This window comes from Erpetoichthys calabaricus, chromosome 1 (genome assembly GCF_900747795.2).
Source record: "Erpetoichthys calabaricus chromosome 1, fErpCal1.3, whole genome shotgun sequence".
Classification (NCBI taxonomy): domain Eukaryota; kingdom Metazoa; phylum Chordata; class Cladistia; order Polypteriformes; family Polypteridae; genus Erpetoichthys; species Erpetoichthys calabaricus.
The window spans coordinates 54,330,718-54,402,806 of NC_041394.2; the positions used below are offsets into that span (position 1 = coordinate 54,330,718).

General features: G+C 38.2%; 2 protein-coding genes across 2 annotated transcripts; both read right to left on the reverse strand.

The window, feature by feature from the left end:
* Positions 1–1,180: 1,180 nt before the first annotated feature.
* Positions 1,181–16,518, reverse strand: LOC114650144 (myeloperoxidase-like). The gene is made up of 14 exons (XM_028799617.2): positions 16,441–16,518; positions 15,757–15,831; positions 15,206–15,293; positions 13,478–13,653; positions 12,317–12,449; positions 10,443–10,572; positions 9,065–9,271; positions 6,865–7,222; positions 6,614–6,774; positions 4,453–4,711; positions 4,132–4,302; positions 2,682–2,919; positions 1,572–1,777; positions 1,181–1,225 (listed from the first exon to the last, which is right to left on the reverse strand). Exons 2-14 carry the CDS (start codon positions 15,827–15,829, stop codon positions 1,218–1,220), a joined length of 2,208 nt encoding a protein of 735 aa, XP_028655450.1. The 5' UTR covers positions 15,830–15,831; positions 16,441–16,518; the 3' UTR covers positions 1,181–1,217.
* Positions 16,519–38,183: 21,665 nt separating this feature from the next.
* On the reverse strand, positions 38,184–56,710 carry LOC114651613 (myeloperoxidase-like). The gene is made up of 13 exons (XM_051928318.1): positions 56,629–56,710; positions 55,886–55,967; positions 55,004–55,091; positions 53,637–53,812; positions 51,566–51,698; positions 49,662–49,791; positions 48,693–48,899; positions 44,279–44,636; positions 44,028–44,188; positions 42,272–42,530; positions 41,945–42,115; positions 38,905–39,142; positions 38,184–38,389 (listed from the first exon to the last, which is right to left on the reverse strand). Exons 2-13 carry the CDS (start codon positions 55,956–55,958, stop codon positions 38,185–38,187), a joined length of 2,199 nt encoding a protein of 732 aa, XP_051784278.1. The 5' UTR covers positions 55,959–55,967; positions 56,629–56,710; the 3' UTR covers position 38,184.
* Positions 56,711–72,089: the final 15,379 nt, after the last annotated feature.

Below are 72,089 nucleotides of genomic sequence, written 5' to 3' on the forward strand. Positions count from 1 at the left end.
ATATAATTTCAATCAGTTTATTAGTATTTTGTTTTTTGATTTTATTTACTAAAGATAGGCTTAGCACAAAAATACAAAACAATATGAAACAAGAACACTGATATGCAATAGTTCCATTCTCAAGCAACACTATCTATTTTCTGTAAACTAAGAATAAGAGAGATCAAAAACTTTTAGCTAAAATGTAATAAAAATCACAGCATGAGAAAATATGGTCGGTGGGCAATAGAGGGCAGGAAAACAAAATGTCCAATTAACAATATTGATGGAAGAAAATAACCTCTGGATCCTCACAGTCCTTTGGTACAAATAAGTCAATGTATGGCTGACTACTGCCAATTGGCACAGATCACCTTGTAGGGTATCCTACAATATCATATGGCAGATGCAACAGACCACAAATGTTCATTACATAAGAAAATGGACAAAAGGAGCATTTTGTCTACAAAAAGTGGGGCAAAATCACATCTGACATAAATAACTGCCATTAAAGCTATAATCACCATTTAGATAAATATATGGAAAACAATTGGCTTGTCTGCCAAGTGTGGGATTGTTTAGGAAAGTTCCTGCTCACTTACTGCGGGATCATACAAGTGTAAGTTTGAGTTCATTGTCATGAGCAAAGCCAAATTCCTACTTGTAGGCTGACCAACATGTAAAATATCACCATACAATGACATCATGAATGGCAAGGATTATCATATGAATGTGTAAAAATCTTACATATTCTTTTTAAGTTATAGCAGTATATGAGTATTTTATAATCAGTATGGTATTGTGGGTAAGGCAATGGACCATAAACAAGAAGGCTGCTTATTCAGTTTTCACCGTACTGTGTGACTATGTGCAGCGTTGCTTAAGCACTGTGTACTGTAATTGTAAATAAAAAGAACACAACAAATTGTGCTCCATACTTGTCATGTAAGTCACCTTGAACAAATAATATACAATCATAAGTCACAAAAGAGTTTATTTGCAAGATCAATCAGATGCTTAGCTTTTCATTCTGTACTAATTGAATTTGTAAAGCATGAGCAGATATTTTATAAAAGACCCAAGTAATCAATGTTTATTTTGGATCCAATGTTTCCCCAATGTCCATATTAATAATTTTCACAATGTGTCTGATTTTAAAATTCTTTAACTCAACCTAGAAATAATTATTTTTTGGACTTACTTATTTTTCTTCCATATATGTTGTGGGTCATCTTGGTTTACCAAACTGTGGATGAGATTAAAAAAAATTAAAAATCCAAACTATACCAAAAAATAGCTAAAAATAGTGTCTACAATTTCACAAAACCAAAATTCAAGGATTATGACTAATATTTTTCTTTGTAATATTTTACCTCTGCAAGATTAAATGTACATGTACTAAAGTTCACAGCCATGATTTTTGTCATTACGCCCTTACAAAGATGTGGAAAATTGCACAAATGACAAAAAAGGCACCAGTGTCATTGGGTCTATACAGTACATAGTTGATTTATTCTTTTAATATCTGCTTATAACAATTCCCATTACAATCTGTAAACAATAATAATGCAATAAGCAAAAAAAATAATTACCTATTGTAGTTTCTTTCCAAGCACTGAAGTCGAACTTGGGGATGTCCGAGCATGAGGTATAATTATCATTGTACGGAAAGTACCGGAACACAGATGGAGGAACCGCCTGAACTCCGGTATTGTCACAAATAATACGATGGAGTGACACGTTCCTTAGAGCACTCTTCTGGCTATCAGTGAAGATGCCTGTATTTTCCCACCAGAACCTACAAAAAACAAGAGATCGACCTGTTATCTGAGGTACACTGAGAAAAACATATATTGTACAGAATAACAATATCAGTCCCGTTGTGTTAGTGCAGATTACATTAATGAGTTTATCTCTAAAACTCTTTTAAGGATGCCTCCTTAATTTATAATTTGATATATGCTCTTTTTCTTTGTACACGATTTCCCCCCATATCTCAAAGTCATGCAGATTATGCTAACTGGTGACTCTGTGTGTATATATGCATTTATTTACTGTATCTATCTGTGTATGTAAGTATTTATTTAAAGAGCTTTTGTAAAAAGCCAAATTTCCCACTGGGGACAAATAAAGTTCTATCTCTATCTTTATCTCTGTCTCTATTTCGATTTCTGTCTTTATATTGCAAAAACTGAAATCTGAGCAAGTGAAAGGTTTTTATATCACAACATTAAATCTTGTTTCCCTTATTGTAAGAATTATTGACATATCAAAAAAATTTGTAATTACGATTATTTAGCTTACTTTAAGAAATCTTCTCAAGTTAATTTTGCTTACTCCATTGCTAAATAAAAGCAAAACAGCTCCCATTTAAGGGAGTTTTCTGGCCTAGTTTTTGCACATGCATTTTTTGCAGTGTATCCAGGCTTCTATTTGGCCCCTGATACTGCTTGTATGGCACCAGAAACCAGATACAGTAATTCTGAATGGTGATAGATGGATGTTTTAAGCAGTATGTTGTATTCTTATAGCATATACAGTAGCAGTAAAAAGAAATGCTTTTGTAAAATGCAATGTTACAAGCAGACTAACTCGTTGCCTCACAGTAAACTAATTAATGAAAGCTCAAGCTACTCCATCATCTGTAACTTTGGCAGAAGATACAGTTTAATTTGTTTCTAAGATCTTTCTCATGACTTTACCTGTCTCCATTCCTTATCCTCTGAAACTGGCTTCCTATTATACAAGCAAACAGGGGTCCCACTCTCCCATTTGGCACAAATGGCTCAACAATTCCTCCAATCCAGACATCAATATTGTTGGGAGTTCCATACAGACGAATCAGTGCCTTTGCCAAGGTTTGGTTGTTGAGGATCACTCCAAGTTCTTTTTCGTCTTTGGGCTGGCTAAGACCACAGAAGCCTCTCCATGCATTGTATCCTACAATCAAACACAAATGGAACACAGTTCAGATCATTGTCTATAGCTGGACATTGCTTCAGTAAAATTCAGATGGCCATGGCTTTTATAGAGGGATATAAATCATTTTATTCTAACTCTGGGTCACACAAGATTATTTGTCTCTTATTCACCACTGTTAGTACTGTAGCTATAGACATTTATTTTATTAATAAGTTGTTTAAACCTCCTACCTAGTAGATAAGAAACGAGACTGAAAGCCAAAACATTGCAAAATCAGTCCTGACCAGCTTTTAAAATGTAGTGACAAATCCACCAAACTCCAAATGAACAAATGTATACAGTGTTTCTGTATAAACATGCATTGTAAAATGTTTTAAGGTAAGGATCATAGAAGATATTAAGTATGACTCATCTTATTTATTATGACAGTCAAATACAGTATTTTGCTTTCAAGATTAGATTGCATTACAATTTTTTCCAGATATATAGTGCATGGAGTATAGAGTATGTTTGCATAAACCTCTTTGCATGTAAACATATTTATCTTTTTATATATATTGTTTTATTTTTTAAGAGCACGTAGAGCTGAAGTGCCTTGCCCATGGTCAAACAAGAAGCCAGTGGTGGTGAATGAATATTTAGAGAGGTGGTTTACAGTAAATTTCCTGTCCTCTGGGTTAAGAATATACACGGATTCAAAAAATTCTGTATGGTATTTCAGTAACAAATGCATGCTTTAATATTTACAGATTGAACTATCCATTTTTCATACTGTATGATGCTTTCCATATCTAAATTTTGATATGATTTGTCAAGAATTCAAACCTGTGTGCTTCCTTTAGAGCAAGTAATCTGAAACATTGAGGTCAGATTAGTGGGATTCTCCTAAGGGTGTATTTAATTTCAAAACATATTAAGAAGTCAGCAAGAATGTATTTCTTCTAAGAAAAGTAAAGTGAAGGTGGTATTGCATAAGATTAAACCAGTTTAACTCACTATATGGTGATTACAAAATAATGACTAATGTAACTGTCAGGGTTTGTCCTGAAAAACTAGCTGGCATTGCCATCATCAAATTAATTGCCAAGTCAAATTATGGCCTCACATTGAGTAATGCTCAAAACTGGATAAAGTTGAAAAGGAAAAACATGAAAGGCAATTTTTGAAAAAGTTTATTACTGATTTTTTTCTATTTTTTTTTTCTGTCAGGCACTGCTTCACTTCATTTACCTTGAAGTCCGTGATCTCTTCCGCGTTGCAGGTTAAGAGATGCCAAGTCAAGAGCAACCTGACTGGTCAGCTGAAAGAGTCTCTCCCGCAGTTCATCATGCATCAGCTTATCCTGTCTATTAAGCTTTGCAGGCATGGAAATAAGACCTCGGATAATGGGGTCAATTCCACCTGAAACAAAGAAACCATTAAACATACTCAGTGTGAGCATAAAGCCATTTGGGTGAGAAAAAACTTCCAGTTTGCGTTGTGTAATGTAAAGATGGCACAACTTTTGTTTGTCATTTGAAAACCACTTCAGATTTTAAGAGCAATACATACCTTCAAAGACAATCCTCCAGGGTGTGAAGAAGCCATTGTGAAGGAGAACATTAGGATACAGCGTGTGTTGCTGATAGCTCCTGTCTAGACGAAATATAAATGGCTGGATAGTGAGGTGAGCAAACCGGAATGCTGCAGTAGAGAAAACACTGGAAATGGATGGGTCGACAGAGTCATTATAGCCTGTGTAATCTGAAAGATATGTATTCACTGCATCAGGACCAATGATGAGAGGCAAATAATCCCGGAAGATCATAATCTGTAAAAAAGTACAAAAATGGCCTTGTAACTTCTAGCATTCAGTAAACATTTAAATACAAAAGAGAAGTTAAAGAAGATAGATTTGCAATGACTTGCCAAAAGGAATACATTATAGTGTAAATTTTGTGTTACTTGCATGTAGTTTGTATTAGTCAATTAATTTCTGATATTTACTGTTCATACTATAACATAACTTTCTCAAACTCATCGGGGTTAGAGCCTACCCCAGCAACACTAGCTGCAATGAAGGAAACAAGCCTGGAAAGGCTACCAGTCCATCATAGGACCCATTCTTGCACACAAGTCTCAGTTAAGAGCTATTGAAGAAAAAAAAATGGTGTTCTTAGCAGAAAACCAATGGTGACAGGGTGAGAACATAAAAAGGACACAAGCACAACAACCTGACATTGAATACAAACAGAGGATGCTGGGTCCATGAAAGAGCAGTGCAGTGCTAACTTTTTGAGCAATTCTGCCACCCTTTCGTTGAAAGGACATACCCAGAAAGTGGCTAATGTTACACATTTTTTGAATATATTTGTTTTTGAAGAGAATATAAGTTAACATTTTGTTTTAATTAATGGTCTATAGCAGTAAAACACTGCTGTTGGTAGGTTCAATCAGTCTTAGATTATGTGAACTTTTCAAATGTGTCATCTGTACTGATGTGCTTTTGATTGATTGCTGGTTCAATGTCAGCTCATTATTTAAAATTGACCTGTGCTCCTCGTGGGCTTCTTTCAGTGACTCCATTTTCACTGCACACTAATTAATTTGGGTCAGCACACAACATCAAACAAGCCAGAAATATTTATGAGGTGTCTTGTAATGTCCAGGTGCCACATCCAGGGTTGGCTCTTGCCTGATACCCATTTCTAGTAGGATGAGCTCAGGCTCCCCTGTACTGGGAAATGGACTCTGGAAATTACTTAATTGATAGATTCAGTTCTCCAAGCTGTTTGTTAACATTTGTTTGGGATGATATCTTAAATGTGAAACTCAAAAACTGATTAAGTGATTGGTGAGATTCTTTTAACTGGAACTAAAAGGCAGAGTGTCACAGAGAAATCAAATGACACACTTCAAAAAATAAGATTCTGATACTGTGTATAAGGTAATTTTTTTGAACAGCAATGACTGAATGCATATATCAAAATACTTAAAGTGGAGAAGGACAAACAAACTGTGATTGCCTTCACTACACTATTGGCACGCAGACTTATTTTGCTAATCTGGAAGAATCCTAACTCTCCTCTTTTAAGTCAGTGGGTAAATGATGTTTTATATTATTCGAAATTGGAAAAAAATTAATTCTCACTTAGAGGATCTGTGCAGAACTTCTTCAAAACCTGGCAGGATCTAATTAATAATATTTTAGAATATGCTCTTGAAGCACTGAGGAAGTAGATTCTCTCCCTATTTCTTTTTCTTCTCCATTTATCTGTATCCGCCTATTAAACTCTTCAATCTATTTATTTTTTACTATTTTTAAGTTTTAGTCCTTTGACCATGCTCTCTTTCTCAGGGGTGGGGGTGGATTTGGTTTCAATCTTATTTTTCTTTTGTAAAAATTGATCTATTTGTATGGAATGATTACAATAAAATCAATAAAATTTAAAAAAAGTTTTAAATAAGCTATATACTGTGTACATATTATTATTATTATTATTATTATTATTATTATTATTATTATTATTATTATTATATGTTTTATAGCTAATATTTTCATTGAAATGCCATTTCAGTCAGACATTAATTCCAAGCTATTGTTTTAAGCTTTGCTACTCAATCAATGGTTCCCCTTAAAATGTGAAAAATGAATCAATTGAAAAATGTTTGCATCTTTGTATGAAAGTAATTTTGCACTGCATACAGGTCTTATTTTGTTATATAAGATTACCTGATGAAATGCTCCTACAACCTTCCTTGTTTCCTGGTAAATGGTTTCACCATTCCATTGTGGATTAATTTTCCTGAAAATCTTTGCAATACGGTTATGCTCTCTGAGGAACATAGTGTGAATAGCTGTGAGTGCAAAATTTTCGTTGACACGTCCATCTCCTAAAGATTAAAAACAGATGAAGAAATCACAATACTATAGACAACATGCATACATTACTATCATTTATTCTGAACAGAGTAGCTTCTTACCTGCATTGAAACATTGAACTTCTTGAACTGTTGGGTCCTTCGTAACAACTGATCTTGTGGCACAGGCGTTCTTTGTTGCATTTACAAAGGGAAGCAAATCATAGCCATCATCCTTGTAGTTTTGGTTAACAGCCAGAAGGCCAAAGTCATTGGTCTTGTTTCGCAGTTGGTTGGCCAGGGAGTCAGTGGACCCATAAATCATACTTGCATCAATAAAGGAGGTAAGTTGATTAATCTGGAAACGAACATTTGGGCTACCAAAAATGTAACCTGTGTATGCTGTTCCACAAGCTGGAGCTGACCGGAAAAAGGGAATACAGCTTTTGGTGTTGCCAAATCTGGGATCATTTGGTGGAATCTGAAAATATAGGTTCATAAAAAATTAAGTTATACAAAAAAGGAGGTTGTTCTTTTTTTTGTAATTGCAGTTTTCTCAATAACTAGAAGACCAAAAAACTCTTGGCCACATGCTGCATTTTAGCAATTATCCTGCATGCAGCCTTCTTAAAATTGCACTTTCAATGGTTTCTGGATAATATAAAATAATTATATTAACAATCAATACAAAATACAATATAAATTAATTAGTGATCTTTGATATAGTGGTGCCCAGTCTTGCATGTGATGCTACTAGTATGGGCTGTAATTACCTTTGACCCTACAGTCTTTACAAAGGGTCATTAAATGGCAGGATGGATGGAAGGAAGGAATGGAGATTAAATATACTGAAACTAATTGTAATAAGCTCATTCCTAAAAGTCAGTATAACTGAAAAAAATAACACATTAGAGGAATAATACAAAAATTATTGTCAAAACTATAGTACAATTCGTCTCAGTAAGTGAACTATAACCCAGGATAATCAGGTACTTTATTCCATTAATGCTGGAAAGTAACTTAACTGAACTAACTGAAAAGTAACTGGAACACTCAAATGTGATAAAGCAACAAAATTTGTTGCTTATTTAGTATTGACTATATGAAATCTTGTGAATGTTTTAAAAATGTTAAAAGGTCAAATATGAAAACAACATGAATAAATAGACATCACTTCAAAATGCAAAGATGAAGTTACCCTTAATAAACCCTAGGCATCAAAAGGGTGTTGTCAGTCATTTGTTGATGTCTACTTTGTTTAGCTTTGTTTTGAACACATTCTAATTATGTACTAATAATATATTAAAGAACTGTGACAGAAAATATAAATATCATGGTAATAATTGTACTTGGTTGTCCAGCATTTCCTTGCATAAATGGTTTGATTTTTCTATGTCCAAGCATTTGTAACTGGTCTGGTTTCCTCACTGGGGGCTTCAACAAAAAAGCCCAAAGATTTCAGGGACCAAAGCTTTACTTGCTACTGTGGTGCAAAGGGTTTTAAAAGTCCTACCAGCAATCCATCCAGTTTCTGCTTTCACTTTTTCTCTTAAAGTGTCTTGGGAAGCCAGGGCCTGTGACACATGATGTAGACTAAACCTACCTCTGTAATGTGAGTCAACACCTAAAGTCTATTAGATCAGGACAGCTTTGACTTGCCAGTTACTTTAGTATGCACTCCATTTCAATGTGGAAAAAATTGTGCAGACATTGGTATGACATGCAAGCTCTACAGAGACAGCAAGAGGGCAGAAAACTGAACCAAGATCCCTGGAGCACTGCTAAAACAATCTGCCAAATGCCAGTTATCTAGCCATGAAAAGGCATTTGACTGGAAAGTATGAGGCAAGTCAAATTTTTTACTCTGATCGAAAAATAATAAATTTGTATTCAAATACAGTATCCTGGTAAGTGTTTCCTTATATCCTTATATCAAATCTCTATCTTTTTTCAAAAAGATACTACCAGTCACGAGTTTTAGAACACCTCAGTTTTTAAGTAATCAACAGACGTTGGGACACTTGTGCAAATTGTTTGCTTCATCTTGCAAGGCTCAATTTACTTTAATTGCTGTATAACATCTGTAGGTTGTAACCTATTAGTTGTTCCCTAAAGAAGGCCATTTGTAATATTCTGAAATTTCCTTTTTTCAGTTTATGATAACCTAACTTTAAATTTCAAACTGTTTTAGGTCATTCCTTGCATTAAAACTGATTAAATTTGAAGAAAAACTGGAAAAACTGAGACATCCTAAAACTTTTGACCAGTGTTATACATATGGATAGTGCTACCTACATAGGCGCTTTACGGTGAAAGGTCTCACCTGAACAGGAAAGCAGGGTTCAGCCTGCTGACAGGATGTGCTACAGTCAATTCCATCATTGAAGGACCGGATGCTTGGAGATGTAGGGGTGTTGGTCAAGTCATGATCTGTCCATTGTCCAAACAGCACCATCATGAATGAGTACAAGTTATCTTGAGGAAGGTTTTCATTTGGTGTATGCAAAATTATATTGGAGACTTCACGGACCTAAAATCAAAAGGCAACAACACAGTTAATTTAAATCCTCTTTTACAATTAACACTTTACCTTTTGTGGTTGACTTTAACAGACTGAAAATGTACTCAGTATAAACTTTTTTAACCATTGCCTGGACTTTCTTATCCATGAACTTTAAACCATTATAACAAACAAGTCTTATTATGTTATTAGAAAAAGTCATACTGCAATGAGGATCCTCTACTTTATTGGCAAATAGAATTAAGAGGTAGACATAGGGTAAGAAATGTGCATCAAACAGCATACAAGGCACACAATACAACCACTGAAGGTACAAATGCTATTGCCACCAATGTTAGCAATCATTTTAAAAATGGAACTCAGAAATGATCCTCAGGTGAATTCACTGCACAAAGTAGATGTACAGTATATACCATGTATGTATATGTGTGTTGCTGCTAGCCATTTTTGCAGCTTCATTGGTTTTATCTTGTTTTTTCTTAGCAGTGCTATGCCAATGATATACAACTGTATCTGTTGTTCCCTTCAGAAGACTACACAGTCTAAGCTAGGACCTCTGCTTGTCTCACTGACATTGCAACCTGGATGATGTTAACACCATCTCCAGCTCAAGCTAGCAAAGACAGACCTTCTTGATATTCCAGCTCCTCCATCTATCCAGACCCTCAGCTCTGTTCAGCTCAGCTCATTATCGTTAACACCCAACAAGTCAATATGCAACTTTAAGGTGCTGATCAATGACTAGCTGTCGTTCAGTGACTAGGTTGCTATGGTTTTTCGGTCTTGTAGGTTCACTCTCTACAATATCCACAACCTTAAATCTTATCAGGCAGAACATGCAACACAACTCCTTGTCCAGGCTTTGGTCTTGCCACATCTGGACTACTGCAACTCTCTGCTGGCAGGAGCACTGGCATGTGTCACCAAGCTGCTGCACATGATTCAAAATGCAGTTATATAGCCAATGTTAAGGTGGGCACATGTCACTCCTCTTTTCATATCACTACATTAGCTCCTTGTAGTGGCATGTATTAAGTTCAAATCCTTAATCACTAACCGGAGGGTAGTCAATGAATCAGCATTTATATACACCAAGATAATTGTGAGGTCCTATGTTTCTTCTTTAACGTGATTAAATTTAGCTCTGTTTCAGCAACACTTAAACTATGCAAATCCTTACCAGAGGAAGGCTGAACCCCGAGTACTTGGCTGCTGAAATCCAACTGCGTGGAATGGAGATGCCATCATCATATTGGGCAGGCAGCCACCGTGTGAAAGGGGTGTTTGAAGCACCAAGCCGACTGTTTTTCCTACAGATACAAAAGAAAAGAGAAAACATTAGTGAAGGTACCTGATAATGGTTGCATTGAATAGGGCAGCTTGACTCTAAAACCGAGATCCAGAAAAAAGTCCAACATTTTATCTAGCATCATATATGACTTCCAATAATCCAATCAGATGGGCTTTGAGAAAAACCAGACAAGTCTCCCCTCTATGAAGAGTAGAGCTATACCATGAGCTCTTCACTCAGCTACCTGCCCAGGAAAACAATCTGCAATATTGCTCAAATGTCTGTATAGGTGATTATTAAGTTATTATGTGTCCTCAATAAAAAGTAATTCAATTAGAACTTTCAGTTGTTCTATTTAGATGTCTCTGTTCATTTAAATATGTTTTCCATGTCAGTGTATGTTTTCTCCAAGCACTTTCATTTTCATCAGCAAAAAAGTTATATGTTACGGTAACCGGCATCTCTAACTGACTGCAGACAAATGTGATTTTGTGTGTGTTCTGTGATAAACTGACGTCTAGTCCAACGATGGTTTCTAACTTGCATACTGCTACTTACAAGATAAACACTTGTGCCACACAACCTTTAAGTGGAAAAAATTGATCCAGAAAAAGAACTGATTGATGGATGTTTTAGAATGTAATTAAGCTTAAAGTTACATGCCACTAAACCTTATTGGATGTTAACAATCTAATGGAAAAATAAATGCTCTTAGCTTTTCTTGAAATATGGCTGTGTACTAGTAAATGCTATTCAATTAAAGGAAATTGCTTTCTGTCTAAATAAAAAGTGAGATTTTACATAAAATATTCTATGTTTTAACCTCTATAATGTGTCTTAAAAATTGCTGCACAACCATAGCTCCTCAAACTTTCAGCCTAAAACCAGTGCTGTCATGATTGTCTCAGCTTGATTAACTGGAAGAATCCTTAAACATCTGCCAATTCACAATGAAAACAAGATGAAGTATACTATTACAATTAGAAAATATCATATTCGCTCAACAGGAAATGTGCTCAAATTTTTATTGAGTATTTGGAAGTCAGTTATTAATGCCATCCTAAACCAACACACCTTACATTAAGCACTGATTATACTCAGGAACATGCAGGACTTCCTATTCTCTGGTTTTACTAATATTACAATTTTTACTTTTTCTTACTGTTTCTACCCATCTATCTTGAAATCAGGGAACCACAGAGTGTAATGCATCAGGCACAGAGCATATACAAATGATTGTCGGGGTGCGAGTTTAATGAATGGCTCTCTCATACACACTCACAATTCTGATTTGACAGTTAAGCATAAAGTCTTTCTTTGCCTGAGGAATTATTAGAGTCTGGAACAAACTACCAAGAGAGATCTCTGGGTGAGATAATGAGAGAGCCTGCCTATTAGTCGATCAGATCAATCTGATGGACTGAATAGTCTTTACTTGTTTTCAAAAATATACCTATAGTTATGAGAAATAAATTCTGATAACCCTGACACTTACTAATACATCTTTTAACTGAAGGGTAATGCCTTGGGAAATGAGAAAGTTTGTATAACTAGCAAAGCCTTAGCCTAATAGCAGCCTCAACAATTTTCTATATTACTTCAACTTGAATATTTTCAGAACTAATAAACCAGACACACTTCATTATGGCATGATGGACAATGTGGTTTGATACTTTACAGCACTGAAATATGGATAAGTGAGCATGTGCTCTATATAGCACTGAGCAGATCATTTATTACTCATTTCAAATACTTTCACTTACTTGTTATTGCACACACTGGAGATGGTCCTGTATTTGTCTACTAAGGGGATTGTGTTGCATGACGGCAGCGCAGTTTGGGCAGCACAGCCAGTGACTCGGGCAATCACGTCCAGATCTTCAGGTGATAAAAGATCTATAAACCAAACAGAGAAATGCAAGAAAGTGAATTATGTTGAACTGCCAGTTGTCTTGAGGGGAACATTTCTATTATTCATTGTGTTACATGCCAGGAGGTGCTGTGTGTGATTATTGTACATTTACTTATTCGGCTGACACCTTTATCAAAGGTGACTTACAACATTTATGATACAATTGGTTTATTTCTTTTTTGGTTTTCCAATTTTAGAACAGGCAGGTCAAGTGACTTGCTCATGGTCACACAATATCAGTCGGATTTGAACCCACAGCCTGAGGGTTTGAAGTCTAAATCCTTAACTGCTACACCACCCTGTCTGCCTATAAAATAATATCAGTGATAATATTGGCCCATATAGCATTATATAACATTCACATTTATTTATTTGGGTTGACATCTTTATCCAAGGTGATTAAAGACATTGTTGATACAATTGGTTATATTTCCTTTGGTTTTCCAGTTGGAGCACAGGCAGGTCAAGTGACTTACACATGATCACCCAGTGTCAGTATCAGGTCATTCTGCACTCTAATATTTAACATATTAATAATCAATATTTACTATATTGTCTTGAGACAATCATGCAAATGCTCACAGAAATCAAAAGCTTAATACAATTTCAGGGTAACATGTCAGGCAATGCTAAGGCCTGCTCTACAATGCCATTATATCATCTCAGAATAACACAATTGCCCCAAAACACATCAAGAACAAATTTGTCAACCAAATTCTGTAGAGAAATCAAAATGAAAAAGAACTAATGCAATCTGTGTGGAAGGTCAAACACCCAAACATAAAGTGTGTTTACAGGCTTTCATCTATTAAGTGCCAGAGGAAAGGCTTATGGTGATGCAACATCTGTAACTTATCTCTCACTGATATCTATAAATTGGAATAGGAGAAGGTCAATCGACCCAAAAAAGCCAAATATCTCCCCCACCTGTTGCATATCCTTAGCCCTCAGTACCTATCTCACAATCCTTCCATGAAGTTTACAAATGCTCCAAAACACTGGAAACACTGACCTGTGGCATTCAATGAGCGTTTGTGGATCCTGCTCATCTTCCGCTGAATGATATCAAGGGTGGCTTCCATGTAGTCAGCTGCACGTACTGCAGTTCTGGTCTCTGCTGATGGTCTCTTCGAAAATGACAGCAGCTGAAGTGGTGACAACTCTCTTTTCTCAATTTTTGAAATATCTCTGCAAGATGGAGGAAGAGGACAAGTCAAGATGGTCCACATTTTTTCCATGCCCACACTCTCTCTTTGTACCTAGTTGCTTCTTTTCCCTATGGAAATCCTTTCCCTGTGAATACACTCCTAAATTTTTATACATTTTACTTTACATTATTGACGTGGCTCTACTGCATCTACAATAAGCTGTCCACTTGGACTTTCTTTTAAAATGACAATGGATGCAACCTTCAGCTTGATTAAGTGGGTTGGATGATGGATGGGTGGATGGATGGATGGGGACTGACTTCTTCCTTACTTTCCACACTTCAGTTAAAAGCCTCAGTCTATGAGTTTGAACGGATCAGCCCCAATGGAAACTCAAGTTAGAATGTGCTATGGTGCTGAACAAAATTTTCAAAGGTCTCGCAAAGGCAGGCAAGGCTCCTTGGATCAGTAATCACCACTTTTGAAGATCAGGTTTCTAACATTGGAGTAATCAGCCCACATTCGAACAGCGGAGCAGGGGAGCATCCCTTCTTTGGAGTGTTGAATGCTAACAAAGACAGCATTTGCCACGCTTGAAGTAATCAGCAAGATTAGGGTAGGGGATCCCTCTTAGAGGAATGACCTATTGAAAAGTAGGGAGGCATGCTCACCACCTCCAAAGCCTACTTGTCATTTGTCAATTTATACCTTCCTGTTTCTCCCATTTACCTTGACAGTCTGAGCAGATTTGTGGCCCATGGTGGCCATAGGACCCTAAGTAGCCACTTATTTCGCTTATGCCTTGTGTTGGCTATGCAGAGTATACTAAAACTGCCATGCCACGCTACTCATTATGGAAACTGTCAGGCCAACAACATATGAAGATTTAAATGCTTTTGCAGCATCAGATAAAGTTCTCAAAACATTTATATTGTATCCTAATTATTATTCATTTTTCAATGTGGTTAACTTTACGTTCATTATGTAAAAAAGCATTACAGTCAGGCAAGATGTTAATCTCTAAGACCATTCATTTAAACAGATTTGTTAGCTTACTTATATAAAAGTTGTCAAATTAAAAACTATTACATTTCTTTCTGAGTTTGGAAGTCTGGGTAGATATCTATTTAAGAACACACTGAATTGATTGTAATTGAATTGACCTTAGGACTTGTTTATTTAATAAAAGAACATTAAAAATAAATGAGAAAGACTTTATGGTTTAACCATTTTGTATTTTAAATGGCAACAGATAACAGTCTCTTGACCAAAATGTATTTTGTGGAGTAGCTTGATCCCAAAATGCAAATAATCATTCAGTATTGCAACTGCAGCACATACTGTATCATTGTTATATTATTATTGAATAAATACGGCATATGGATTAATGAATCTAAAACAAAATTTTATAATAACTACAGTTTGGTAAACTTGTCTCAGATCCTAATGAGTCTATGACTCTAAACTTCATTCACTGACACATATACTGAAATAGACAACTGACTGCCCAATTGTATGCTCATTACTCTTCACTTAAATTATTTTTGGGGAAAGGATTCTGACTTCTAATTGAAAGCAAACAAAGTACATACACATCTCTCGAATATTTGTAGGCTTCATCCACTATTTTCATGGCTTCCTGCAGAGCCTTTTGAATGAATGGCCGTCCCAGAGTTTGAACTGCAACAAAAAAACAGGAGAAAAAAGACCTAAGTGTGCATTGCACATTTTACTGATGCCAAGCTAGTGCCACAACAGTTGCATTTTTGCAGTGTTAAACCTAAACAGGACTGTCTGAATAAAATTAAGACATGACACTGTATGTTTTCAGTTAGGAAACAGTTTTTGTAATTCAGTAACTTTCATTCTAACATAAGGAGTAGACATGCAGATAATATATAAATCAATGTTGTCTGTTTCCCAGGACACAATCAGCATTAAACAACAAATTGTTTGTGTTTCAGCGTGAAGACGTAAAGTAATAATAATGATAATACACACGAGCAAATTACATTGACTGTGAATTTAAAAAAGATAAACAAATGAAATAAATATAGTACTACTAATAATTGTATAGTTCCATAAAACAATTAAATCAAATCAAGTACATGAGCATTTAGAGAACGTCCTGGTCACTACTCACCTGAATCTGAGACGGCATTTGTAATCTGAATAGCAAATGCTATAGAAATTAATTCCAAAAAGATCAGCTTCATGTCTGTAAGCTAAAAGAGAAAATAGTGCTATAATTATGTTTTTCATATTCTCAACATAGCAGACTTGAATGTCCAGAATTACAGCAGAGTTCACAAAATTAAAAATATTGTTTCACTTAAACTAAATACACTACATTAACACTGCTCACTGTTTAGCATAGTCTGACACTTAATTCATAAAGCCATCCACTTTTTAAGCTTGTCTGTTCAGAATGGAATCCTCCGTCACTGGGATGCCAGTCTAATGTATACTTCACAGTTACAGAAAAAATTATTCTTTTCACTTGTACAATGTTCCTCCATCGCTGACATATTATTTGAATAAAAGCCCATTCACAGTTTTTAAAGAAGGCACCTGCTTAGAAAGTGTAGGAAATATTTCTGTGCAATTGTACTAGTGCAAGATGAACAAATGTGACTTTGAAGCCCCAATTCACATTTTATCACATATGCACATTCCAGTTTGCTTCATTAATCAAAAATGATCTAAATATGAACATCAAACAAATTATGCATAAGGCTTAACTTTTTAGAGTGCTAACAATTCTCAACATTTAAAATTATTACCGAAAGGCTTTCTACCTATTCAAATATAATATAAGTTAGCATACCTTAAAGCCAATCTGGTGCAAGTCGCGTTGTCAAATGTCAGGGGTTAATGGAGCCAACGTCTCAGATTCCTCAGATTCGGGCTCACTGCTGCCTCTGATGCTTTTTGCCTTCCTGGGGCTGCCTTTTAAAGACAGCACCACACCCAGCTGGGATGCTACTTACAGGAAAAAAATGCAGCTATGTGTATTAAGAAATTTCCTTGTTCCTCAATATACATTATGATAACGTGCTTAAATTGGAAAATTTGGAAATAAGGAAGAGCACAGTCAAAAAATACATTTTTTCCTGAAAAATGTCAAACCACAAAAGTAATAACATATAAAACTGCAGATAATGCATTTAAAACATAAAATATTCATTATACTATATTGCTTTACCAATTTTGCAATTTTTTAAATTTAGTACATTCCTAAACATATGATATATTTTAGATGTATATAAAAAGACTATTATATAAAGGCTAATTTTAAAAATATATTTGTTTAAAGTCTGTGAGAATAGTGTATCTATTACTGAGGGTTTACTCTATTTTTTGAACCTCCATTTTTTTATACATACAGTATATTTGTTTTATGTCCTCACACCTGTTTAATCTTACTCAGGGTCTCGATTGAGTATCCACTTCTTTATACATATACTCCCCTACCTGTGCAATGTAATTCAGGGTCTCACCTGTCTTGAGTCTATCCTGTGAGCGTCAGGCTCAAGGCAGGAAACAGCTCTGAAGAGAGCAGCCATCTACAACACTCACCTAACACACGACCCAGCTTAGAGCTACCCATTAATGTGGCACACATTTTGTGGAATGTAGGAGGAACATCAGAGCACCTCAGACACAAGGAGAACATGCACATTCCACATAGACAGTGATTGGATGCAGGATTCAGACTCAGGACACTGGAGAATATAATGCAGCAGAGTTAATCACGGAGTCACCATCAAACCCTGCATTGTGTTAAAATATAAATAAACATATACTTAATACAAAACCATATTTAATACATGTGTGAGTCTGAATCTCATGCCTGGACATTGTTCACATGGAATTTTAATTGTTCTCTCTATGTCTGTGTGTGTTTTACATCCAGGAGCTAGACATGCAGATTTTGTTAATTGGTGATTCCATACTGTCTGTCCTCTTTGTAGCTGTGAGTGGGCCCTACAATAGATTGCCACTGTATCCTTGGCTGTTTCCAGCCTTGACACCAGTACTGATGAATCTAAATAAAATACATTTATCATGCGGCCACTAATCACTCACTACTTTGAAGAGAGTTATTGAGTACCACCATGGAAGTCATATCTTTGGATTGTCCTCTGCCAGTCCCTTGCTCTTATGGGTAGTAGAACCAGGAGCAGATAGATAGATAGATAGATAGATAGATAGATAGATAGATAGATAGATAGATAGATAGATAGATAGATAGATAGATAGATAGATAGATAGATAGATAGATAGATAGATAGATAGATAGATAGATAGATAGATAGATAGATAGATAGATAGATAGATAGATAGATAGATAGATAGATAGATACTTTATTAATCCCAAGGGGAAATTCACAAGAGCTGCTGAAAAGGCTGCCACTCTCAGCGGCGCCTGAGTCATCAAGGAGCAGCTCCAGCTCTAAGAGTGCCTTAGCCCTTACAGTATGAAAAAAATCACAATTCAACACAGGAGGACCTAAGAGTGGAAAGTGCTGTTTCTCAATATAGATATGTTCTAATGGGTACCTCCAGGGTGTTAAGCATAACACACTGGGAGAAAATCTAGGGGCAGACCTAAGAAACATTGAAGGACATATACATCTCTTGACTGGTTTGGAGTCACCTGGTAAATTCCCAGAGGCTGTTGGTGGGAGATGGCCACCTAATCTTCCTTTTCATGTTGCCACTGAAACATATCCAAGACAATCAGATAGAAGATAAAGTCAAATGGAACTGGGTAAGTGTGAACTTGGTCCATATGGTGTTTCCAAAATTCAGGAAAAAGGCTTCCAATTCAATATTCCAAAACATTCCCATGTTTAGGTATTTTCTGGAGGTTTTCTTTTCTCTCACGTCCCTGAGACATGCATGTTATTTGACAACTTGAAATTGTTCAGGCATGACTAACAGTGAAAGTGTTGCAGAGTTTGCCTTGTAATGAGTTGTGATCTGCTATCCTAATAGGCTCCAACTTCCCATGATTCTGTTTTGGAAAAAGTCACATCAAAAATGCAGGAGAGCTTTTTCATAATGTGTCTATTTTTCTTTCTACTTCATGTATTAGTTCCTAGCATAGAACTGAAGGAAATCTTTATTTAAGAAACATAGCAGCTAGTTTAAACACTGTGAAGGATTGGTGCCCCATGCAGGGTTGATGACTGCAACCTTGCCCCTAATACCGAGGTTCCTGTATCCTTCAAGCCAGAAATGGATCAGAAAATGGATAGAAAATGCATCGACACCCATCCACTTTCTGAACCCATAGAGTTCAAGAGTTTTTTTTTTTTTCTTGTGGCAGAACTGGCACAAAGCAGCCCCAATCTCAAAGATGAGTCCATCGCAGTGATGCCTGGGACTTTTTATGTCTTTTTATAATTATCACTTTTTATTTATGTTGGCTCTCTTATACATTATTAGAAATTACGTTGTGTTGATGACAAAGATGAATATAACACACCTTTGAATATTTAAGCGCATATAGCATTTGGAATGCTGTTTGGCAACCGGCACATTGATTTACTGGAACAAAGCTGACGTTATCTTTTTAATTATTCTGCTGACTATATTTGGCTTCTTGCATATAGAGGACTGTTTATTCGGCTAACTACGCATTTGCTGTTTATTCGCTCGCTGCATGTTATTGGCACAGCTCTATTTTAAGATTATTTCAAAACGCAAACATTGATTGTGTCAAAAAAAATCGATCAATAATTCGAAAAAGCAAAATTCCACAGCATGATTGCATGCGAGGTTTGCCCAATGCGGGTTCTCAGATCGAACACACAATGGCACAATGACACACCCGCGCGTGTTACCGGACGATTTGCGAAACTCAACGCTGGTTCATATAAAAGAGTAAAAGACATCGAGCCAATTCTATTTTTCACAGCTTTCTGATAATAAGGACTCCTGTGTTAATCTGTTGCCTGGACTAATATTGGTACACCAGACAATCAGGCTACAGTGGGCAAAGGGAGGCTATTTGTTCGCAGCTTCTTTGTTGCCTTTTTAATCGCTCGACTTAAATGAAACTACAGAAAGATTTTAAAAGAAATTACTTGGTGTGTGTCATTAATGATAGATAGATAGATAGATAGATAGATAGATAGATAGATAGATAGATAGATAGATAGATAGATAGATAGATAGATAGATAGATAGATAGATAGATAGATAGATAGATAGATAGATAGATAGATACTTTATTATGCGCTATAATTCGAACAGAGAAACACTTCGTTTTCTGTCTGCAGTTGAGAGGTGCCCAGCCCAAAGTGTGTACGCTAGACAAATTCACTGGCATACTTGGCACACCCCTACACTGTAAAAAATTTGACTGTAAATTTACAATAAATTACTGGCTACTAGTTGCATTACTTTTACAGTATTTTACTGTATCATATTACAGTACATTACAATAAAATTACCATACCACACTGTGACTTCACAGTAAACTGGGCAACAAAATTACTGTGATGTAGCAGTATGTTGCTGTTGAATTACAGTAATTAACCATTTTCAATTTACAGTAATCTACTTTATTTTTACATGGCAACTGTAAAAGTAATGCTACTCAGTAGCCAGTAATTTACTGTAAATTTACAGTTGCAATAACAATATTAAATACTGCAAAGGACATTAAAACAACCTTGATCACCCATCCTATTTACCAAATTTCCCCAAATTTACATCAAGTTGAGTTCTGAAGGTCTCTAGAGTCCCCTTGTCCACCTCACTACTTGTTCACTTGTTCCTTGCATTTGTGGTTTTCTGTATGATGTTTGTACAAAATATGTTTCCATCAGTGTCCCTGTACTCAGGATTAGAGTTTTATCAGTCACTTTGCAACACATATAATCTTTAAATTATTGAAAATTAATACAGTTAAACAAAAATAAAAACAAAAACACATTATGTGTTTTGCATATTTATTCAGCAGTGTTTCTTCAAAAGTTAAATGCACAGAATACCTCAAGTATACACTTTTAAATTCAATAAAAGTCTTAACAGGCAGTTCTTCAACTTTTTTTTTTTAAATTGCACAAACAAAATGTCCTAAACCTCACATACAGTAAGTATATGTACAATAAACAAAAACATTTTTTACTGTATATCTAATATCATCTGTAGTAAACAACTTGCCACATACTGTACCACAGAGCCCACAGTTATTATGGGCTGTCTAGTAGTTATCTAGTAGTCAATACTGTATTATTTGTAAATATATGCTACTTTCTCCAGATATACAGACATCTGAAAGGGTCAAGTGCAGAAAATCAATCAATAATTCTGAAACCATGTCTCCTTTTAAAAGGTATACAATTTCAGCACAGAACCATGATGTTTAACTTACACTGCGATGAGTTAGAATTAAGTCACGCTGGGTCACTTTCATTTTCACAGATTTTGAACAAGAACTAAACTATTGGGGATTTTGTCCAGGCACCACGTGGTGAGTGCACTGGTCCAGTTTATTGGCATACTTCACATCCGCAGCGTGTAGAGTTCTGAAAAACACTCCACACGATTAAAGAAAAAATCCATCCATCCATCCATTTTCCAACCCGCTGAATCCGAACACAGGGTCACGGGGGTCTGCTAAAGAAAAAATAAAACTAAGAAATTGGAAAAATAAATAAAGTTTACAGAGGAAAGCAAAATTAGTTTCCCGCGTAAGGGTACAGGCTTAAAATTAATAAAGTATGGTGCTCCCAAAGGGCAAGAGGCAAAAAATTTAAACAAGCGTATTCGCCATATAAGAGGTGTCGGGCACGACTTAAATAAGTGCGCCTTTAACCCCAAATTCAACCAAATCTAAATAGTTTTAATGTAAAACGGGGAATCGAAGGAACACGTTTATTTTAAATACTTACAGGCATGTGCTTGGGGAGCACGAGATACGTAGAAAGCTTTAGCAGAAGAAGCTGTAATGATGGCATCTCTGTGCCTCACTGAGGATTTTAAAAAGGCGATGGATTTGCACCTTTTTCTCAAAGAGCCTTCTTTCTTTAGATGACAGCGTACTACTCTGGGTTTTCTCCGGACACTCCGGTTTCCTCCCACAGTTCAAAGACATGCAGGTTAGGTGGATTGGTGATTCTAAATTGGCCCTAGTGTGTGCTTGGTGTGTTTGTGTGTGTCCTGCGGTGTGTTGGCACCCTGCCTGGGGTTGGTTCCTGCCTTGTGCCCTGTGTTGGCTGGGATTGGCTCCAACAGACCCCCGTGACCCTGTGTTCGGATTCAGCGAGTTGGAAAATGGATGGATGGATGGATGGACAGCGTACTACTCCTTTAAAGTATGATGAAAATTGACATTTCGTAACCTTGTAGTGGTCGTCCCTTTCCTTTCGTGGATTAAAGCAAGTTATTTTCTGTGCTTTTGGCAGAGGTGTGACCAGAACATCATGTGTGGGTGGGCATTTAGCTTGTCTGGGGGGGCAAAAAAATATCCATCCATCAATCCCCATTTTTGTAGGGGAGGGGGGTCAAATAATAATAACAACATAGTTTTACATAACATATAAAAGCAAAAATTGTGGCATAAATCATAACCTATTGTTCAATAAAATTAACAGAGGCAATGGAACTTGTATTATTATTTTTTGTGAACAAATATAGAACTACATCTACAAGGTAAATATCAATAAAGTCAAATGTATACAACATATGAGAGCAAGAACAGAAACGTGGCTTATTGTAGTCATGGGAGGCTATAGGACATCAGTTTCCAGTGTTTAACCTGGATATTATCTACAGGACCAGTCTGTGGTTACTCTTGGCAAATTCTGAAATAAATTCATTCATGTCTAGATTTTCTATAATGTTTTTCTCATGTGCCAGAATGACTAAATTTCTCTTCCTTGAATGTAGCATTGTTCCGCGGAGTGGAGTGAGAATGCGGTTCAAAGTAGAGAAAGAGCTTTCGCATGCAGATGAAGACACACCAATGATGAGTGCTGTGATGCAGACATGGCTCTGACGTGCGAGATACTAGACGCGTGTTTGTGGAAGCCGCCACCGTCTTTTTTCCAATTAGTGTAGCCGTGTTTGGTGAATATGTCCTCGCGGTCCGAATCGGAAACACTAAATTTGTGGCAGGCAAGGCAAAAGCTGCCATCACGGACAACAGAATATTCAAGCCATGGTCGAGACTGATACCAGCTTGCACTAAAACATCTGAGTGTCTTTCCGAATGCGCGCTTGGGATAATTAATTAAAATGGGCTGGGATGGGCTATCCATATTTAAGTCAGGCAGACCGGACTGTACATTTTGTTGAAGGCAGAGGTTTGGAGTACCCGACACGGGCGCAGAGCTGGAGGATTGTGTAGGCTTATCTACATCTTTTGGAGTTTCAGTTCCTGACGTGGGGTGCTCTGTGCTCCGTGTTGGTAGCAGCGGTGCTGGGCTCAACCATGGAGCCAGCAGTTTGCGGAGGGACAGAGGTTGAAGATGTCTGCTTTTTAATAAGCCACCTATGCATAGCCTTTGGTGTTACCAACCAGAAAATAAAAGAAGGATGGAACGTATACACTGTTTTAATTAAAGAATGTGGTCAACAGGTTCAAAACGTGCTGCAAAATGTGCGGCGAAGTGAACCGTGAGCAGGACGGTGCCTGTCTAGTGGAGGAGACACTAACGGATACGCCCCAAATTCAAACGGGCCGATTGAAAAGCAACTCAGTTTTGAAAATCAAATGTTATTCTTCTCCAGAGTTTTCATTGGACAGACAGAGCATTTCGCGGGTTTGGGCACGGCTTGTCTCTGGGGGGGCAGTGCCCACCCCAGCCCCCCCGTGGTCACGCCTCCGGCTTTTGGTGTGTTGGCTAGCAATAATTCACACTTGGCTTTACACTTTTTAACCTCTTTAACTGTGTAGCAGAGTTCACGCAATGTGGCGCTTTTAAGCAATGGCAGTGTAAATTAACAATGCGAATGAAGTGAAAGTTGAGCAGATGCGCTCAAAAGACAGACGTGAAAATTCGGCGGGCGGCGGGCAAACTGCATGTGTTTGGTGTGTCCGGTGCAATTCGAAAAGAATTATTAAAGAGTCTACCTACAGTATGATGAGTTCTGATCTGTGAGTGGTAAATTCCTACAAACTACAATTACACTACCTGAAAGCTGAAAGAAAGCCCTAAATTGCAGCAGCGCACATCGATTTGTAAGAGGGGGTTAGAGCATTAATTGTACTGTACTGTTACGTTTTCAGTACAGTACAATTAATGCTCTAACCACTGCTGTCGATTTGGTTATTAAATATTGAATACACAAGCGGCCCTAATCAAAGATTTTAGTGCCCCTATATATACCTAATTCAAAATATAAACAATAATAAACCGTAAAATACTCTTGGTTTTTCTAATTGCAAAGTATTTGATTATCAGAGCACCAAAACTAATCTTAACAAATCTGCTTCTATACTTTGAGATAAAGCATCCAGCCTGCCTCTATTAGTACTATTTTATTATTGTGTATATTTTATATATATATTTTTTTCATTTAATGTGAAAGCCCCTTTCTGTAGAACCTGGTTTAGTTGCACCATTTGCAGTTTTTGCAGGTATTAGATAGTTTTCGTCACGTACTGCGGTTTCATAAAAGATCCATCCATCTATCCATTATCCAACCAGCTATATCCTGGGGGTCTGCTGGAGTCAATGCCTGCCAGCACAGGACGCAAGGCAGGAAACAAACCCCGGGCAGGGCGCCAGCCCATTGATAAAAGATTCTTTCTCATAATCTGCCCGAGCGGACATTCGAGTATTGCTTGCCTTTAACAGACCGCGGGAGTGCCGGCACTTGAGGTTCAATCGGACTGAGCTGCACACTGGATCAGAGCTCAACACTAAAGACTAGAATCGAAATCAAAATTATTAACGGAGCATTCATGTCAGTCTTTAAGTTCCCGTTAAGGACACCTTCTGTAAATTTTGCTATCTCTAGACACCTTTTGCGTAATTCCTGCCCATCACCGAAAAATGAAGAAAATGCTCCATTTGAAATGTGGGCGCAAATAACGCAGATTGACAAGACACCCGACTACAAATAGTATGACATGATATATTAATAAGGAACCTGCGCTGCCTGCGGTGGTATGAAGCGTTGTGGTCACTAAATAGACGAAACCCACCGCGGAGAGTACTGTGCATACTGTGCCAAGTCCAAAAATGAATACCAGAGGACACATCACTAAGAAAGCACATGCAGGTGCGATCAAAGCTTTGGAAAGAAAGGGCTTGTGCAGTCGTCCCCTGTAAAACCGGGGAATGTGAGCAAACCTGGAGGAGACAAGTTCAGTGGGGTGGATTTCAATAGAGGACAAAACACATCCAGCTTTGTATATTAGATATAAATATATAATAGAATGTTATATTATCTGAAGTTTGCCTTATTGAAAATTGACATTTCAATCTCCAAGGATTTTCCTAGGAACATCCAGCAGTGAAATACTACGGCTGTTGCCACAGTCCAATCGGTCCCCCTTCTTCTTGAAAATGGCGATGATTGTGCATGTTTCCATGAGTTGGGTATTTTCCTAAACTTGCAGCCCAGAGTGAAGAAATCGGTCAATATGACAAGAAGTAAAGTCCACCATATTTATGTTTTGGCAGGTATAGTGTCTTCACCAGCAGCCTTGTTGTTCTTGAGGGCAAAGATAGCAGTTTAGACTTCATGGATAGTTGGACACTGACATAATTCAGGGACCTGGGTGAGTGTGGAGGTCTTCTCGGGGACTGAAGGATTCGCTGGGTACATTTGGTTCAAAAATTCTCAAAAGTGCTCTGCCCAACAATCCAAGATCTGTTGCTTGTCTTTGAGGAGTGTTGCATCATCTGCAGTCCGGACTGAGAAGGACCACAAATTCCTTTGATGGCGTTATAGAACTGATAGGTCTTGTTTTCACTTTGCATAGAGTTGAATTTCAGTGACCTTGTTAACTCACCAGTTGTTCTGGGTTTTTTTCCACTTCTCCATGAGAAAAAGTGGTGATGGATTTACAAGCTGAGCTTGGAATTCTGTGTTCTTGGCATCTAGGATGGGGAGAATTTTGTCTGTGGCCTCCTCAAACCAGTCTGGACTCCTCCTCTTAGAGAAAACAACAGCTTTCTTGCAGGATGACTGCAGGGCTGTGAGCAGTGAGGTCCACAGCTCATCACCATCAGGATTGGTAGTCATGATGTCACCGTCCATGGTTGTAATCTGGATGAGTTCAAGCTGGGTGTGAAGATGACTTGTCAATGTGTTTATGGTATCAATTGTTGCAAGGAATGCAATGTTGGGGCATGGCTTGGGGGATTGTCTTCTGGTAGGTGGTCTAAATACAGTGCAGAAGATGGACTGGACAAGTCTATGGTCTGTCCAGCATTCTGCTGCTTACATCATTTGTGTGATTAAAACATCCTGGAGATCATGCAAATGAACAATCACAGTCCAGGATGTGCCAGTTCTTAGATCGAGGATGCTTTGATGTTGTGTTGTGTATGTTGGGGAAATTAAACATTACGTTGGTAATAGATGGTGCTCCACACAGATGGATAAGAGACAGAACCCGTTAGCGTTTATGTTTCCAGTTCCATGTTTCCCAATCACATTATTCCAAACATCAGAGCTTCTTCCAACTCATGCATTGAAGTCAAGTAAAGCAATCTTGTCTTGTCTTGCAATTAAATACATCAGTGTTTGATCTATAATATTTATAATGAAAATCAGGTCAGACTGGATTTTGACTTCTGAATGACCTGATAATCCTGCAGTCTAAGGAATACAATTGTGATTTACATAGAGAATCTGACCTTTTAAAAATAACCTTTGCTCTGTATATTCAGATGTCAGTTTTCAGTCTGAAGTATCTGTTTACACGTCACCTTCCCATTCCTGTAATTTCTTTCCTTCACCATTTAATTATAAGTAATATAACCTTGTGTTTCATTGAATAGCAATTCACCTTTAAGACGGGTCCTCTTATAAAAAGTCCTTCCTTATGCGTGTCAAAAACAAAACACCCTTCTTTAATACAGTTTGTGTTTCAAGGTTAGGTGTGTTAGAAGTTTCCTCAATCTTTTTTTCCATTTATTCAAAGTCATACTGTTAAGTTAGCTGTACCTAAAGTCACTGATCAAGTTTTATCAATGGAGGAGAATCAAAGAAACTGAAGAGAATCAATATAAATTGACTTTGAAATTAGAGAAGTGATGACAAATGTGAAAAGCCTCTTAGAACAGTTGCCTCCACAGTCATAGCTGGTCTGCATCGCAAGCCGACTCGTGTGTGATGGACTGCCACTAAGTCCAGTTCATATTTTTTGTCTTGGATCAGCTATTCTCCGCAACACTGAAACTGGATCAAGTGGCTTCAGATGTATAGTGAAAAAAAAAATAAAAGTGTCATAAGAGTGTTTAACAAAATATTAAATCAATTAGGTAAGAAGAAGCTAAAACAGTCATCCTGCAATTACTAATATCTTGAAAGTGCTATAAAAAAGCAAACACCTATAAAAGTAAAGATTTGCATGACCTGCAATGTTTGATACAGCAGTGGGATAGCTACTAAAATTATCATTTAATAAAGAGGAATAATTACTGGTTGTTGCTAGACTGTTGACTGTGACCTTTTTATGAAAAAATGTTGAACTCCCAAAAGGAATACTGACTATTTACTTTAAAGTCAAAGCCCAAATACATAAAGTCACATATGTAAAAACATTCTTAAATATATAATGTCATTCCTGAAAGTATAAAGTCAGCATGTGACATAATTCTAGAAACTCAAGGGGTCCTAATACTGTATGGTGAAGTAAGTGTACTGAAGTATTACTTTGCATGATATGAAGATTACTTTTTAAACATAATATGTTCAATATCACACATGTTTCTGTCATATTTGAAGACCAGATTAATGTTTGTGTCAAACCACTATTAGACATAATGACAGTGTTTCCACCTTATGGAGACAATTTTTGCCTTCTGTCGATGCCTGCATTTCTTCTGAAATATGTTTTAGAATCATTTTAGACATACTGTACGATGTTATGCTATACTTTTGGAGTAATTCTGGCAGGCTCGACACTCCTTGGGAAAATTACTGTCCCCTGCTTTTTGTGCTTGAACCTCATGATTCTCAATGTGATTAGAACGTCTTAGAAATATATATGCATGTACAGTATATATATATATATATATATATATATATATATATATATATATATATATATAATACTGTATAAACAGGTTTGTCTGTAATTAGACTTGACTGAGTTCAATCAGTTCACTACCTCTACATGTGGGGCAATTACGTTATCATGCAGTGCCACTTATTTTGGATGACTTTGTTCATTAGCTGAATAAAATTAAAGTTTAGGTTGAAAAATAATAATAATAATAATAATAATAATAATAATAATAATAATAATAATAATAATAATAATTCATGACATTTATATAGCGCTTTTCTCAGTACTCAAAGCGCTATCCACACAGGGAGGAACCGGGAAGCGAACCCACAATCTTCCACAGTCTCTGAAAAAACATGTTATTAATTCACTCAGGTTTTATTTAATACTAGTTGTGCTACCTGGCTTTGCCTGAGAGAATTCTGGTTATTGTGCCATCAGGTGTATCAGAAGTAGTAGTAAATCAGTACTTTTATGTGTGCAATATTAATATTTTTTTTTGATTGTTTGTTTGTTTGTTTTATTTAATAAAGGCAAATATTATTTGGTCGCTGGAATTGCTTGCTCTTGTACATGCTACATACAATTGTGCATGAGTAAAATACTACTGCAATATTCCAACTACATTTCCAAAAATAGATATCAAAGATATAACATTTAATATCAAATTTCAAAAGTCAGAAATAACATTTCCAAGAGTTGATATTAAATTGTAAAATGCTGATATCAAATATTAAAAGTCCGAAATCAAATTTCTAAGTGCTGATATCAAATTTTAAACTCATTATATCAGATTTTGAAAGCTGATATCAGCTTAAATGATTTAAATGTTGAAACGACTTGCCATGCCATATTATGGAAATGAGCTAACCACAAGCACGCGCGTGCTTGCCTGCTGACAAGATGACGCTGGTGCGCGCTCACGAACCTTCTTAATCCCCAGACAGCACGCTTCAACGAAGCCACAAAACTGCAGTTTTTAAAACGTTTCCGTCCTTTCCCAACTTAGTGCTTTTTAACTAACGACAGTAAATGAGCGACTCTAAAGGAAGAGGAGAGAAGGCGGCCAATTCAACTCCTCGATGCCGCTTTGAGGACATATGCCCTCTGTCCGAAACCCTCCACAGGCGCATCATCCCTTTGCCGCTGACATCATCCTTCATGTGCACCTGAATGGATGCAGGTACGTGCCATTTGTCTGATCTTTATTTCAAATGCTGAAGATTAAAAGGGCACAGTTAACTATATTCAGCAGTACACGACAAGAGATAACATTGACTGTCTAATATATCTGGTGAGGGCATATACAGAAATAAACTGCTATGAAGGGAGTTGCATCCTCACAGTTTGATTTATTACAAACAGCAATAACATTTACAGGCTTCGCATTTACATGGTCATTGAAGCGAATTAAACAATTTTAATTTTGGAGTTGTCCCTCTGTAAATGTAATGTATTGGCCTTTTTATGGGTAGAGGAAAGAAGACCCTTGAGCCTTAAATGTAGGCAACCAAGGGAAGAACTTTTCATGAAGGAGTGAGGTTCTGTACAGAAAAGCTCAAGTGAAAAGAAATAATATTATGAACTATGTATAGTTTTCCACCCCTTTCTGTTCTGGCCGTGAAGGGCCACATTAACTGAGCAGCACTAGCTTTTAAACTGACCAAGGGATGCCATTCTGGTAAAGGAAGGTTTTGCAAATGGGCAGCAACTCTTGGAAATGTTATTTCTGACTTTTGAAATTTGACCCAGCATCAAAGCAGTGCTCCTGTTTCCTTGTGGTGTTCCTTTCTTTTTTGTTTACAAAGTGAATTCACTTCATTATAATCATTTTGTAACAATATAATGGTGAAAGGATTGGCCATACTATTCCAACTACCATAGCTGCTTTATTGTTGTTAAAAGACATCTCAAATGGAAAAATTAGAGAACACATATTTAGTGATGATGATGACTGGCTTCTAAGTCAACTTCAATGTCTAAGAGCTATCTTCTTGGAGCTGTGTGCTGAATTGGCGTCAGCTCCACAATTGCAGGCTTTGAGGAATTGTGCTCTATCTGTACCTTTGCAAGTTCTGTTTACTGTCGTGAACTTGCTGACCAATCAGGTATTTCACAGACATTGCTGAGTCACACAATGCCAGCTGTATAGGATGGTATTATCCACTTGTCATTTAGATATATAAGATTTCCTTACACTGCAGTTGAACTGCTAAACATCGAGGCACAATTTGCAACAGAGTCCAGTTTTCCATATATAATAGGAGCAAACTGCATGCATATTGCTATTACAATGGCACTGGACAAGTTGCATCAGCCAGGGGTGAATCACCAATAAAATGAGCTAACATTACATCATCTATAGCAGGAGAGCCAATAAAAACAGCAACTCTGCACAGTCGCAGGTGTTTTTTCCATCTGGTGTGGCCAAAGGCAAGCAGTCCTTTTAAGGATAGTGAGTCACCTCAAAAAGCCATGTAACGCCTACTCTACACTATAAAGGCGTCTTCAGAGAATTCATTTGCTTATGTAAATAGAAAGCATTTCCACTCTATTAATGTGCTAATCTATAGTCCTCAGAAAGGATGTCTCACTGCTCAAGCATGTACTGTGCTGCATAATGTGGTACACAATCATGGCTTGCCTGTAAAAGAAAAGATGCGGTATGATGAACCTCACTCAAATGGTCAGCCAAATCGGACAGCATTACAACTTCGTTCGAATGTAATTAGCAGAATGTAAAAGCTGGTAATTCCCGTCCAGCAGTCTCCGAAGCAGTCGTGTGTGCTCAGCCAGTACCCAAAGATGTGCTGGGTACTGCAGAACCATCACTACCTGGACTCACGTCCTCAGCTTGGGGGTCAGCTTTTGTAATATTGTCTGAAACAACTCACCTTTTCACATCGACTTTGATATTTGACCACTTTTTTTTATTTCGGGCACTGTGCGACATTCTGAACTTGAACTTTCAAGTGTCTCTGCCACGCTGCATCATTCCATCAACTTCCTTTTATTTCTTAAACCACTGCTTAAACCAACAAACAGTATGCTTTTCTTTGCCTCCACTTTGCATTCACTGAAATTCTTGTTTTTTCCACGTGCTTTTCCCATTGTATTTTAACAAAACGTGAACAGAAGGGACTATTTATATTGATTTGCATATTTAAATATGTAAAATTAGGGGAGGAGTCGGTGGAGCTGTAGGCATAAGCATTTGCTTTAAAAATCACGTTGATTGGGATTTATAAAGGTAAAGTGCATGGAACTTAATTTATGCACTGTTTTATGTATCTGGATTTTTTTGTGCATACCCACATTTCCAGTTTTACCCATACGCCATGTTTTAGTGCAAATTCTACACACGACATTATATATCAGGCCCATGAGCTTTAAACTGCATTTGCTAACCACATCTTCCTTCAGTTTTTCTGAACTTTGCTTTTTCTAGTGATGTGCAATACAAACTAGTTCTTTTGTACTTGTGTTGGTCTCTGAACAAACATACTGGAATAATGACAATAAAAACCAAATCCTTTTGAAGTATGCACAGTGTGTGCTACGTTTTACAGTGCATCCGGAAAGTATTCACAGCACATCACTTTTTCCACATTTTGTTATGTTACAGCCTTATTCCAAAATGGATTAAATTCATTTTTTTCCTCAGAATTCTACACACAACACCCCATAACGACAACATGAAAAAAGTTTACTTGAGATTTTTGCAAATTTATTAAAAATTAAAAAATTGAGAAAGCACATGTACGTAAGTATTCACAGCCTTTGCCATGAAGCTCGAAATTGAGCTCAGGTGCCTCCTGTTTCCCCTGATCATCCTTGAGATGTTTCTGCAGCTTAATTGGAGTCCACCTGTGGTAAATTCAGTTGGTTGGACATGATTTGGAAAGGCACACACCTGTCTATATAAGGTCCAACAGTTGACAGTTCATGTCAGAGCACAAACCAAGCATGAAGTGAAAGGAATTGTCTGTAGACCTCCGAGACAGGATTGTCTCGAGGCACAAATCTGGGGAAGGTTACAGAAAAATTTCTGCTGCTTTGAAGGTCCCAATGAGCACAGTGGCCTCCACCATCCATAAGTGGAAGAAGTTCGAAACCACCAGGACTCTTCCTAGAGCTGGCCGGCCATCTAAACTGAGCAATCGGGGGAGAAGGGCCTTAGTCAGGGAGGTGACCAAGAACTCGATGGTCACTCTGTCAGAGCTCCAGAGGTCCTCTGTGGAGAGAGGAGAACCTTCCAGAAGGACAACCATCTCTGCAGCAATCCACCAATCAGGCCTGTATGGTAGAGTGGCCAGACGGAAGCCACTCCTTAGTAAAAGGCACATGGCAGCCCGCCTGGAGTTTGCCAAAAGGCACCTGAAGGACTCTCATACCATGAGAAAGAAAATTCTCTGGTCTGATGAGACAAAGATTGAACTCTTTGGTGTGAATGCCAGGTGTCACATTTGGGGAAAACCTGGCACCATCCCTACAGTGAAGCATGGTGGTGGCAGCATCATGCTGTGGGGATGTTTTTCAGCGGCAGGAACTGGGAGACTAGTCAGGATAAAGGGAAAGATGACTGCAACAATGTACAGAGACATCCTGGATGAAAACCTGCTCCAGAGCGCTCTTGACCTCAGACTGGGGTGACGGTTCATCTTTCAGCAGGACAACGACCCTAAGCACACAGCCAAGATATCAAAGGAGTGGCTTCAGGAAAACTCTGTGAATGTTCTTGAGTGGCCCAGTCAGAGCCCAGACTTGAATCCGATTGAACATCTCTGGAGAGATCTTAAAATGGCTGTGCACTGACACTTCCCATCCAACCTGATGGAGGTTGAGAGGTGCTGCAAAGAGGAATGGGCAAAACTGGCCAAGGATAGGTGTGCCAAGCTTGTGGCATCATATTCAAAAAGACTTGAGGCTGTAATTGCTGCCAAAGGTGCATTGACAAAGTATTGAACAAAGGCTGTGAATACTTATGTACATGGGATTTCTCTGCAGTGGGTTGGCACCCTGCCTGGGATTGGTTCCTGCCTTGTGCCCTGTGTTGGCTGGGATTGGCTCCAGCAGACCCCCGTGACCCTGTGTTCGGATTCAGAGGGTTGGAAAATGGATGGATGGATGTGATTTCTCAGTTTTTTATTTTTTAAATTTGCAAAAACCTCAAGTAAACTTTTTTCACATTGTCATTATGGGGTGTTGTGTGCAGAATTCTGAGGAAAAAAATTAATTTAATCCATTTTGGAATAAGGCTGTAACATAACAAAATGTGGAAAAAGTGATGCGCTGTGAATACTTTCCGGATGCACTGTATATTGTATTTCTCGACAGTCCGGAGCTATCATCTTTACTTCACTTAAATGGCTGTTGTCTTCAGGAAATATCACTAAACTATTTCATCCAAACGATGATGATGACAGCTAGCCAATGACTGACATGGTAGATGACACCAAGCCCCTCTCATTGATCAGTTCATACTGACTGAGTGACTGTTACCATCTTAGTACACTGATTGAATGAACCAGTATGCCCTTACTGATCTGGAGAACCACTTCAAGTTCATTCACAAACTGCATACTCAGTACAGTATACTGAACTAGTTCATCGAAAGAATTAGTTTGTGTATGGAGAAATGAACTGCAGACATGTCACACAGTACATTAAGTCTCGGTTCAGTTCACTGATGATATATTGGAGATTACTTCAGAAAGGACAGGATACAAAAGAAGGAAACTGCAGGAGATTGCAGCAGGTGATATAGTGAAGTATCGAGACTGACAGCAAGGAAGCAGTGGGGATTGTTTTATTGTGGAAGGCTAAATTATTGTTCTTGGTATACTGAATAAAGTGAAGCTGGACCCTTGAGCAAGACTCTTAACCTGTAATTGCTCCAGGGGCACTGTACAATGGCTGACCATTAGAATAGTTCAGATTATAAAAAGGAATCATTTTATTAAGGTTATATATTTGTAGCATAAGCATATAAGTGCAGGGCATTCCTTAGACCACACGAAGGTTTTATATCTTTATTCTTCCTTGTTTGAGGAATTAAACCAGGTGATTTTTATTTTAGGGAATCTCATTTTACAAACTATGAAGATTAGATTCCTTAAATTTACTTCAAATGGGCATTAATTATGCCTAAAATGTAACCTATTGTCTTAATTCAATCAAAAGTTAATTAAAATATAATATACCAATTCTAAACATGTTAAATTATTTATTGTAGGGAGTAGAGTGAAAACAAAATTGAAACTTAATTATTGGTTTTAACTAATACATTATAACAAAAAGTTATAATATAAGGAGTAGATTTACTTAAAAGAATTGACTCACAGTATGCCTACCCATTAAGGAAAACACAATTGTTGATTAAGGTAAACTTCTGGGCACATTCTTGAAATGTTCTGTTAAACAGTAAAGTCTTTCATCTCCTTGAAAACAAGTTGTTCTACTCAAGTGTAACTTTGTAACTCATTGTAAGAAAAGACTCATGAATAGAAATGTCAAATCCAAATTAACTGTATCTTAATAAGTTACATTTAACAACTTGTGAATACATAATAAAATTGTACTTATATTTGTACCTAAGATTTTATTTTATCAGTTTTCTATGCCAGCCATGTAATTGGCTTACAGTCTGGCAATTTGTCTTCATGGACCCTATGTGGCTGGTAGTCTCCCTCATCCATAGCGCTACTGTAGAAGAGGATAGCTTCTATAATGCCAGGATTCATTTCTTCAATCTTTTTTCTGAAGGATAAACCAAAAAAGAAGAAACTATTAGTTAATTCGCACTAATATAATTCCCAGTATATCCATGCACTGCATAAAGAATGGGCTCACTGGTGTAAGACAAGTTTTACACTGGTCTGAGCAAAACAGCCAGGTTGTCAACCAGATGCCCTTTTCACTTAACACTTGGCACTTAACAAGAATCACCACATCGGTCACTCTGCACTCCTCTTGTACCCTCACCATTACAGCAGATATGCAGTCTTACTCAAATCTTCAGGAAAACAATCTGTAGAACGTTTCTGTTTATTGAACTCATTGTCAGCCCATGGAGTAAAACAAAAAGTTTACCAATTAGCTAAATAAATAGGCTGCATGGACTGAATGGTCTCCTGTCATTTGTCAGATTTCTTATGTTCTATGGCTCAGAATATTAGTATTCCTAATTTTCATCAATTCTAGCTTGTTTAAACAAAGAAAAACAAATCTGAAGTTAGAAAGATCACTTTTTCACCAAGTGGCTATTATGAAATAATTGTCCTTAGGAAGAACAACGACAGAGTGGATATTTCAATGAAAGACGAGTATCTAAACACTTGAAATTCTGAATTTTAGATGTCTACTCAATAATCCAATTAAACATTTAATGATCAAATAGTGGCGGCACGGTGGTGCAGTGGTAGCGCTGTTGCCTCGCAGTTAGGAGACCCGGGTTCGCTTCCCGGGTCCACCCTGCGTGGAGTTTGCAGGTTCTCCCCGTGTCTGCGTGGGTTTCCTCCCACAGTCCAAAGACGTGCAGGTTAGGTGGATTGGTGATTCTCAATTGGCCCTAGTGTGTGCTTGGTGTGTGGGTGTGTTTGTGTGTGTCCTGCGGTGGGTTGGCACCCTGCCCGGGATTGGTTCCCTGCCTTGTGCCCTGTGTTGGCTGGGATTGGCTCCAGCAGACCCCCGTGACCCTGTGTTCGGATTCAGTGGGTTGGAAAATGGATGGATGATCAAATAGTTTCCACAGCTTAACACTAGAATTACCAGAATCTACAAAAAACTCGTAGATCTGGCCCACCTTAAATCCGCTCGTACCTCTCCGCCAGAGTCTTTTGTCCTCTAAATGTGCCGATAAAGACAAGCTGCAAGCAGCCGGCTATTCCATCCCCCTCATTGACTTAGAACGTGCATGAACTTTTCCCAGCTCCTGCCTTGATTGATTATCTAGGAGTGAAGTGGAGTTTTAGAGTGGAAATAATATATTTCTACAGTATTCTGTGTAAACACATTTTTAAAACAGAAACGTTTTTCATATTTTCTTGCAGCTTGTCTTTATCAGCACATTTAGAGGACAAAAGACGCTGGCGGAGAGGTGCGAACGGATTTAAGGTGGGCCGGATCTATGAGTTTTTTCATAGGCTCTGGTAATTCTAGTGTTAAAAAGCCTAGATAGATAGATAGAACTTTATTTGTCCCTGGGGGGAATTTGGCTTTTTACAGAAGACCTTTAAATAAATAAATAATAAATAGGTGGATAGGTAAATAAATAAATGTTCACACACCAAAATGACTATAAAGTAAGAAAATTAAAAATAAAGAAAAGTTCTGACTTGGCAGTCACAGTCAGGCATTATGCAGGTATACTGCTGTTGGTATAAAGGAGCCCCAGTCGTGTTTCTTGACACACTTGTGCTACATGATTTGTTGGCTGAAAGACCTTAGTGTTAGTGTGTCAAACAGAGGATGTGCAGCATTGTTCATAATGACACTTGGCTTTGTTTTCTTTCTCTCCTTTGCTACTACCTCCAGGGAGTCTAGAGTGCATCCTATAACTGAGTTTACCCTTTTAATTATCCTGTTGATTCAGTGGGCCTCTCGAAGTGATGTTCTGGCCCAGCATACCACACTGACCATCACAGAGTTATAGAAGATGTGAAGGATGTCACTTCCCACATTAAAGGAACACGGTCCTTATGAAAAAGAGCCTGCTCTGCCTTACTTATATAGTCCCTCTGTGTTCCAAGACCAGTCCAACCTGTCATTAATGTGGACCTCCAAGTACTTGTAGGAGTGGACCACCTCTACATTCACTCCTTGAATAGTGATTGGACATAGAGGCACTTTGGTGCACAGTAAAAGTCAATAACCAGTCCCTTGGTTTTGCTGATGTTGAGATGCAATTTTCTTTGCATAAAGAAACAAACCTCTTCACCTGACAACCATGCTCTGTCTCATTCTCTTTACTCAGTGACCAGTGGTGTAGCTGGGAGTTAATATTACTGGTTCAGACCATCAATCTCCCACAATATCATTAGTAAGAACAGGCAACAGAACTTCTAATTCAAAAGCACAACCTTTGTTTTAATCCCACAAATGTTAAAGGTGTACTAGCCACACCAAATACACAATATCAGATGAAGACAACGTGAGGCTTGGTTGACCTAGTCCATTTGGCACTGATCTCCCTGTAGGGCATCCTAGAATATCACAGACATGCTACAGACCATAACTTTTAAATTCCTAAGAAAATGTCCAAAAAGATGCATTTATCTGAAAGGAGTATGGTGAAATCAGACCAGTTACATACAACTACAACTACAAATAAAGTGATACATTGCCATTTAGATACATTTATGTAAAAGAGTTGGTTGCCTGATATGAGATGAGGTTGGCTAAGTGTGAGATTGTTTTCAAAAGTCCCTACTCAGTTATTGGGGCATCATATAAATGTTAGGTCAAGTTTATTGTCCTGTGAATGCAGAAAAGTGAAGTTGCTCATTGTGTGGCTGACCAACATGCAAAATATCCCCATACTTTGATATCATAATCAGCAAGTGTTTACCATTTGAATGTGCAAAATCTTAAATATACGTCTTAACTTGTACTAGTATACAACCAGTCTGATAATCGTCATGTTATTTTGGGTAAGGTAATGGACCCTAAGCCAAAAGGCTGCTTATTCAATGTTCACCTTATTATGAGACATTACACAAAGTTGTTGGACCACCCTGTGCTGTAATTGTAAATGAAAAGGATACTAACATATTGTGCTACATACTGGTCATGTAAATCACCATGAATGAAAGTGTCGGACAAACATTCAATAATATTAAATAAAAGTCATGCCATTTGCAGCTTTTTATTCTATAATAACAGAACTTGTAAAGGGTGAGCAAATATTTTATCAAACCAAGTAATCAGTTTATTGTGGATGTAATGTTTATGCAATGTCCATATTAATTATTGTCACAATGTGTCTGATTTTGAAATTCTTTAAATCATATTATTTTGGACTTACCTATTTGTCTTCCATTGAAAATCAAAGTTACAACAAATGGAAAAACTGAGAATTAATGTTTTGCAGATTCACAAAACTGGAATTCAAGGGTTGTGACTAATATTCTTCTTTATAATACTACATCTGAGCGATTAAATATAATGTTGTTAAATTTCATAGTTGTATGCTTTTTTTAGTCTTTGCAGAGTAAAAGATTTGAAAATTTATAAAGATGACAAAAATGCACCAGTATCACTGTGTCCATACATTGAATAGTTGCTGTATATTTATATCTGCTGATCTTGTTTCACATTGCAATTTGTAAACTGTATCAATGCAATAATCATAAAATACTTGCCTCAAATACTGTTTTTCCAAGCACTAAAGTTGATCTTTGGGATGTCCGAGCATGAGATATAATTATCACTGTACGGCAAGTGCCGGAACACAGATGGAGGGAGTTCCTGAACTCCAGTATTGTCACAGATAATACGATGGAGTGACACATTCTTTAGAGCACTCTTTTGGCTCTCTGTGAAGATGCCTCTGTTTTCCCACCAGAACCTACCAAAAAACAAAAGATCTATCGGTTATATGACGTACACAGAGCAAAAAACAGTATTGCAGAGGATAACACCATTAGTTCTGTTGTGTTAGTGCCAGTTAGATTGTGCCTTTTTATTTTATATATTTATATATGCTTCTTCTCTGTGTACACAATTTTCCACCCATATCTCAAAGACAAGCAGTGTATGTTAACTGGTGACTCTAAATGGGCCCATTGCAAGTGAATGTGTGTGCATGTCATTATGTTGGCACCACATCCAGGGCTGGCACCTGTTTTGCACCTGAAGCTGCCGGTGAAGGCACCAGATAATGTAACTCTAAATGGTGACAAATGGATGGATGTTTTTGATGATATATTGTTTGCTCCAAGTACATGGAAAAAATGTTACAGACATATTAACCTCTTGCCACATGGTAAACTTCTTAAAGAAAGTTCAAGCTACTCCGCCACCTGTAACTTTGGCTACAGTCACAGTCAAATTTGTTCCCAAAGCTCTTCCTCGTGAATTTACCTGTCTCCATTCCTTATCCTCTGAAACTGTGTTCCTATTAGACAAGCAAACAAAGGTCCCACTCTCCCATTTGGCACAAATGGCTCAACAGCTCCTCCAATCCAGACATCAATATTGTTGGGGGTTCCATACAGACGAATCAGTGCCCTTGCCAAGGTTTGGTTGTTGAGGATCTGTCCAAGTTCCCTTTCATTTCGGGGCTGGCTAAGACCACAGAGGCCTCTCCATGCATTGTATCCTACAATCAAACACAAAGCACATTTGTCTAGACCTAGATGTTGTTTCAGAGGCCATGGTTCCTAAAGAAGGGTGTAAATCAGTAATTGTTCCTGTCATTGTTGACACTTTCCTGTATTCTGACATTACTCGATTTCTGAGTCACATTAAATAATTTTTCCTTAATTCACAATCCTTAATGCTATAGCTATAGACAGTATTTTATTTTATTAATATGTTAATATAGCCTTCTAGTGATTAAGAAGCTGGATTGACAAACACAAGTTTTCAAAATCAGTCATGATCAGTTGTTTGAAATGTAATGACAAAGCCACCAAACTTCAAATTAGCAAGTATGTATGGTGTTTCTTTATAAAAAATCTGCTTCAAATTGCTTAAGGTAAAGACCATGAGAGATATTAGGTGTGACCCACATCATTTATTATGACAGTCATATATTCTGGAAGACCTTTTTATTCAATGATATTTTCAAGTGTAGATTGCATTATTTACAGTATATATTAGTGGTGGTCAAAGCCCTAGGCAGGGAGGGCCTTTATTTACCAAAACAACACCCCTCTGTGTCTTTAGACTGGACAATAGGGATTGTCAGAAGGGTCTGGACTGCATGCCACTTTAGTTACATAAACAGAACCCTTCATTGTCTATAGTGCACTTTCAGTTTTATTAGGGAAATACAGTCTTTTTTTTTTTACATCCTCTTTGCTCAATTAGCTGCTGGCTTGCTGCTGCTGCAGTGCCACGTGATCTGCATTTCGTGCGGCGCTACAAACGTTTAAAAGCCTGTACAGCAGCTGTCCTTTTGTTTCACTGCCTTGTCTCTCTTCTCCCCCAGACATCCTCAAACACTATGCGATCTCTTTTCACTGTTCCGTTATTTCACCGAGTAATATTTTCCATTTGTTTGTGCTAATGTGATCTTTACTATCATTTTTTTCAGACTTTTGAATTTTCCTACTGCGCTAATGCGATCTTTACTATCATTTTTTTCAGACTTTTCCTACTTCCATTATCTCTAGCCTGCTCTACATGTGTATCACACCAATGCTTTTGAATTCTTTACGACGTTCTACTTTGTCTTTTTCCAGCCCCGGGCGTGGTTAAATCACTTGGCACAAAGTCTAGTCTCTCAGGACGGGCTGATTATTACTTTCCTTGTTTTCAGAATTTGCACATAGATTATTTTTGTTCTGTTTTGCTTTCTTTCTTTCTTTTTCACTCCAACACTTTTGGGTCTCTTTTCGATGCACTGCTCTTTCTTCTTCGCTTAGTTGTTGACGTGTCATCTAGAACGTATAAAATTTTTAAGAGCTGAGATCATAGGAAATGTGTCTGCCAAAAGCATTCTAACAACTGAGAGGTTAGATGACCATGGTCTTGTTTGAAAATGGTTGTAAGTAGGGAGTGACTTGCAAAAGTCACCGTCTCACGGGACTTGCTTCCAAAGGTTGTAAGTATGACGTGACTTGACTTTCTCGCGGGATGTGAAAGTGTCTCTCTATCTCTCTTCAAAGATCACATCTCGTCGCAGGAAAAGAAGTCTTGTCTCATCCCAAGATTTTTTTTTCTATTACACTTTCATCTACTGGTATTATTGTACTTTAATAAATAAGTGTTACTTTTAAATTTCTGTACTTTGTCCTTCTATCTAGAGTGATTGAAATAATAAAGTAAATAGTAGGACACCTGGTGTATTGAAGACTGCCAACTGCTCAAACCTGCAGTTATCAGGCTGAGGGGGTCACCAAAAATAGTAGGAACAGTACAGTAGAAGAAAATAGAACTGTAAGTAGCCTTAAACCAAAGGGTGTAGCAAGCTTCAGTGTGTTTAGGATATTCTTGGAGACCAAGGTAGTGTTTAGGCCTGGGTTATTTCTGGGGCCACCTGCACTTTGTTCATATTGAATATGGTGAGTCCCTAAGTGGTGCACTAGGGAATGATTAAAAATGCATACACCATTCATACAATACTTATGTGAATGGAATCCTATGTGGAATACTACAGAGTGACGTAGGCCTCACTCATACATAGTTGCTTCAGTAGGATCTGTCTGTGTGTGTGAGTGTGTTGTGAGCACTGTTGCAAGCAGACATGGCCTCTCTTCAGAAACTCCCTCTTAAACTGTATTTCAATGGGAAACAAACACAGTCTTACACCTCCTCTTTGCAGGATCAGCTGCAGGCTTGAGGAGCTTCAAACATTTAAAAGGCCGTGCTGCGGCTGTACTATGGTCTTGCTCTCCTGTCTTTCTTCCCCCAGACTCCCTCTGCTTCTGTCGCTGCTTCCAAGCTGCTGTACCCCCAAAGGAAGACTTTGTGTTCTTTTGACCAGGAATCGGGGCCAAGGCGCGAAGTTTAACAGCTGTTCCTTCTGTGGCCAGATCACTTCTGAAAGAGACTTGTGTTTGTATCTGCCAGGACAGCAATAAAGTTTCTACTCCTTGGAAATTCCACTGTACTTGCGACCCAAGCTTGACAGTGTGTTTACCTTATACTGTATGTCTGTCAAGCTTAAGGTGCAAGAATAGACCAAACCAGTAACAAATATGGTGAGTATCACTCATTCCACTATAATACACTAATGCGTCTGTCAGTGATGCCATCAAAACCTAGCTGTCATTGCCAATAACAACCTAAATGTCAATTTGAGTAATACTCAGAACTGGATAAAATCTTCACCTAAAACATTGGGATGTAATATGGGCTGAAAGGAAAATGGTTAAATACAGTTTTTGACAAAGGTTACATTTGATTTTGTGAAATGTTTTTGCCAGGGGCTACACAGCAAATATGTTTTATTCACCTTGGAGTCCGTGATCTCTTCCACGTTGCAGGTTAAGAGATGCCAAATCAAGAGCAACCTGACTGGTCAGCTGAAAGAGTCTCTCCCGCAGTTCATCATGCATCAGCCTATCCTGTCTATTAAGCTTTGCAGGCATGGAAATAAGACCTCGGATAATGGGGTCAATTCCACCTGAAAAAAAGAAGCCATTGAAAATAAAAGCCCTCCATGTGGAAATTTAAACATGTACAAACCATAGGCTGAAACTGCAGGTTTGTGCTATATAATGTAAGAATGGCACAACTTTTGTTTGTCATTAAAAAAACAGCTTCTACAAACAATACACACCTTCAAAGACAATCCTCCAGGGGGTGAAAAAGGTATTGTGGAGGAGAACATTAGGATACAAAGAGTGTTGCCGATATCTCCTGTCTAGACGAAATATAAATGGCTGGATAGTAAGGTGAGCAAACCGGAATGCTGCTGTCGAGAAAACACTGGAAATGGAAGGGTCGACCTTATCATTGTAACCTTGGTAATTAGAGAGATATTTTGTCATTGCATTTGGACCAATGATTATAGGCAAATAGTCCCGGTATATAATAATCTGGAAAAAAAAAACACAAAAATGGCCTTGTAACTTTTGTGCGCACTGTTAAATAGAAAAGACAAGGCAAAGGGTACATGTGTACATTGACTTTGCAAAAGAAATACTTTTTTGTAGAAATGTTGTATTACTTGTACACAAGTTTGCATTAGTCAATTAATTTCTGCTGTTCTATGTCCCTAATATGTTAAAACCCACTTAACCCAACTGGGGATTCCAAGGTTTAGAGCTATCTTGGCCTATCTAGAGATAGCTTGGCACTATGTTGACCTGGTGCAAGTTAAGAGCTCAGTTAAGAGTCACAAATTAACCTAACATGCAATTCTTTGGGTATACAGGAGAAACAAATGGAGTGCCCAAAGGGAAACCAGTGGTTTTAGGAGGAGAACATACAAAGTCCACAAGTACAACAACCAAGCATGGAATTCAAACCAAGAATTCAGGGTCCATAAAACAGCAGTTCTGACCATTGAAATATTCTGCCACCCTTTTTCTGACAGGATTTTCCCAAAACTTGGTCGACATAACAGCTGTTTTTGAATATATTTGTTTTTGGAAAAAAAAAAAAATAGTCATCAACATTTTGTTTTAGTTAATGATCTGCAACAATAAAAGACTGCTATTAATGGGTTCTACCCTTCTTAAAGTATGTGTCTTTTTCAATTCTGTTATTTATACTGACATGCTACAGATTGCTGTCAATGATTATCAGAACGAGTGGCTTGATTCTGGTACAATGCTCAGGTCCTATTATGAATTTGACCTGTGTCCCTCTTGATACCATGGCTGTCCGTCAAGGCCTTCATTTCCCCGGTCAGACTAAATATTCCAAATATTCAGATCAGCAGGCAACACCAAATGGGCCAGAAATGTACATGAGATGTCTTGTAATATCCACTTGTTCCATCCAGGGTTGGCTCTTGCCTGACACCCATATCGGGAAGGATGAACTCTGATTACCCTGTACTGGGAATTGGACTCTGGATATTATTGAAATGATAGAATCAGTTCTTTGAGCTGTTTAATTGTCTCCATTTAACATTTGTTAGAGGTTACATCATAAATATAAAACTCAAGGACTGATTAAGTGGTCAGTAAGATTCTTATAGCTGGAAATAAATAGGAGAGTATCAATGAGAAGTTTTCAAAGTAAGAACCATCAAAATGCACACTTCAAACAACAAGATTATGATTCAGTGTCTAAGATAGATAGAGAGAACTTTATTTATCCCTTGGGGGAGATTTGGGTAATCTTAATCTTAGTATAAAATAAAGTAAATCTTTTTAGAAAGCAGTAAATGAATGAGTACAGCATATCTGATTAATGAAATTCCTTTTGGGGCAGAAATTAATTCAAAGTCAATGTTTTAAGCTTTGCTACTCAATCAATGGTTCCCCTTAAAAACGTGAAAAATGATCAATTAAAAAATGTTTGCAGCTTTGTATGAAATTAAATTTTGCACCGCATACGAGTCTTATTTTGTTATATAAGATTACCTGGTGAAATGCTCCTAAAACCTTTCGTGTTTCTTGGTAGATTGTTTCACCTTTCCACTGTGGATTAAGTTTCTTGAAAATCTTTGCAATACGGTTATGCTCTCTGAGGAACATAGTGTGAATAGCTGTAAGCGCAATATTTTCATTGGCACGTGAATCTCCTAAAATTTAAAACCAGATAAAGTTATCACTATACCTTACATACCATGCATACATTACTATCATTTATCCTTAACAGAGTGGCTTCTTACCTCCAATGAAGCATGGAACTTCTTGAGCTGATGGGTCCTTCGTAACAATTGATCTCGTGGCACAAAAGTTGCGCATTGCATTTTGAAAGGGAAGCAAATCGTAGCCATCATCGCTGTAGTCTTTATTCACAGCCAGAAGGCCAAAATCATTGGTCAGGTCTCGCAGTTCTTTGGCCAGGGAATTAGTGGACCCATAAATCATACTTGCATCAATAAAGGAGGTCAGTTGGTTAATTTGGGACCGAACATTTGGGCTTCCAAATATGTAACCTGTGAATGCTGTTCCACAAGCTGGAGCTGACCGGAAAAAGGGAATACAGCTTTTGGTGTTGGTAAACCTGCCATCCTTCTGTGGGATCTAAAAATATAGGTTATTAAATCAATTACCATACATCATCACATAAGCAAAATCAACGTTTTTTTAAACTGAACTTTTCTTAATAACTGGAGGAAAGAAATACTCGTGACCACATGCTGTATTTTAGTCATTATCATGCATGCAGCCTTCTTGACATTGCAGTTTCTACAGTTTCTGAGTAATTGTCCTGGAAGATGAAATTGTCATTTTTTTTTATAACTGTAGACTGCTTATACTGTACTTTTAATTTGCTCAAACTAACTATGATGAACTATATTGGACCTTACTAATTTACAACGGTATTTACAGGACCCTTGAAAGCATTTTCTTCTTTTTGATCAATAATTGAACATCTTCTTGTGACCAATTTACCAAATGTTTAAAATGTAAATGCATCTGGGTTGTTATCTAAGTAATTTAGGGTGCTTTAACTTTAAAATGGTCAGATAGTTTACAACTTAATAGTAAATTAAAATGGAGGTATTAAGAGATTGCATAGGCAGTGAAGCTTTTGGACACAGTCATCTGTCAGCAGGATAGCTAGCTAATCAAATATGTATAATGCCACAAGGTCTAGAACCAATTATATGTGTATAATATCACAATGGCTGGAACCATTCACGTGATTTTAACATAAATAATGGCTCACCCTAAAGACCAGATAGCAGTGACAGGAAGAAGTGACAGCAGATACCAGGAAATATCAGATTGAGAGAGAGAGAGACTATTTCATCTCTATGTCAGAGAACATAATTCATGCATCACAGAAATTGCTGAATCAAAAGCTTCCCAGGACAACATCCACCTTTGACATTAAGGATTACAAGCAAACTTTCTAAGACTTTATACATCCAGATTTTGCAGTCTATTATTAGGCCAAAGGGGGCACCCCAAAAGAAAGAGTAAGTGTGGCAGAAGTAACACATGATAAGTTGGTAAGTGGCATATAACCAAAATATGTCACAGTGAGTGTTGATGGAGTGACTGGAAGTGCAGGAATCACCCATATGATACTTATGCAGATAGGGTCTTCGTGTGTGTGCATTAAAATGAAGGTGTAAGAGTGTACCTATCTAGTAATAAACATTGTGAGTCTTACCCATTCTTCAATAATACAGTACTATACAATAATTAAATGAAAAATCTATACAATATAAATTAATTAGTGCTCTTTGACAAAATGGCACCCTGCCTTGTACACAATGCCACTAGTACAGGCTCTATCTCCCACTGACCCTACAAACTTTAAATGCCGTCAGTAAATGGTTGGCTGAATGAGTGAAAGGAATTTTGACTAAATATATACTGGGACTAATTATAATGACCCAGTTTTTTTCTTCACAAGTATAAAGGAATAATAAGAAAAATCAAGTCAAAACTATGGGAAAATACACAGTGCATCCGGAAAGTATTCACAGCACATCACTTTTTCCACATTTTGTTATGTTATAGCCTTATTCTAAAATGGATTAAATTCATTTTTTTCCTCAGAATTCTACACACAACACCCCATAATGACAACATGAAAAAAGTTTACTTGAGGTTTTTGCAAATTTATTAAAAATAAAAAAACTGAGAAATCACATGTACATACAGTAAGTATTCACAGCCTTTGCTCAATACTTTGTCGATGCACCTTTCGCAGCAATTACAGCCTCAAGTCTTTTTGAATATGATGCCACAAGCTTGGCACACCTATCCTTGGCCAGTTTCGCCCATTCCTCTTTGCAGCACCTCTCAACCTCCATCAGGATGGATGGGAAGCGTCGGTGCACAGCCATTTTAAGATCTCTCCAGAGATGTTCAATCGGATTCAAGTCTGGGCTCTGGCTGGGCCACTCAAGGACAGTCACAGAGTTGTCCTGAAGCCACTCGTTTGATATCTTGGCTGTGTGCGTAGGGTCGTTGTCCTGCTAAAAGATGAACCGTCGCCCCAGTCTGAGGTCAAGAGCGCTCTGGAGCAGGTTTTCATCCAGGATGTCTCTGTACGTTGGTGCAGCCATCTTTCCGTTTATCCTGACTAGTCTCCCAGTCCCTGCCACTGAAAAACATCCCCACAGCATGATGCTGCCACCACCATGCTTCACTGTAGGGATGGTATTGGCCTGGTGATGAGCGGTGCCTGGCTTCCTCCAAATGTGACGCCTGGCAATCACACCAAAGAGTTCAATCTTTGTCTCATCAGAGAGAGAATTTTCTTTCTCATGGTCTAAGAGTTCTTCAGGTGCCTTTTGGCAAACTCCAGGCGGGCTGCCATGTGCCTTTTACTAAGGAGTGGCTTCCATCTGGCCACTCTACCATACAGGCCTGATTGGTAGATTGCTGCAGAGATGGTTGTCCTTCTGGAAGGTTCTCCTCTCTCCACAGAGGACCTCTGGAGCTTTGACAGAGTGGCCATCGGGTTCTTGGTCACCTCCCTGACTAAGGCCCTTCTCCCCTGATTGCTCGGTTTAGATGGCCGACCAGCTCTAGGAAGAGTCCTGGTGGTTTCGAAATTCTTCTACTTATGGATGATGGAGGCTACTGTGCTCATTGGGACCTTCAAAGCAGCAGAAATTTTTCTGTAACCTTCCCCAGATTTGTGCCTCGAGACAATCCTGTCTCGGAGGTCTACAAACAATTCCTTTGACTTCATGCTTGGTTTGTGCTCTGACATGAACTGTCAACTGTGGGGCCTTATAAAGACAGGTGTGTGCCTTTCCAAATCCTGTCCAGTCAACTGAATTTACCACAGGTGGACTCCGATTAAGCTGCAGAAACATCTCAAGGATGATCAGGGGAAACAGGATGCACCTGAGCTCAATTTTGAGCTTCATGGCAAAGGCTGTGAATACTTATGTACATGTGCTTTCTCAATTTTTTTATTTTTAATACATTTGCAAAAATCTCAAGTAAACTTTTTTCATGTTGACATTATGGGGTGTTGTGTGTAGAATTCTGAGCAAAAAAATTAATTTAATCCATTTTGGAATAAGGCTGTAACATAACAAAATGTGGAAAAAGTGATGCGCTGTGAAAACTTTCCGGATGCTCTGTATTTCAACAAATGAACTATAACCCAAAATAATCATTTGAATCATTCTTTATTCAAATAAAAAAAGCAGCTGAAAAGTAACTCGAACATGCCACCTCCATGACCATGACAGTAATGCGATAAAGCCACAAAATTCTTTGCCTACTTAATAAGAATGACTGTACAATATCTTGTGAATGATTTAAAAATGTTAAAGATCAATCAGAAAATCAACATCCAAAAATGGACATCGCTTCAGAATGCAAAGATAGAAGTTTCCCCATAATAAACTCTATGCATCAAAACTATGTCAGTCACTTATTTAGCTTTCTATTGAACATATTCTAAATATGTACTCAAAATGTATTTAAAAACAACAGTCGAAGAACTTATAAATATTATAAAGATAATTTGACTTGATTTTCTATGCATGGGCATTTGAAGCCTGTCAGGTTTCCTCACTGAAGACTTCAAGAAAAAAGTCCAAAGATTTCAGGGATCAACATTTTCACTTGCTACCATATTGGAAAGGGATTTAAAAATACAACCATCAATCCATCCAGTTTCTGCATTCACTTTGTCTTGGTGAGTCAGAGCCCCTGACACATGATATAGACTAAACCTGCCTCTGTAATGTGAGACCCACACCTAAACTTGATTAGATCAGGACAAGTTCAGCTTGCCAGTTACTTTAGTATGCACCCCATTAGCATGTGTGAAAAATGGTGTACACACTGATATGATAGGAAAACTTTGCAAACACCACAACTGGGCAGGAAATTGAACCAAGCAGCGCTAAACAGTCTACCAAGTTCAACTCACCAAGCCATCAAAAGGAAAAAAAGTGTGAGAGCTCAGTTTCTTTTAATTAGATCGACCAAATAATGTTTTTACTGTGTATTCAAACAATTACAGTATGATTGTAAGGGTCAATTTATATCAAACCTTATTTTTTTTAACATTGATTTATATGACTAAGGATTTCTGATTATCCTGGTAGAGTGGTGCTACATACACATACTTATTGGGGGATGAGTTCTTACCTGAATAGGGAAGCAGGGTTCAGCCCGCCAACAGGATGTGCTGCAGTCAATTCCATCATTGAAGGACCGAATGCTTGGAGACACAGGGGTGTTGCTCAAATCATGATCTGTCCATTGCCCAAACAACACCAGCATGAATGAATATAAGTTATCCTGAGGCAAGTTTTCATTTGCTGCATGCAAAATTATATTGGAGACTTCACGGACCTAGAATAAAAAAAGGCAAACACCATTGAAAAAAAGGCAAACACCATTGATTTACTACCACTCTTTTACAATTAACACTTACCTGCTATAGCTGAATCAAACATAATAAAATATACTCAATGTAAATTTGTTTAAACATCAGCTGAACTTTCTTATTCACATTCAGTTTTAGCCTTTATAATAAACAAGTCTTATTATGTAATTTTAAAAAGTCATACTGCAATAAGGATTTTCTACTTTATTGGCCAATAGGGCTGAGAGGTAGAAATACAGCAAAAAAATACTCATCAGACAACATACGAGGCACACAATACAACCACAGAAGGTATGAATGCTGTTACCACCAATACTAACAGTCATTACAAAAAATGGAACCCAGAAATGATCCTCAGGTGAATTAATTATAGAATGTAGATTTATCTATCTATCTATCTATCTATCTATCTATCTATCTATCTATCTATCTATCTATCTATCTATCTATCTATCTATCTATCTATCTATCTATCTATCTAGTATATACAGTGTATGTATATGTACGTGTACTGTTGCTGCCAGCTGTTTTTGCAACTTCATTGGCTTATGTTAAATATAACAAATTACTTCCATCTCTCACTTAAACCCTGACATATTTATTATAAGTGAATTAATTTTACCAATAAACACAAAAGACACATAAAGTCCATTCTAAAATTTTTAACTTTTCACCCAACTTGACAAAACTTAGCCCTTCTTCAGCAAAAATCAGATGCTGATCCTTACCAGAGGAAGGCTGAAACTCGAATACTTGGTTGCTGGATCCCAACTGCGTGGAACGGAGATACCATCATCATACTGGGCAGACAGCCATCGTGAGAAAGGGGTGTTTGAAGCACCAAGCCGGCTATTCTTCCTAAAAATACAAAAGAAAAGAGGAAACACTAGGGAACGTTCATGATGATTATTGTATTTAATAGGGAAACTACAACCCAAAGTTGAAATACAGAAAAAATCCAAAATGTATCTAGCTTCATATATGATTTCCATCTTTAATCCTATTAGAGTAGCTTTAAGAAAAAGTGTCAGATTGAAGTCTCCCCTGTAAGGAGGCCAGAGCTATGCCATGAGCTCTTCTCTCAACTACCTGCCCAGGATGTCAATCTGCAATATTGCTTAAATGTCCAGTGAGACGAATATTTAGTTACATTTATAAAATGTTATTCTGTTAGAACCTCTTCATTGTTCTGTTTTAGATGCCTAGCTTAATTTAAGCATATTCTCTATACCAGCATATGTTTTCTCCCAGTGCTCACATTTATTCACACACAAATTGTTAGGTTAGGTTAGGTTAACTGGCATCTATAACTGCCTGCACATAAATGTGTTCTTGTGTGTCTTCTATGACAAAATGGCTTCCAGTCCAGTGATAGTCTCTAACTTGTATACTGCTTCTTGTAGGAAAAACTCCAGTGCCACACAACCTTGAGGTGTAAAAAGAATGGACTGATGGATGCTTTAGAATGTAATTAAGCTTAAAGCTGTATGCCTATAAATCCTATTGGATGTTAACAGTCAAAAAGAAAAAATTCATGCTCTTGGCTTTTGTTGAGTTTTGGTATGGCTTTGTGATGACATCAAATGTACCAGTAGATACTGTTGAATTAGGATTTGCTTTATGTCTAAATGTAAAGTGACATTTTCCATACAATATTCTGTGTATCTCATTTTTACCTCTAAATCATGTCTTAGACATTAATGATCAATCATAGAACCTCAGCCGTTCCAGCTAAGATTGGATAAAATGCTGTCATGTGTTTCTCAGCTTCATTTACTAGAAGAATCTTTATGCATCTGCCAGTTCACATTGGGAACAAGATGAAGCACACTGTTATAATTAGAAAAGTATTACAGTTTTTCTTTTTCTATCATGAAATCGGGGAACCAGAGGCTATAATTCATAAGGCACAGAGCAGACACCAGTTCTTGGTGGGGTGTGACTTTGTTGCATGACATTCACGTGCACACATACACGTACGCTCACTTGCAATGGACGCATATAGATTTGCCAGTTAAGCAGAAATTCCTTCTTTGCCCAAATTATCATTACAGTCTGAAACAAACTACCAAGAGAAGTGTTTGGGTGAGATACTGAGAAAGACTACCTATTAGTCAACCGGATCGGTCTGATTGACTAAACAGTCTTTACTTGTTTAAAAAAATGTTCCTATAGTTTTAAATTATGATAAATACATTTTTATAATCCTGACATCTGCTACTACATCTTTTGATTGGAAGGTAATGCCTTGAGAAATAAAGTATTCTATATAACTAGCCTAATGGCAGCTTCAACATTTTTCTGTACTGAATAACTAGAATGTTTTCAGAACTAAGAGGCCAGCCATAGTTCTTTATGACACAATGGGCAGCACTGAAATATGGATAAATGAGACTAAAGGCAGCATATGCTTTACATACCACTAAGTTAGGCCTCTCCGCTTTTATCCATCCATCCATCCATTTTCCAACTGGCTGAATCCAAACACAGGGTCACGGGAGTCTGCTGGAGCCAATCCCAGCCAACATAGGGCGCAAGGCTGGGAACCAATCCTGGGCAGGGCGCCAACCCACCACAGTCTCTGCTTTCATACTTTATATAAACACTACAACTTTCAAATACTTTCACTTACTTGTTATTGCACACGCCAGAGATGGTCCTGTATTTGTCTACTAAGGGGATTGTGTTGCATGACAGTAGCGCAGTTTGGGCAGCACAGCCAGTGACTCGGGCAATCACCGTCAAATCTTCAGGTGATAAAAGATCTGTAAACCAAACAGAGAAATGCAAGAAGATGAACTACGCTGAGCTGCCAGTTGGGTTGAGAGGAGTATCATCATTATGCTTTATTGTGTTAAATATCTAGAGGTGCTGTGTGTGATCTGTACTCTACTCTAAACTCTGACATTTCATATTCAACATTTACTGTATTGCCTTGAGAAAATCATATATATGTTACCATATTTCAATAAAGAAAGTGTATCCTATTCAGGTTTTTATTGCTAAGCAAATACTTGAAAGCAGGAATGTTTAATGCAATGTCTTATATATTAAACACAGATAAAAACTATTCACAACGTGCTATAATAACTTATACTTGTACAAGAGAATGTTAACTGAATATAAGTCAATCAATCCTGCATTTTCTAACCTAAATATATGATTCATGGTTGTGGGACAGTGACAACTGCCACATTTTAAAAGAGCAAAATACTCTCATGCATGCTTTGCCCAGGCGGCACGGTGGCGCAGTGGGTAGCGCTGCTGCCTCGCAGTTGGGTGATCTGGGGACCCGGGTTCGCTTCCCGGGTCCTCCCTGCGTGGAGTTTGCATGTTCTCCCCGTGTCTGCGTGGGTTTCCTCCGGGCGCTCCGGTTTCCTCCCACAGTCCAAAGACATGCAGGTTAGGTGGATTGGCGATTCTAAATTGGCCCTAGTGTGTGCTTGGTGTGTGGGTGTGTTTGTGTGTGTCCTGCGGTGGGTTGGCACCCTGCCCAGGATTGTTTCCTGCCTTGTGCCCTGTGTTGGCTGGGATTGGCTCCAGCAGACCCCCGTGACCCTGTGTTTGGATTCAGCGGGTTGGAAAATGGATGGATGGATGGATGCTTTGCCCAAGTGAGGATAGATGGATGGATGGAACTTTTATTTGACCCCAGTGGGAAATTTGAATTTTTACAAAATCTCTTCAAATAAATACAGATAGAGACGTGAATAAATATATGCACACAGACACACAACATGAGCTGAACACATACCAGAATGACTAAAAATGAAGAAAATTGGCAGTCTTAGTTTTGGTGAGGCTGTTATGTGGACTTATTACTGTTGGTATAAAGGAGCCCCAGTAGCATTTGCTGACATACTTCTGCGGCTGAAAGTCCTCAGCGTTAGCGTGTCAGAAAGAAGATATGTAACACTGTTTATAATAGCACTCAGTTTTGTTTTAATTCCCTCCATCTCTACTACTTCCAGGGGGTCCAGAGTGCATCCTTTAACTCATCCTGCCCTTTTAATCAGACTATTAATTTGGTTGGTCTTAAAGTGCTGTTACCAGCCCAGCTCACCACAGCATAGAAAATTGCACTGGCATTCACAAAGTTGTAGAAGATGTGAAAGATGTCAATACCCACATTAAAGGAACGCAGTCTCCTAAAGCTAATCATTCTTCTCTGAACTTATATAGATGATGCAGCAAATGGACCAGATTCCCCCAGCATTAGGCATGACCCTGGACGGTGGGGTACTAGTCCATTGAAAATGGATGGATTGATCTTCTTTAACTCATTTAACATTTTTCTGTACAACTCTGCTGCACATTATGAATGCTGTAGTTTACGACTGTGTTTACTGTATGAGAGGCTACATTAAATATATCCCCATACAGTACTTATTGGCTTAGCTATATTTTAAAACCTTAACTGAAATATGAGAACAATACTCCCATATTTTCAGTTAACAAGTACATCAAATACATGTCTTAAAATATAGCTAAGAAAAGACGTACCATCTGTAACTTATGTCTCTCTTCCTTCTATAAAGTGGAGGAGAGGGTTAATCAGCCCAAAACAGCAAAATCTCCTCCTCATCTGTCCAATGTCATCAGCCCTCAACTGTGTTCACTGCTTTGCAACCTTCTTATTTTATTGGTGTCACCATCCTCCCATGAAGTCTACAAAGGGTCCAGAATGAAATGGAGACACTGACCTGTGGCATTCAATGAGCGTTTGTGGATCCTGCTCATCTTCTGCTGGATTACATCAAGGGTGGCCTCCATGTAGTCCGCTGCACGTACTGCAGTCCTGGTCTCTGCCATTGGCCTTTTTGAAAAAGAGAGCAGCTCATATGGTGTCAGCTCTTTTTTCTTGATTTTTAAAAGATCTCTGTCAAATAGAGGAAGACATCAAATCATGATGGTGCACATTTTACCATGGCCATGTTTTCTTTGTGGGTTGATGCTTGTTTTCCTTCTGGAACTCCTTTCCTAAAATCCATTGCAAGAACACTATTAATATGTCTTTATTCATGAATTTGAGATAATGCCCTGGTATTTACATTTTTGGCGACCCTGCACTACTTGGAAAAAGTCCCCAAAATTAATTGCTCACCAACATTCATGCAAACTAAATTATAAGAAGAGGGAATCACAATGACAACAGAGATCAGAAAGCCTCAGCATCAACACCAAAATGTTTGCTTGGACTTTCATTTAAATAGACAATGGAGACTGACTTGTTGTTTACTTTTTAAACTTAAAAGCCCCAGTGTATGAATTTAAATGGTTCACCCCAAACTGGAGTGTGTTTTGGTAGTGGGCAATAACACGGTTTCAGCATCGATAAAATACGGGTGTACAGTATACTAAACGTCTATGCCATGCAACCCAGAATGGAATCTCTCATGTTCACAACATTTGAATATTTAAATGCTTGTGCAGCATCAGACGAGGAAAGTTCTCTTGACTTGTTCATTTTTATAATGCCTATTATTTTATGCTTATTATTGTTTAAACCAAATTGTCTAATACAGAATCTTGTCAAAAGCATTAAAGACAGACATAGGGTAACTCTCTAATATCATTCATTTAGATTTGTTTGCTTGTTTATGTAAAATTAGTTATATATTACATTACTTTTTTGGTTTTGGAAGTCTAGGTAATCTGCATTTAAGAATACACTGAGCTAATTTGAACTGAATTGAGCTTATGCCATTATGTTAATTACAGGTTATTGAATAACAGAACTGTAAAAAAACAAATGACAAAGACATTAAAAGCAGAATTTTATCCCTGCCATAACAGTTGTGTTTTAAACAGCACAAGAAGTCATCAGTCTCTAGATGAAAATGTATCTTTCAGACTGCAAACCCATCACTACTCATTGTTTTTGTTACTGATCTTCTCATATGCAGTATTTATTTTATATAGCACAAAATTTGATGCAAAGTACAGTTTGAATCTTACACTTCATATATTAGTCATTCACAGACACACACAATTCACTGCCCAATGTTTCAATTATATTGTGTTTGGAAAGGGTTTGTGACTTCAAATTGAAAGCATACAAAGTACTTACACATCTCTTGAATATTTGTAGGCTTCATCCACCCTTTTCATGGCTTCCTGCAAAGCACTTTGAATGAATGAGCGTCCCAGAAATTCAACTACAACAAAAAACAGGAGAAATAAGAGCTAAGTGTGCACATTGCACGTTCTGCATCAAGAAAAACAGTGGCATATAAAAACCCAAGCTCATTATACTCTGTAAAATAAGCGGAATATGTCTACAAATCACAAGATCTAACAATTTGAGATCACAAGGGTCTGCTGCAAAATGTTATGAAAGCACTTAGTCATACCATGGCAGAAGAGAGCAAGGGAACAACAACAACATTTATTTATATAGCACATTTTCATACAAATAATGTAGATCAAAATGCTTCTGGGGATGGTGCATGACCCCAAAGACACAGAAGGAAAGGGCAAATATGGTAAACACAGAGAACTGAGTTGTCAAACTTGGAAAATAAGCACACACTTTAACAGCAAACAGGAATTTAAAGCACTGAATTTTGCCGGTGCTGCCAACCTAGTGACTCAAAAGTTGTATGTTTTTAATATTAAACCTACACAGTATTGTCTGGATAAAGGGAAAAAATGACACGTATGTGCTCAGTTTGAGGAATATATATATAGATAATAAATAAATCAATTTTCTTTGCTTCCCAGGACACCATCAGTGTAAACAAATTGTTCGCATTTTGGTGTAAAACAAAACAATAAAGCTCTAGCATAAAAGCTTATAAATGAACAAATTAAATAAACTAAGAATTGTAAAAATGATAAATGAATTAAACAAAGATAGAATCAATGGTCATTTTTTTTTTGTATTTTCCATATAACAATAAAATAATTTAGTAGGTCATCATTTTAAAAAAAAGTCCTGGTGAGTACTCACCTGAATCTGAAACAGCATTTCTAAATTGAGATGCAAATGCTACAAAGATGAATGTCAAAAACAGCGGCTTCATGTCTGCGAACTGAAAAAAGTCAAAGGTATTGTTTTAGAACTAACCTTTTTCTCAAAATAACAGATTTGAATGCCCAAAACTAAATCAGAGTTCACACTGCACTGAGTGTTTGTTTTTTAAAATATCATTTACCTTAAACTAAATACCCTACATTAGCACTACCAACTATTTATCAAGAAAGCCTGCGCCATCACAGGATGAACCCTGGTCACACTGGACGCTGTTGTAGAAAAGAGGATGGTGGCAAAATTGGATGCCATCATGAAAAATCCCCTCCTTCCCCTCCTGTTGCCGCTGTCTTGGAGTACATTTAGCCACAGGCTCATTCCACCACGGACTGCTAAGAAGCACCTCTGGAGGTCTTTTCTGCCCACTACTATCAGGCAATTCAATGCTTCCTCCTGGGGCACTCGTTAAGTCTGTTATGAAATACCATTTTGAAATATCTGCACAACATTTATTTATTTTTGCATATTGATCGATAAATTGGCTGGATTCTTGTTATGTTTCTGCTGCTTCAAGAACCAAAAATGATCTAGACATGAACGTCAAACAACATATTCATTTTGTTTTACTCTTTATTTATGTTAACAATTCACAGTATTTAAAATATTTTTCTAAAGATTTTCTAGCTATTGAAATATGTATCATATAAGATAATACACTATACCTCTGAGCCAGTCTGTTGCAAGTAGGTTTGATGGAGCCAGTTACTCAGATTCCTGTGTAGCTCACTGTTTGTATGCCGCTATCTTTCTCCAGCTGATATTTAAAAGACTACACCACACCCAGTTGGGATGCTATGCAGGGAAAAAAACTCAGCTATGCGGATTTAGGAATTTCCTTGTTCCTTTACACATGTATCATAAAATAATAAAGATCATAAATAGGATGGGATGGGATTAGGGAAGCACAAATGAAACACAATATAACATATAAATCTCTACATAATGCATTCAAAATATTCAATACACATTACAGTATACTGTTTTAATATATTATTGGCCTTACCAATTTGCATATTTTTAAAATTGACACATTATTAAGTATACAATATATTTTAGATGTATATTTAAAGGCTATTTACGTAGAGGCTAATTTAAAAAGTACATTTGTTTAAAGCCTGTGAGAATAGTGTATCTGTTACTAAGGCTTTGTTCTATTTATTGAGGGTCCACTTTTTAATACATGTGTTTGTTTTAAATTCCCACACCTGTTTAATATACAGTGCAGTAACTCCAGGTCTAACATGTCTGGAGCCTATCCTGCCAGCTTCAGGCATAGAGCAGGAAAGAGCACTAAACAGAGCTGCCGTCTACCACTGGGTACTCTCATACACTCACCCACACAGGACCACTTAGAGCTACCTATTCACTTAGCACACATCTTGGGAAATGTAACATGAGGACACAGGGAGAACATGCACACTGCAACATAGACAGTGACTGGGTGCAGGTTTCACTCTCAGGACCTTGGACCTATAAAATGACAGAGCTAACACCACTGAGCCACCATAAAACCCTGCATTGTTTTAAAATGAGAATAAACATATTCTTAACCTTCCGATTATTGTACATGTCATTCTGTCCTGTTTCCATTTTTAAGTTGTCTAAAATATGGGGTACTGTCAATTTTTCTCCCAGAAATTCTTTTTGACTTTTTGTCATTTAGGGTCATGATCTTACATGCGAAGTGTGATAAGCCTAATACATTGGGGAGAGTCTGAACAGAGTTTTTAACAAAGATGATATTTTGGGTTGTTTGGGTTCTCATAGTTTAAGGTGCAGAGAAAGGATCCCAGACTCCAAAATCAGAAAGACTGCTGGGTTTTTGAGGGCTGTCGGACTTGCGTGCAAAGAAGTCTGAATTGTTTTTGATGAGTAGGGTAATGGCTGATTAGACTGTATTGTGTGATGCAGACAGGGATGGTGTCATAATCCACTCCCTCAGTTTAGAGATGTGTATTTTCTCCACTGTACTAAGTCACCACCTTTTGATAACGCGACCATTGTTTTATATTGTGCTAAGAAAAACAAGAATGATCTGATAACAAGCAAAATACACAAAGGTGCATATCTGAATGGAAGAATGAAAATGAAATTACAAGGAATCCAGAACTACAAATCCACTAAAGGAGGAGTTGACAACTTGGACATCATTACAGCTACATACAGCTGCCACTGACTAACTGTTGGCCTTCAATTATTGTTTATTTCAACATTTTAAATATGTCTGCAGGGCAGCACGGTGGTGCAGTGGGTAGCACTGCAGCCTCGCAGTTAGCAGACCCGGGTTCACTTCCTGGGTCCTCCCTGCATGGAGTTTGCATGTTCTCCCCGTGTCTGCGTGGGTTTCCTCCGGGTGCTCCGGTTTCCTCCCACAGTCCAAAGACATGCAGGTTAGGTGCATTGGCGATTCTAAATTGTCCCTAGTGTGTGCTTGGTGTGTGTGCGTGCACACCCTGCGGTAGGCTGGCGCCCTGCCCGGGGTTTGTTTCCTGCCTTGCACCCTGTGTTGGCTGGGATTGGCTCCAGCAGACCCCCGTGACCCTGTAGTTAGAATATAGCTTGGTTGGATAATGGATGTATGGATGGATAAAAATAAGTCTGCTAAAATGCATATACGTGTATCCTGTGGACTGAAATCAACCAGCAGAGGAATAAAGGCACCAACATCAGGTCTTCATGCACTTTTCACTCCAGAGGAGAACCTTGATCTGCAGCAGCTCCAACTGTTGTGATGAAACTACAAGCTAGTGTTTCCAGACCCACAGGGAATCCAAAAGAAATGGACCCAGTGGGCACCTGTACATGTAATGGCAATAAGCAAAAATGATGCCAGGTCTGCTCCTCTTAAAAAGACAGCACTGTGTGTGTAAAGTGCAGGAAATAAAACTGCAGAAAGCACACACTTACATATGTGGAATTATGTAAAGGTGAAATAACAACAGTAAATGTAATTCTAAAATTCTAACAAAATACAAAAAATGCCTTTGCATTACATCAATTAAATTAGAGAAACTTGGACAGCATACAGGCTTGGGCAGATTTGTGGCAGATGAAATGTAATGTTAGGAAATGTGAAATATTGCATGTAGGAAGCAAAAACATTAGGTTTGAATACACAATGGGAGGTCTGTAAATCGAAAGTACAACTTATGAGAAGAATTTAGGAGTCGTAGTGGACTCAACACTATCAACTGTCAGACAGTGTTCAGAAGCCATTAAGAAGACTAACTGAATGTTAGGTTATATAGTACAATTTGTGGAGTACAAGACCAAGGGGGTTAAGCTGAAGCTTTATAATGCACTGGTGAGGCCTCATCTATGCAGTTTTGGTCTCCAAGCTACAGAAAGGACATAGCAGAGCGAGAAAAAGTCCAGAGAAGAGCAACTAGGCTGATTCTAGAACTGCTAAGTGCACTACCCAATTTGAGACATCTGCAACCAATTCCTTTTGACTGGGACCTATGATCCTCATGATTCCCAATGCTCTCCCGAGTCACTGTTTGTGAAAAGCCCTACACCCAGAGACTAGTATTTCCCCATCTTACATTTGTGAGCTTCATCTATTCTTTCCTCCCTGGGCACTGTTATCTCTTTGCACTTGACCAAAGGGATAGATCAGGCAAGTAGCTTATGCTGGTGACCTTTACTAGGAATGTTGTTGTTTACAAAGATCCACTCTCAATTCCCATTGTTTGCTGTAACTAGGATCCATGTAACTCCAGCTATCTTACTTGCCTTCTCCCTTGTTTAAGGAAGTAGAAGAAGTGGGGGCGTCTGGTCTAGAGCTTGTTGGGTTATCCTTCTCCAGACCATTGGCCAACTGGGTCAGTACCTGGTCCTGGCACCATCTATACCTTCTCTCCACCAGACTTACTTGGCATGATGACATGATGTGCTTCAGTTTTGGCTAGTCTTGCACACCATGCATGGCAGAAGTTATCTGCTAGTCTCCACCTGTGAAGCTTCGTTAGTGTTGGACATCGTAAACTGAGCAGAGTAAGAATCTAATTCTGTGCCCCTCCATATTAACAATGTCCTGCCAGCTCAGAGATCTCCCCAGCACACTGTCCCTGCATGCCCAGTTTCCCTGCTTTCTCATGGCTACAGCACTCTGTCTTGTCATGTGGATCTCCCTCTGTATCATCCTGCAGTGCTCTTTCAGGTTTGCATTCTTCCAGCTAGCTCTGTTAATGCATCCCAGGCCCAGCACCCCCTGGTTTACAGTCCCAATGATGTCAGCATGCTCCAGATGCTCTTCCACCTCCTCACGTTGGTTGACCACTTGTGTCTGCTGTTGACACTGATATCTGCCTGCCACAGCCTTTCATCCATGTAGATCTCTAGCATCATAGCCACCACACCTTAGCTGCCTTGTAGTCCTCCACTACTGATGTCATCAGTAGATGTAGCTTGCTTCCTGTACTTTACAGTCCGATTGAGCAGAAGCTTTTGGGGACTAAGTTGTTGATTTTCCTCTCCAGTGCTCATACTGTGAAGGACTCCGTGTTGGTAGTCCCAGGCCTTGTACTTGCCAGGCAGGCTTCTTTATTCTTAGCCATTAAGAGATTAAGCATCTCCTTAACACTCACCTTGTCATTAAGGATGGCTCTGAACCACCTCCACAGGATCTTGACAAGCTTCCCCCTGACTGTTGGAATGGAGTTAGATGCTTTGAACTCCATTCTAGCTTCTTTGCTGATCTCTAACAAATCTTCTAAAATCCATCTTCCTTCTGGGACTGACCTCACTGTTATTGTCAGGTCATCCATGTATGCCCCGATCAAAGCCTGTTGGATGCCATTTCACTGAGCCACATCTTGGTTTGTCCACTGACATGAATAAAAGATTAAGTGACATGAATAAAAGATTAAGTCTGCTGCTCGCAGGATCACAGAAATAGTGCAACAGGTGACAATACCAATTCCCAGTCAATGCCAGTTGGTGATGAAGTTGCCGGAGGTCCCCACAACTTAAAGTAACTGAAAAACTCCTGGAGCAGCTGTCTAAATATTTGAGGAACATGGTAGGTTTTCAAAGTGGTTTCAAACAACTTGTGTGGTACGGTTCTATAATCGTTTTTCAAATCCAGCCACACTATGGTCAGGTCTCCCTAATTCTACTTTGCATCCTCGATGATTTTTGAGACATCTCCACTGTGTTTAATGCAGCCAGGCACTCCAAAGGCTACACCCTTCTGTACCAAGGTATCTATATAGTCGTTGGTCAGCAGGAACATTGTCAACCTCTTTGCCAGAATCCAAAAAGATCTTTTCCCTCTACTTTCAGTAGCAATGTAGTGCAAAACTTCTTTAAGCTGAAGAGTTCTCTTCTTTGGGAATAATACAACCCTCAGCAACTGGACGATTCTTCCTCCATGCCACCATCAGTAGCTTCCACAAGCACTGTCTTAGCTCTCGCAGCTCTTGTACACCCTATAAGGAATCCCATTGGATCCTGGTGCAGATCTTCCCATAGTCTTTCAAATGAAATCGTTAACGTCCTGCCATTTAGGCTGTACAACCTCAAAGGTGACAGCAGGTTCGTCGAGACATTGCAGTTTTCCTCCAAACTCGAGTGCATTCTCCTACCTCAGTTTACCTGTCAGAGGTGCTCCTCTACTTCCTATCTTTAGTTCCCATGTTCATTTGTCCCCAATGAGCTTAGACAGAGTTTTACAGTGAATTTTACTCTTTCCTTTGCCCATTGTGTTCTGCTCATTAAGGTTTAAATGTGCTCTCTCAGGTTGTCTCATGTGTCTTAGGATTGCCTTTTCATCCTCTGACGCCCACAGAAAGGCCTTCCTCAGCCTTCTCAGATCACCCATTAGGCTCTTGATCTCCTTAATTGCTTAGGACCATAGGGCTCCCTCCGCTCATTTTAAAAGTGTTCCACTCACATGGTCCAGATGATTGGAGACATGGCTTCCATATTCCTACCTACGCTGCCAGCAAGATTAGACTCAAGCACCTGATCTATGTCTCTGACAAAAGACTCCTATTCCTTCTTGGCTGCTGCATTCAGCCACGTTACATTGCTCCTTCCTGGCTTATAGTCTCTCCTCATTTTGTATCTGCTGGTTCATTCCTTAAATCGCTTCTCACTCTTGCTGCTATCATTTTCCAGATCGACTACTGCTGATGCCATCATTATCTCTTATATTGTATGGCTGGAGTTCACACTTGGAAGCATGGACAACCCATCTTGCTCTGGTGCATCTTGAGAACCCTCTCATTTTTGAAGACCTTTCCAAATCTGCACATTCTAGATCTAATGCTATCCATAATGGATGGATCATTTGCCATGCTCATAACAGTGGAGGACATAACAGTGGTCTGTCCTATCAGTTGGTCATCCTCTACTGCTCATGCCCATCCTTGGGGGTATCTTATAATATACCATTCCATAATTGTTAGTTAGTGGTATTACCTCCTCAGGAAGGATGTGTTTTTACTTTCAATTGGGCATGTACTCCCAAATTCAACTAAACTGTGTTAATGTAAATCTGGAAAAAGAGAGATTAATGTAGAGAATTGAATGAACACTTTTATCAATTTTTTTTATTATTTACAAACATGAGCAAGGAATATGAGATATGTACCCATATTTGCTTGGTTCACCCAGGAAAAATCCTTAGCAGAAGAAACGACACCTACGAAACCACACATTATGTTACACATTGGTAAGTATCAAAAACTAATGTTGGCATCTCAGTGCATCACTGAAAAGTAAAACAAAGACTGTATAGTTAATAGATTTGCACCTTTTTTCAAAGAGACTTCTTTCTTTGGAGGACAGTGTACTCTCTTAATAATAACGATTCTAAGATGGAACTTTGCTGGTTTGGGCAGTTCCTCATACTTCCATTTCTTGGCAAAGAACCTTTTCATTCCTGGGAAGGGTTTATTGCATAGGAAGTTGGTTCTTCCATCCATCCATTTTCCAACCCGCTGAATCTGAACACAGGGTCACGGGGGTCTGCTGGAGCCAATCCCAGCCAACACAGGGCACAAGGCAGGAACCAGACCCGGGCAGGGTGCCAACCCACTGCAGGACACACACAAACACACACCAAGCACACACTAGGGCCAATTTAGAAATCCAATCCACCTAACCTGCATGTCTTTGGACTGTGGGAGGAAACCGGAGCGCCCAGAGGAAACCCACACAGACACGGGGAGAACATGCAAACTCCACACAGGGAGGACCCAGGACCCAGTTAGGTCTCCTAACTGCGAGGCAGCAGCGCTACCACTGCGCCACCGTGCCACCCAAGTTGGTTCTTTGGGCTTTGAAAATGTCCCTAAAACTTAAATCTTTAATGTATAAGTAGGCTAAGCAGGATACCAGCAGATCCAGAAAACCTGAACTGAACTGTGTCACGTATGCAGTAGGAGTCCTTTTAAATCGGGAACCTATTGGTCCATCTTTCCATCCACCCATTCTCTTAACGCACTTATTCAGGACAGGGCAGCTGGAGCCTATCCCAGCAATCATTTGGCAGAAACCATACCTGGAAAGGATGACACACACACATCAGGGGCGGTTCAACTAACCTGTAAATGTTTGAACTGTGGCAAGAAACCAGGATACTTGCACAGACATGGGGAGGACATGCAAACTCCATGGGAGGACATTGAACATGAACCTCAGTGTCTTTATTTTATTATTATCTATTTGTGGTTATTTATGGAGCCTGTTATAGATCTAAATAAAGAATCTTTCTGGAACCTTACATGTGGATGGTTCTTTAGGGATCCAAAAATTGTTTCACCTATGGCATCAATCTGAAGAACTGCATGCCCTGCACCCCCTATTTTTAAGAGTGTACTCCTCGGTAAAGAAAGCACAAAACCAGCATTTCTTAACTTTGTAATGGATGTTACTCTCCTGAATTAAAGTAAGTTTGTCTTTGGTCTTGGTAGAGTAATAATTTACTCTACTTTCCCCTTTTGTATTATTAATGTGTAGCCTTTGTCAGAATGCCTCAAATCTCAGACTTACCACTGTTTATAAGGTATTATAGTATATAACTTCTCCCCACCTTCCCTTCTACATCTATAACCTCAGGCAATTAGGTGTAGGAAAAGACAAGCAGAAATTAAGTTACAATTTAAACAATGTATTATTGATAATATTCATAAATAACAATATGCAAAGTACATTTGAATATTGGCAACCATACAACCTGATAAATGGTGATGTGTAGTTTCAGGCTGCACACAGACTTGTTAGTTACTTAAAAATGTCTCTAGTTAAGGCATCATTGGTGGTCAGCTTTCTTTAGAACAGGCCGCATGCCTGTCTCAATATGGCTGCCGAGCTGTGCTCTTCATTGTGTTGCCCTTTTCAGTTCATGGTGTGAGATGGTCATTCAGCAGTTTGGTGAGAGAGAGAGAGAGGGAGTGAGCAAATTTATAGATTCTCTGTCCAAACCCTACAGCCAATACGGCATCATAGTACTTAAAGGCTTCTGATACAAGCCAGTCCCAAACAGCCATACTTCAAACCAATGGGGGAAAAGAATATCTTCACACTTGCATCCCCCAAAACCATATGTTAAGGTAAAGCTTGGCAGTTAGGCAGCCTGGCTTTCCTATGTGGGTTGAGAGACTTCAGAGAAACAATTACCAAACTTGTTTAAGGCACTTCCCCCCAACTCTGTTGTAAAATTCAAAGAGACCCATTCCTGAAAGAGGTGGGGGGGTGGGGGGGGGTTGTAAACATGAATGCTTCTCACTAATGTAATACTAATATTACATTGCTTAGCCTAAGTTACAAATAAAGACATACAAAATATTTATCAACTTATATGCAAAATCTCACATTGCTTATGCATTGAGTGTACTGGCTAGCAAATAAAACTAGTTGGTTTTACAAATTTTATCATCGATAACTAGCAATGTTCACGGAAGACAAAAAAGCGCTTTAAAGCAATGCCAGTAAATTGACATATTTTGAAAAGTGCGAGTATAAGTGAATCAAATGCACTGCAATGTGCTCAAAAGACAGACGGGAGGAATCTGCGGACGTCGGGTAAGCAAAGTAGGTTTGATTTACTCTGTTTAAAATGATCTGTGTTATGAATTTGGTGAAGTCTGAAGTTTAATTTTATCTGTGAACTGGTTTCAGCGATCTGAGTCTGCGCTCAGGAAAGAGCACTTTACAGGACTGAATTGTGTAGAATCTTTCAAAGCAGAGAATTTTATTGAACAATTTCTTTGATACCAATAGGTGGCAGTAATATTTAGTGCAGCATTGAAATCCACACTTCAGGAGACTTTTCCAAAAGCATTTTAGGATTAAACGACAATTTTGTGGTAATTCCAATCCATTCATCCGTCCATTATCCAACCCGCTATATCCTAACTACAGGGTCACGAGGGTCTGCTGGAGCCAATCCCAGCCAACACAGGGCGCAAGGCAGGAAACAAACCCCGGGCAGGGCGCCAGCCCACCGCAGGGTGCACACACACACTAGGAACAATTTAGAATCGCCAATGCACCTAACCTGCATGTCTTTGGACTGTGGGAGGAAAGAGCTCAGTGGATAGTTTAAAACATTGTTACCGAATGGAATTTAATCTTTTTAAGACATCCTCCACCAACCTACTCCAGTTTCTTGTTCGGATTCCATGTAAAATCACCAGATCATCATGTCTAACAACAAGAAGCAGGCTGTACTTTGAGAAATTAATGTCTTCAAGTATACAGACAGAATGTATGCTGCCAATTTAAAAAAGGAGAATATGAATGAATAAAAAAACGACCGTTCAATATAAATATTATACAGCCACAAAACGCTAACTTCACTGCTCTCGCAAACCTTCTTTCATTTTCCAGACTGGTTATACTGCATTCTTTTTAAAAATATATTTCACTTGGAAAATGCTAAGAGTTTTAATCAATACAGTTATACTCTTTTCACCTATAGAAGCAGCCTCATCAATACTCTTAAAAACAAAGGTGGCAAAGTGGTTCTTCACAGATATGACAGAGGAACAGAAAAAATAAATAAATAAAGTAAATAAAATCTTTCATCTATTTAGATCTGTAACAGGCTCTGCAAACAATTAGGAATAAATGGTAACAGATTTATCAAATACCGATTACTACATGATTTTTAAAAAGGCTCTTGCTCTATAAAATCACACAGGCGAAATTCAGGATGTCTATCTGTCAGTAGCCCACTATACCTTGAAAAGTTCTATTTTGTCCACAGATTAGGAACCTTTTGAAAGACCGAAAAACTAATTCCATAGGCTGAAAACCTTACCCAGAATGCAATGCTCCTTTGTCAATACTGTAGCTCAACGAGCACGAGTGTTGAGTTCACGCATATATTACGTATATGCTGTAAATAATACACGATTTATGTACGATTTCCGCCTTTAGTGTGGTTACGATCAAACGATCTGTTCAGTGTACGGGGAAAGTATTGACACAGACGACAAGCAGGGTAGAAACAAAATTGGCGTCGCGGGAGCTGAGAAGCAGAATAGTTAACCATTGCGGCCCTGTAGTGCCAATAATAATAATCATCATAATAATTATTATTATAAGAAGAAGAAGAATCTGACAGGGACTTGCCGACAGAAATGCACCTTTCACTGTCAATGCCGCTTTTATTAACACTGTCCAATCACTGAATTGAGAACATCTAACATTTTACACTTTTTTAAAAGTAGAATGCTGTTCAATGTAACTAATACTCGTGTCTTAATAATACTGTGATAACCAAACCATGCTGTGTGGCGACCAATGCCGTGACTGTTGAGTGTCACGAAAGGGTAGCCTCCGCTTAAACAATAATTATGTTTAAGCATGCATACGAATTTTGTTTATTTGTATTTACTTGCTTATTTGTTTCCCATCGCGCCCTCCCTGTCGTGCAATTTTTTTACCGGGGGCCAAGTAAACAACGGTTCGGCAGTGGTCCGCACTTCACTCCCACGGGTTCAAATTCAGAGTCACCCATCTGTAGGCCTGTCGCACACAACTTTGGCAAGCCGTAGGAAATCCTGGACACCCGGAGCAAAACTAACGTAGGCACGCGGAAAAGATGCAATCTCATCATAGAATAAGGGTCTGGGCCGGGAATGATGCAGCCTCGAGACGATAGATAGATAGATAGATAGATAGATAGATAGATAGATAGATAGATAGATAGATAGATAGATAGATAGATAGATAGATAGATAGATAGATAGATAGATACTTTATTAATCCCAAGGGTAAATTCACATACTCCAGCAGCAGCATACTAATAAAAAAACAATATTAAATTAAAGAGTGATAACAATGCAGGTATACAGACTGACAATAACTTTGAATAATGTTAGCGTCCTTGATTAGGTTCCTATACTCCTCCTCCTGCCCACTTCTGATGCAGCCCACGATAGCAGTGTCGTCAGCGAACTTTTGCACGTGTCAGGACTCCGAGTTGTACTGGAAGTCCGATGTATATAGGCTGAACAGGACCAGAGAAAGCACAGTCCCCTGAGGCGCTCCTGTGTTGCTGACCACAATGTCACACCTGCAGTTCCCGAGACGCACATACTGAGCTCAAACATGCATAGCTCAAACCACGGAGCCACAGGTCTTCCCATTTAAAACAAGGATTCATTAAGTGGCTAACTTGCATTTTCAGTTCACATTCGAATTTCAATTTGACTTGAGTCAAACATTTTTTTAACATTTTTTTACTTATGGTCAGTCTTAGAAATATGTGCCATATTGACCTCCTCAGATTTCTCTTATTGAGTAGTTCTTCATAATTTTGTATCCATAAAGTAACAATAGGCATGCAAAGAATTTCCTTTAAAATGCATTATAATCACATACAACATATAGTAATTGTGCGACTATACGGCACTTGTCAAGGCGCTAACTCCTTTTCTGAACTTTTCGATTCCCGCAGACTTTAAAGCAACTGTTAGCTGAATTCGCGACTCCGGATTGGTTCATCTCAAGCCCGTCTATAAGTAAATTGTTGCACAGTTCACATGAACGTTACGAATGTTACTAAATTTCCCCAATGGGAGAAATAAAGTACTATCTATCGATGTATTTGTCTGTCTAAGTCTATCTGTCTGCAATACGTTCTGTTTCTACACTAATAAAACACACCATTTCTCGCTATGCGATATTTAATGACGAAAATTAGGTCAGCTTTATAAAGACGAGATACTCTTGACTCCTGAGTTTATTGATAACTGTCAGGGCAAGAAATATGTTTACGACATACATCAAGAATTGGGCCGTTTAAAATATAACCTTTGTTTTGTATATTCAGACGTCAGTTTTTAAGCATAATTATATGTTAACCGGAGTAGCAGCCTATTCCCGTAACACCTTTCACCCTTTGTTTTACCTTTTAAGGCGGATATTTCTTTGAGTTATTATATATTGTATATTTGCTTCTGTTCAGATCCTGTCAATTACTCTTTATTTAATAAAAAATATGGTCACAAAAAATAACAATTAAAAAATCTTTCTTTAATACGTGCCAAAACCAAAACGCCCTGGTTAAACTTTGCTTTTCAAGGTTTAGTGTTTTTTAAATTCCCTCGATGGTTTTTTCTATTATGTGCCATATAGTTAGCGTCGTTTTGGTAAGTTCACCGATCAGGTTTTATCAGAGAACGAGGACCAAAGAAACCCTAAAGAGAATCAATATAAAATTACTTTGATATTAGCGAAATGATGGCGAATGTGAGAACAGCTGACACCACAGTCACTCCTGCCCTGCTGCGCGAGCCGAGTCGCGTGCCTTGATCGTAATGAGAGCCTCAGAAGGGGACCGTGCAGTGCGCTGGACTGGCACTCCGTCCATTTCACGTTTTTGTCTTGTGCCTGCTATTCCCCGCAATGTTGAAACTGGATCAAGTGGCTACGGATTTATAGTGAACATAGTTATAACTGCTAAATAAAACAACTTTACCATTAGGCAACAAGAAGTAAAAAGCAGTCACCCTACAACTACCGATATTTAAAAAAGACGCATACAGTAAAGCTTCACATGAAATGACCTCAGCTGAGGTAACTTAAAAAAATATATATGATTTTTTCATGGTTCCCCTTTGTAAAAAAAAGTTCCGCTAATGTACAACTGATGTAATTGATTTATTGAAGTGCCAGAATCTATGGTTTCTAGCTTGGGCTTTTTACAGCATGGGCTTACACAGCTAGTATCTTATAAAATCCTCTGGTTGATGAGGCTAACACACCATATGTAAGTAGAATTACAAAACTCCATTTGAAGGACAAAGGCTTGGCCTATTTGTCTACAGTCGAGACAGGCTCCACATTGCTTCTTCTGGATCCAGATCCTCATCCAGTAAGACAGGGTAGTATATAATTTCCCTAACAGACAAAATGCTATCTTCTTTGAAAACAGGAGTCATGCTCTATGGGTTCTGTCCTCATCCTTAACATGCATACTCCAACTATTTCAGAGCTTTCACCATTTTCAGCCAAATCTAAGCCAACTGTAAATGAGTGACAGTCTATTTGTCCATCCAGCCTACCATGACAGCAATGGTTCATGTAAATGGCATGTGAAAGGACTACCTGAAAAAGAGATATGGACACAGATAGACCATGCAAACTGCAGGCTGTGACACCCCAGCATTGTAGAGATGAGGCGGCAGCACTTACCACTAAGCCATCAGTCTTTCCTTTGTCTTAAAACAATTTTTATTCATTTATTTACAAATGATTTTTCAACTCTTTTAACTTAACAAAGATCTCATGGTTTATGCACCATTTCTTTCCTTTTCTATCAAGAGCCACCAATCAATCATAAACCAGTAGTGATGAGTGCTATTTTAGTGCTATTTTTGTAAGATCAACCAAGCTAAGAAACAAAAGAGTTCTGTGCTACGAAAGGCATTTCTTCAGAGTTGCTCCGTTGTGTGCACCTGTCCTCCTACATTCCTTCTTGTTTACAGATTTGGTGGTGCTTCCTAAAACTCTGCTTCCTTATAACTGAATTCTTAAAACTTATACTGAAACTGTCTTGACTTTTAATTTGCCTGTTGTGAGTACATATGGTCATAAGCATCCTCTTCAAGGCTGATGTCTGCTTTTTGAACATTTTGGCCAGGGTAGATTCAAGAAAAGCCAGGCACATTAGGAAGATATCTGCCACACAAAAAATGGTGTATTTCAGTTTCCACATCCATCCATCTAATCATCTATCCAACGTTTCCATTATTGGGTCACAGGGTGCTGGATCTCATACTATCTACATTAAGAAATACACCCACAGTCTATTTCTGTGCTGGTTAACCTAAATGATTGTTTAGTAGTCTCAAGTTTTGTGCAGTTTTCTTGACTTCAAGTTACACTCTTTGTGATATTACAACATATTAGAAACTATATTAAAAACTTTAATAATGAATATCCTTAACATGAGTTAACTTAAACTAAATTGTTACCTCAGACAGCAAGTGTAGCTGAGTTTACCCAAAATTACCAAAGTTCTGTAGCTTCAATATGCTACATGGGATTCTGGCAAAAGCTTGACGTGTTGAAATGATTCCACAGACAAAATATCTTCGTTTTAAAACCTTAAGTAAAAAAAGTCCACACAAAAATAAGAGAAAAAATTGATATAGTGAAAAAAGTTCTTGTTTAAGAAAAGGTCTGTTTAAATCTTATATATCTTGTTTTATTCTTTAAGTTTGCTCATACAGTTGAACCATTTCTAAACATTCAGAAAACTGTACACTTACCCCATTTTCATACTGTATATGGTTCTTTCAGTCCCTACTAGCACTGGGACCTGTTCTGAACAACAACTGAGTCAATTAGCACACTGTATTGTAGATACAGCAAGAAAGTTCTATCTCATATTAACTTACAGGGGGTAAAAAACTATACCACATTCTAATAGCTATTCTTCTAAAGGAGTCAACCAAACACTATGAATTTAACTTTAAGCATTAACTTTCTAAGATCGGCTCATACAGCCAGGGTTTATAATTTATTAGATATAATAGAACTGTCTCTAATGAGTTGAAGGTCATTTTATAATCTTTTCTAAAGTTTCACATATGACCAAACATGTACTTGTGTTTATTTTTAGTTACCTGGACAGTTTTAAAACCCCATCTTTATGTCTGTGGTCTTGGATCAAGCATTGGAGCAATGTGTGTGTATCTCTTTGTAATGAATTGTATTCTGTGTTCTTTTCCTTTAATTGTCACCCTGTGTTTGCTTTAGTCCACAGTGACCCTCTTGTATTAAAAATGCATAAATCTGAAGGACTGTCACCATGTTCCTGTCAATGCTTCAAGCAGTTCTCAAGGCAGAGTAAGCATTTTAAAGAAGTGAAAGTATTTTTATCTAGAAATAGGAATAAACAAAACATTTAAAAAATAATAGGATAATAGGTCAAGCCTAACATGACAGGTGCAAGGAGCCTCCTTTATTGATGGAGGTAGATTACTTTCTGTTTGGCCGCACCCATTCATAATATTTCATTAAATGCCACACATTCTCAAGATCATGTGCTTCTGGAATCCCCTAATCCAGAGTCACTAACTGGCAGGACCTGATTTAACATCCAGCGTAACAAGCACATGCATTCAGGCAGCACATCCAACACTGAGTACCATTTTTACGTTTATTTTTTTTTTGTACTAAGCTAGAGTATTCCTGTGTGTGTTGTCTGCAAGTGTACAGCACCTAGTCAACAGTTTGCTTGTCAGCTGATTCCCCTACTTGAAAGTACGTTCATAGCCCCCTACATAATTTAGTGGAGTCAAATTTTCACACAATTAAAGGTGTTTTTCATTGAGTTGCAGGTTTTTTCTTTTTTCTTTTTTTTGTAATTGCTATTACTGCTGGGCTGCGGTGGGTTGGCACCTTGCCTGGGATTGGTTCTTGCCTTGTGCCCTGTGTTGGCTGGGATTGGCTCCAGCAGACCCCCGTGACCCTGTGTTCGGATTCAACGGGTTGGAAAATGGATGGATGGATATTACTGCTGGGTATTGTAGTGCAGTAGTTAGTATAGCTGCCTCTCAGGTCCTGAATCCTGGTTTGACTCCCATGCTTGGTCATTGTCCTGATGGAGTCTGCATGTGTTTTCCTTCAGGTACTCCAAAAACATGCATGTCAG

Coding starts and splice junctions, on each gene's coding strand:
- LOC114650144 (XM_028799617.2), bottom strand. CDS start 15,829: ATGAAGCTGATCTTTTTGGAATTAATTTCTATAGCATTTGCTATTCAG. Junction 10,573..12,316: donor TCCAGTGTGTGCAATAACAA/GTAAGTGAAAGT, acceptor TTGTATCTGTAG/GAAAAACAGTCGGCTTGGTG. Junction 4,712..6,613: donor TTGTAGGAGCATTTCATCAG/GTAATCTTATAT, acceptor ACTTTTTTACAG/ATTATGATCTTCCGGGATTA.
- LOC114651613 (XM_051928318.1), bottom strand. CDS start 55,958: ATGAAGCCGCTGTTTTTGACATTCATCTTTGTAGCATTTGCATCTCAA. Junction 53,813..55,003: donor TACAAATATTCAAGAGATGT/GTAAGTACTTTG, acceptor TCTATTTGACAG/AGATCTTTTAAAAATCAAGA. Junction 42,116..42,271: donor CTGGAGGATTGTCTTTGAAG/GTGTGTATTGTT, acceptor TCTTTTTTTCAG/GTGGAATTGACCCCATTATC.